Source organism: Canis lupus, chromosome 16 (genome assembly GCF_011100685.1).
Source record: "Canis lupus familiaris isolate Mischka breed German Shepherd chromosome 16, alternate assembly UU_Cfam_GSD_1.0, whole genome shotgun sequence".
Classification (NCBI taxonomy): Eukaryota; Metazoa; Chordata; class Mammalia; order Carnivora; family Canidae; genus Canis; species Canis lupus.
The window spans coordinates 16000758-16054685 of NC_049237.1; the positions used below are offsets into that span (position 1 = coordinate 16000758).

At 53.6% G+C, this 53928-nt stretch overlaps 1 protein-coding gene and 1 non-coding gene across 4 annotated transcripts; one reads left to right on the forward strand and one right to left on the reverse strand.

Annotated features, from left to right (window-relative positions):
* Positions 1 to 4916: 4916 nt before the first annotated feature.
* Positions 4917 to 4990, forward strand: MIR671 (microRNA mir-671). Its single transcript, NR_049514.1, has one exon. It is a non-coding gene; the product is annotated as a microRNA mir-671 (primary transcript).
* A 257-nt stretch (positions 4991 to 5247) lies between these two features.
* Positions 5248 to 36796, reverse strand: SMARCD3 (SWI/SNF related, matrix associated, actin dependent regulator of chromatin, subfamily d, member 3). 3 transcript variants are annotated; one of them, XM_038559753.1, is made up of 14 exons: positions 36700 to 36796; positions 34700 to 34840; positions 11542 to 11753; positions 9779 to 9821; positions 8856 to 8978; positions 8611 to 8733; positions 8265 to 8360; positions 8009 to 8110; positions 7610 to 7771; positions 6760 to 6857; positions 6462 to 6597; positions 6043 to 6165; positions 5822 to 5923; positions 5248 to 5606 (listed from the first exon to the last, which is right to left on the reverse strand). In XM_038559753.1, exons 2-14 carry the CDS (start codon positions 34736 to 34738, stop codon positions 5553 to 5555), a joined length of 1413 nt encoding a protein of 470 aa, XP_038415681.1. In that variant the 5' UTR covers positions 34739 to 34840; positions 36700 to 36796; the 3' UTR covers positions 5248 to 5552. The 3 variants fall into 3 exon arrangements, with proteins under 3 accessions (XP_038415681.1, XP_038415682.1, XP_038415680.1); XM_038559754.1 differs by having other exon boundaries at positions 34700 to 34809; positions 36700 to 36756; XM_038559752.1 differs by lacking the exons at positions 34700 to 34840; positions 36700 to 36796 and adding an exon at positions 14738 to 15197.
* Positions 36797 to 53928: the final 17132 nt, after the last annotated feature.

The window sequence follows — 53928 nt, forward strand, 5'->3', positions numbered from 1 at the left end:
AGACTTGGTCTTTGGTCGCCGAGAAGTAGAGCAGGGGCCCTCGTCCTGGCAGCGGTCACGTCCGAAGGACCGAAGGTCGCAGGACCCCGGTGTTGTCTCTAGCTGCTTCTCGTCCTCCCACTTTGGTTTGGCTTGGGTACCTGGGGGCCCCGGTAAAGCCAGGCACCGAATTGCGCACACAGCCAGTGTTACTGTCATTTGCTTCCTGTCTCCTCTCAGAAGAAAGTGGACGGCGCCAGCCTCTCAGCAGCTGGGCCTCAGAGAAGAATTGCCCTGCAGAATGGTTGTGCTCCTCTGAGAGGCTCATCAGCCGTTGTGCTCCTCTGAGAGGCTCTCAGTGCTGAGTCACCGTATCGGTCCACCTCCTGGGGGTGCGCAGAACTCTGCACCATGCCGGCGGCTCCTGGACACCCTCGCTGGGGAGGAGGGGTTATTCTAGCTGTGTGTTCCCTTAACTAAACTCAGGAGTAGAGTAGAAAGAGGCCCTTAACCCTTCCGCAGTGCTGGCCTTTCAATAGCTAGTCAGCAGCTTCTTCAGTAAATCGAATGAGAAACACGCGCCCAGCGAGGTGCTCTTTGAAGAAGGCCTACTGAGGCAGGCTCTTGTAGTTGGGGCTGTTATTTTGATGGAGCATGCGCTTTTCCCCAACTCCTTCTTTATCAGCTGCTGCTGTCTCACCTTAGATCCAGTCTACGGATGTGTGTAGTTCTCCTTTTTGCATTAGATTTGTCAGGATTAAGTTTGTTTCCTCCTTTTTCTGGAAGACAGACCATAATGCCATTAGTGGGTGAAATTGACTGTAATACGTATTGCCATTTAGGCTGAGGGTTAAATGTGGCACCTTGAGGACTAAAGCCCAGGCATACGCTTCCTGGGGATGCCGGGACTAGAAGCAGACCTTCCTTCTCTGTTGCTCTGTTGTCGACTTCACTGCCCCCAGGTTTCCTGGTTAAAACCATAGGCTGCTACTGGCCTTGCTCTGTTGTCGACTTCACTGTCCCCAGGTTTCCTGGTTAAAACCATAGGCCTGCTACTGGCCTGACGCCCATCATCCTATCGACTGATCCTTGAGGCTGTGCCCTCTGGGGCATGCACATGGCAGGGCCTACCACCATGCGACTGAGCTCCCTGTTGGCTCTGCTGCGACCAGCACTGCCCCTCATCCTAGGGCTGTCTCTGGGATGCAGCCTGAGCCTCTTGCGGGTTTCCTGGATCCAGGGTGAGGGAGAAGATCCTTGTGTAGAGGCTGTGAGAGAACCAGGAGTGCCACATAATCCAGACTCAAGAACTGGACTCGACCAAAGTGATGAAGACTTCAAACCCCGGATTGTCCCTTACTACAGGGATCCCAACAAGCCCTATAAGAAGGTGCTCAGGTGAGAGCTATGTGTGTACATGGTCCTCAAACGCCACTTCAGTGCGGCTCTAAGGCCTTGCCTCTGCCTTCAGTGGTAATAATGTTAGGTTCCTAGAGTGATTCTTTACCCTATTACCCATCACGGTTTGTTCTTTCCCTTCTCAGGTTTGAGAAGGTCTCACCCATCAGTGTTAAATTAGTATTGGATGTTCTGAAACAGGACAGGAATTGCATCTAACCATCTAATAACCATCTAATCCATCCTTAGTAGACCCCTCCCCAAATGAATTCCAGTGTCAGTGGATGCTCACTGTAGTAGCTCATTAATATTGATGAGGAGGTCTCTCCTCCCTTCTCAGCCCTAGCTCATTCATTCCTAGAGGAATATATATGCTGGATCCTAAAGGTCAAGGAGTTGACCCCTGGCATGTTGGTCCCTCCATAGGACTCGGTATATCCAGACAGAGCTGGGCTCTCGGGAGCGGTTGCTGGTGGCTGTGCTGACTTCCAGGGCTACCCTATCCACTCTGGCTGTGGCTGTCAACCGTACTGTGGCCCACCACTTCCCTCGATTACTGTACTTCACGGGGCAGCGAGGAGCCCGGACTCCTGCAGGGATGCAGGTGGTATCTCACGGGGATGAACGGCCAGCCTGGCTCATGTCAGAGACCCTGCGCCACCTCCACACACACTTTGGGGCCGACTACGACTGGTTCTTCATCATGCAGGATGACACGTATGTACAGGCCCCCCGCCTGGCAGCCCTTGCAGGCCATCTCAGCATCAACCAAGACCTGTACTTGGGCCGAGCAGAGGAGTTTATTGGCGCAGGCGAGCAGGCCCGGTACTGCCATGGGGGCTTTGGCTACCTGTTGTCACGGAGTCTCCTGCTTCGATTGCGGCCACATCTGGATGGCTGCCGAGGAGACATTCTCAGTGCCCGTCCTGATGAGTGGCTTGGCCGCTGCCTCATCGACTCTCTGGGCATCGGCTGTGTCTCACAGCACCAGGTGACGGCCCTTTCAAGTCAATCTCAGTCCCCAACAATTTGTAGTATCTGAGTGGTTGATCTCCAGGGTGGGTGCTGCTGGCTCCTTCCCAGCAGCACCTTGGGGTTTCGTCCTTCCTGGCCACTGACCCTGGCTTAGAACCCTGGGACTGTCAAAAGTGGCAACTTCTCAGGGACCCTCTGAGCAAAGTAGAAAGGTGCTCCCATCGGCCCCCTTGCCCTTTGCCCCCTCCCCTGACACACACACGGTCATAAATGATCTGGGAATGTCTGAGAGATGGCTACTGTCCTGGAGAGGTAAGGTAAACCAGAGTAGTGGGGGTATTTTCTGACTCATGGCTTTCATTCTTTTGAGAAAGTGGGATTCTTTGGGCAAAGAGGGCATCTTTAATTGCCTACTTCAGATTTTTTTCCCCAAACTGGTGAGAGGCCAAGTAGAAGGGGACATTGGAGTGAGCTCCTGCTCCCCACCCTCCCGTCCCCATTCTGTGGCAGCAACAGGTGCGAATGTGGAGTCCGGTTAAGGGTGGTTGGGATAGGCAGTCCTCCATGTGTGGTTTTGATTGATCTGATTGGTCCCTTTAGGGGCAGCAGTATCGTTCATTTGAACTGGCCAAAAATAGGGACCCTGAGAAGGAGGGGAGCTCGGCTTTCTTGAGTGCCTTTGCAGTGCACCCCGTCTCCGAGGGAACCCTCATGTACAAGCTCCATAAACGCTTCAGCGCTCTGGAGCTGGAGCGAGCGTACGGCGAGATAGAACAACTGCAGGTGAGCCCGGGTCCGTGGTTGGAGGTCAGAGGGAGCTTCAGCTGTCCAGGGTCACAGTGAGTGGGCAGCTGAGTGAACAGGGAGGCTGACGAGGTAGAAGGAGGCCGACCATACCTAAGTTTAAACAACTCCAAGGAGGAGGGGCCCATGGGGACCCAGTTCAACCATAAGAGAAGCTCCTGGCACAACTTGGATGCAGTTAAAAGGGTTTGCAGATGCACTCTGAGGACCGGGGCTGGGTACAGCGCTTAGACATGACTGTTTTAGTTCCTTTCCCATAATGCCTCTGCCCTGAAGAAGCAGAAGCCTAGAAGTCCCTAAATTCCAGCACTATCCTTAAAAAGCCCAAGGGTAGATGTGGACAAATGCTCCAGTTGATCGTGAGGGTTGTGAGAAGTGGAGTGCGGGTGAAAAAGCACAGGTGCCGTGATGAGGAAGGTGTACTGTGGGTATGAGAGAGAAAGGCTGAGGGGCTCTAACCTCTGCAAAAGCACATTTCCCACCTTGTCCTTTTCACAGCAGCTGTGTTAGCTATGTATGATTCATATGCTTTCTGCATTTTACAGACAAGAATGGAAAGGGAATTCATCGATTAGTGCAGGGGCACCTCACTGTGTGTTGACAGAGTCAGGACAGAGCTCCGAGCCCAGAATGCTAGAGCCGGGTCAAGCCCTGACTCCCCAGAGGGCACTAACTGTGCGTCCCTCCCACCCTAGGCTCAGATCCAGAACCTGACCATGCTGACCCCCGAGGGCGAGGCAGGGCTGAGCTGGCCCATTGGGCTCCCAGCCCCTTTCACACCACACTCCCGATTTGAGGTGCTGGGCTGGGACTACTTCACAGAGCAGCATACCTTCTCCTGTGCAGATGGGTCCCCCAAGTGCCCACTGCAGGGGGCCAACAGGGCCGATGTGGGTGACGCTGTGGAGACTGCTCTGGAGCAGCTAAACCGGCGCTACCAGCCCCGCCTGCGCTTTCAGAAGCAGCGGCTGCTCAATGGCTATCGGCGCTTCGACCCGGCACGGGGCATGGAGTACACCCTGGACCTCCTGCTGGAAGCCGTGACGCAGCGTGGGCACCGGCGGGCCCTGGCGCGCAGGGTCAGCCTGCTGCGACCGCTGAGCCGGGTGGAGATCCTGCCCATGCCCTACGTCACCGAGGCCACCCGTGTGCAGCTAGTGCTGCCGCTCCTGGCAGCCGAAGCCACTGCGGCCCTTGCTTTCCTGGAGGCCTTTGCAGCCGGTGTTCTGGAGCCTCGAGAGCACGCTCTGCTTACCCTGTTGCTGGTCTATGGACCTCGGGAAGGTGGCCGAGGGGCCCCAGACCCATTCCTGGGGGTGAAGGCAGCAGCGGCTGAGTTAGAGCGACGGTACCCTGGGACCAGGCTGGCCTGGCTCGCTGTGCGCGCAGAGGCCCCTTCCCAGGTGCGGCTCATGGACGTGGTCTCCAAGAAGCACCCCGTGGATACGCTTTTCTTCCTCACCACCGTGTGGACCAGGCCTGGGCCCGAAGTCCTCAACCGCTGCCGGATGAATGCCATCTCGGGCTGGCAGGCCTTCTTCCCAGTGCATTTCCAGGAGTTCAACCCTGCCCTGGCACCACAGAGATCTCCCCCAGGGCCCCCAGGAGCTGGTGCTGACCCCCCGTCCCCTCCTGGTGCCGACCCTTCCCGGGGGGCTCCTGTAGGAGGCAGGTTTGACCGACAGGCTTCTGCGGAGGGCTGCTTCTACAATGCCGACTACCTGGCGGCCCGGGCCCGGCTGGCTGGTGAACTGGCAGGCCAGGAAGAGGAGGAAGCCCTGGAGGGGCTGGAGGTGATGGATGTTTTCCTCCGGTTCTCAGGGCTCCACCTCTTCCGGGCCGTGGAGCCAGGGCTGGTGCAGAAGTTCGCCCTGCGTGACTGTAGCCCACGGCTCAGCGAGGAGCTCTACCACCGCTGCCGCCTCAGCAACCTGGAGGGGCTGGGGGGCCGGGCCCAGCTGGCCATGGCGCTGTTTGAGCAGGAGCAGGCCAACAGCACGTAGCAGGCCCCGGGGCCCTGCCCCTCCATGGAGTTCCCCTGTCTGCCAGCCTTGGGAAGGGTGAGGCAAAATGGATGGACAGATGGAGAGCTTGTTGCTGTATTTTTTTAATAAGAAAATGTTATTAAAAGCGTCTTCTGCCAAACTGTTTTTAGGTCTAGGGAAAATGGAGTAAAGAGAAGAATCTGGGACAGAGGGGGGGGTTTCCCAGAGGGACCCACCGCCTTCCCCCTGTCCTTCCTCCCCAGTTGCCAATGACACACAAGGCCGCTCTCAGATGCATGACCTTTAATCATTCCCCTGCCTCACCCGGCACGTGTCAGAAGAGTGATGGCAGAGCTTTGGGGACAGGGCCTGGGCCCAGAGGCCCACAGCGGTGGTCATTCACAGGGGCTCCTAGGTGTTGCGCACAACCAGCGACTGCTCCAACTCCTGCCTGCGCTGCTGGATCTTTAGAGAAATAAGAGCAGTAGCAGGGTTACGCTGTTGTTGGTGAGTGACAGGACAGTCCCACCCAGCCACCCTGGAAGAGCCTCTGGGAGCAGGGAGGGCTCCTCCGCGGCGAGGGGGTTGGTGGAGTGGCAAGGGCCACAGACGTGGCTGAGAAGGGAGGCTTCTCCTGGAGTGAGGGAGGGAAGGCCTGAGGTACACGGGCCCCTCCACACCTTGCAGTAGAAATAGCGGCTGACAGCTTCCTGGGACCAGGGCTGGTGGTAAAACTCAGCCCGGCGCTCCTCCTCAGGGTTGCCTGCCACATCTGTCATCACCTGGGAGGGAGCAGTGGGGTCAGCCCTGTGCCCAGACCCCCTCCAGCCCCCATGTAACAACATTTACTGTCTTCCCGATATGCTTGTCTTCCATCCAGTGCTCCCTGAGTCCCCTTCACCTTGAGGTCCCGGCTCTGGGAGCGGAGCAGGTCTTGGATGTAGCCTTTGGGGTCTCTGGAGAAGCTTAGCATGAAGTCCCTCTGGATCTTGAGCTGGTTTATGGACTCAATCGTCTCATGGATCTACAGGTAGAAAGACAGACACTTTCACCTGGCCATGGTGATGTGGGAGAGGAGGGGAAGGAGGAGGGGGGCGAGTGGGGGTTGGGATCTGCTGCCATCTGTTCTTTGAAGGGCTATCCCTCAGGTCGCTGCTGCCTCTGTAGTCCCGAGGAAGGGGGGATGGGCAGCACTCCCAAGTATCGAGGGAAGGGCCACCTGCCCCCTTCATCTCTCCATAGGCCTACGCTCTTGTCTGTTGTCTGTATTTTGTCATTTCTGGGTTAATGTCCCACTCCAGTTCTGGGCTCTGGCCCCACCTTACTGTCCAGAGCGCTGATCTCCTGCTGGTTGGCTGTGGACAGGAGGAAGCTGCTCATCTGTCCCTTCAGTGGCTCCTCCACCTCCACGTCAATATCATAGCACGCCGTCTTCTTCTGGTCCGACGGGTCCACGCTGCCAGGGAAGTCCAGCCCTTGGTATCCACACTGCTTCCACAGAGGCCAAGGGTCCCAGGGGCAGAGGTGGGGGGCAGGGGTGGGGTGGGGTGGGGTGGGAGGGATAGAGTGGGCAGGACTGCCATGATTCTCTGGTCAGAGGAGCAAGCTGGGGCCTCACCTGATGACGTGGTTGATGACAATTGGGTCAGGGGGCAGCAGCAGAGCTGTGAGGCGCTGGGGAATCTCAGAAAACTTCAGCCGTGGGCAATCAAAAATCTGAGGTGGGAGAGAAAGAGACCAGTCAGCCCTAGATCCTTCCATTGTGGGCGGCCACAAGATGCCAAGAGCAAATCTAACTCCTTAGTGCTGCTGGGGCTGGGACCAGGGTGTCTGTGGGCAGTAGAGAGTGGACCAGGAGGTGTGGGGGTTGTGGTGCAGGGGACCAAAGCACCCGCTCTGGGTCGGTGGCCACCCAGGTGCAAATCCTGCCTCTCCCATTAACACTGCAACCTTGGGCCAGTCCACTAGGCTCTCAGGCCTGTTGTAGCATGTCCGGTGTGGGGATAGTAACTACCAGGGTGGCTGGGAGAACTAAGTGGATGAGTACACATCAAATGCCTGCAGTGGTGCCTGGCATATGGCGAGTGCTCAATAAACCTCGACTGTTATTTTACTCCTCAAGTTTATCTGCCATATTTATTTTTAAAGCATTATTAATAATCTCTACTTTGGTAGAGTCTTGGACCCAGGACTAGAACCCAGGGATCCTAACTTCCAAGTGCCAAGAATATTACATTCCCCAAACTGTTGACCTTTTAAGGTTCTGGATCTTTCTAAACTGGCTTGTCTAAAATGGATGGTGGGCTGCAGCACGGAGCTACGCTGCAGTAGGGCCTACACTAGGACCCTGCTTACCATTTGTGATACCCAGGAATCTAGAAGGGGGGTGGTGCTGCCTTAGTCGAGGCACTTACCCTATTGGTACCTCTGCTTGCCCCCCACATCCCCAAGATCAGGAGAGAGGGTACCTGCTGGAAGTATTTGTCCCCATTGATGTATTCCTTATCATGCGAATCCTGCAGCCTGTTGGTCTTCACATACTGCCACAGGGCCTGCACAATGGCTGAGCGGCTCTGTGTGTGCAATCCCAACAGCCGAGCCAGGCGAGGATCCAGTTTGAATTGGGGAGGCTGAGGAAAGATGGCCATGGACATAAAGAGGGAGTGGGAAGAGCTCAGGGCCAGGCAGTGTGGGACTGGGGGAATGTGGTGACTGGGCTCCTGGGAAACCTGCTTCTGGAAATGAGGTAGGGAAAAGAATGGGGTCTCTTGGTGCATTTCTGTGAAGCCTAGGCCTGGCCTAAGGGAAGGGGTGGGGAGCTGGGGGGGCTAGGGGCCTCAGGTGGAGTCAGGGGGCAGGGCACAGACCTGGTAGTCCAGCATGAGAAGCAGTGTGCAGCGTACACTCAGGTCCCCTGGCCTCTTCACCTGGAACCCATCCGTCTCCTGGGTTGTGGGTGTTCGGTGCCACTGCCCAGGGAAGGAGAGCTGGGTCACCTCACAGGCCCACATGGGCTGCCAAGGCCAGGGACTCTAGGGTGGTCCCTGATCCAGATCTGTGCGGCTGATGGAACTGTGGTCTGGAAGGGTGGCAGTTCCCGGGCAAAAGAGGTCTGGGTCTTACCTCGACTAGGTGGTTGTCGGGGCCATAAAGGTCTTTGTCCAGTTCAATGACCAAACTCTTGAAGAAGGAAGAGAACTTCCGCTTCTGCTTGCTGGGCTGTGGGAGAGGGACAGGGACCGTGGGGGCAGGACAGGGACCGTGGGGGCAGGATGAGTCGGGAGTGGGTGGGGCTGGTTGGGTAGGGCAGCATGATTAGAAGCAGGCCTCTACACCCATACTGTCTCTTCAGGCCGCCCACCCCTGGTTGGGCTGACTCCCTAACCCATAGTGCAAACATCTCCTTCTGTCCTCAGCTCAGCCCCATACCCACCCCAGGACACCTGGAGAGACCTGGGCCAGGACGTACGTCATCCAGGAGCTTCCCCTCCACCCGCAGCTCCCAGGAGGCAATGCTGCCATCGGAATCTTCAGCATCAGGCTTCGCAGGGTTAAAAGTATTGGAGATATAAAGACGCAGCTTCCGCTTTTGCTGTAGAAATAAAGAATATAGTACAAGAGCAAACACTGTGTGCTCCCATTCCCGGGGCAGTCCCACTTTTCCATTCCTGGAACAGGACCTAGAGACCTCTTCATGCCCCCAAATCAAGACACCTTCATTGGCCTCTTCAGAGCCTCCTGGATGTCCACCCGCTTCCGCATGATGGTTTGATCCAGTTTCCTCTCAAACGCCAGCAGGTCCATATAAGCCTGGGACTCGGGGACCAGCTCCCGGATCTGGAAGAGAAGGAGCAAGGCAGGGAACCTGGGGCTCAGCCAATCTTGTGGGTGGAATGTGCGCCTCATGCAGTCCCAGGGTACAAAAAGCATAGCGGGGAACTGGCCAGGTTCGGGGCATGGAACTCGGAGAGTGCAAATGGGGACTTCTCCCCAGGACTGCATATCCAGCAGAAAGGACCTCCACATGTGGGGATAAAAGCTACTTCTTCCTCTAGGGGTTTCTGTGCGTATTATCGCCACGGGAGGCCCTGGCAGCCACGGAGCCCAGGAACTGGGCTTCACCTCCTCATCTTGTCCTTTCCCTTGTCATACGGCCTCTGAACCTCCCTTGGGTGTCTGCAAAGTGGCTAGGACCCTGGAGTGCCTGAGACCGAGGATGTCGCTGCTTGCCTCTACCCTGGCATCCTACTTTGTCACTCCACCTACCTTCTCAGCTGCAGTACCCCCCACCCCAACATCTAGCTCAGCCTGGCTTCACTTATGACATCCAGGCCTTCTGGCCGGCTTCAGTTCCCCTGCCAGTCTTGGGTCCCCTGGAGCTCAGTCCACTGCACCCGGGCGCAAGACCCTACCTCTTATGGCTCCTTCGCTCCTTCCCTCTGCCCTACTCCCTCCCTCTGGCCAGGGAGCCCCACTTCTTAATTAGCTTTTTAAACAAAAAGTGAAAGTGGCTGTGACACTGAAGCTCTGCTACTGAGGGGGGAGGGGAAGCGGCCCAGGGTGGTGGGGTAGAGGGGGAGGAGGCAGAGCAGCAAAGGGTGGGGGGTGGGCTGGGGGCTGCTGTGAAAGGCACTCACCCTTTGAGGGAGGATTTTGTCAGCCATCTTCCTCCTCTTGGCACTGTACATTTTTTAAAGAAAAAACCAGGTTACCATGGCGACAGATCTGGGAGTAACGAGGCCACCTGCTAAATTATCCCGACATCTCCACCCGCCTGGCTGGGGTTCCCACAGCCCGCTTGTCTGCCCGCCCAAGGGGCAACGGCAGTGGTGTCTGGCATGGCGCTATGTCCTCTTGTGGGGAGCAGATGTGGCCCCATCCTTTATTTAGTCTGGGAGCCCCTTTCTACCCCACCACACCCTCAGGCCAGAGAAATTTAGACTTAGAAGGGGTGAGGGGGGTGGGGGAGCTGCAAAAGTGTTTGAGAAAAGCTAGGGAGAGGGAGGACAGAGGGGAGGGAGGAGGGATTCTGAGGACTTTCCCTTTCTGTTAAGCAGGGGTGTACAGCCTGAGGTGGCCTGAGCTCAGCGGGAAGCAGAGCCAACAACCTCTCCCATCCCTGGAGCAGGAGGTGATGGGTGAAGCTGGTGAGGACTTGCACCCCTGGCAACCCGGGGTTGGAAGAGGATGCTGACAGGCTATGGGATCACCTGCCAACAGGGTCCAGAAACACACCCGTAGGGATCCAGAGAGAGGGATGTCCTGCAGGGTGTGACTGCAGACTGGACTTGAGGTGGCAGCTGGGACTTGAACTCTTCTTGATCTGCTAGCTGCTTCTGATTCCCAAAAGCACCCCAGAAAATCCTTGGCCAGTTGAGATTAGCACCCAGCCTGGGGCATGGCTCTGTACCATCCCTGTGTGGTGGTAACCACTGCCCCCTCCTGTCCAAAAGCCTATTCTAAGGCTAGGTAAGCATCTTTCCTGAAAGGTCTGATTTGTTTTGAAGAAATTATCTGTGTGAAACTCTCCATCTATACAAGACAAATCAGGAACATGTTTACTGTATAAAAAGATGATTCACTTTGCAAAAGAATTCATCATGGGATTCCTATAAATGGTGAATTTTCCTTGATGTGTAAAAAATATTTAATAATGAGGTAAAATCCATATTACTCCTTTTATAGGACTCCATCTGGTGTGCAAAGGGAAGCATGTGTGTTTGGTTAAATAGTGAAACCCAGAGGGGCATCTCTCTTGCCAGACACCAGCAGGGGCTTTTGGGGTGCCACCAGCTGGCTCAGACAGGGAAATGGGCTGGCCCCTGGTGGCTCCTGGGGGCAGACCTGGTCCAGAAGACAGATTAGGGCAGCTCTTTAACCTCTAAGTGCCTAAGAACTACCTGAGAGCAGGACCGTTATGGAGACCACCCACCCACAGGGCACATCCCCAGACTCCACCCCCCTGGCCAGAGAGTCAGATTTAGACTATCTCGAGTGGGGCTTTTAAAACAGTCAAGCCAGGGGACTGGGGACGGTGCACTGGACAGCCACACTTTGAGAAACACAATCCCTGAAGCTCAGCCCTCGGCCCTCCTGCCAGCCCCACCCCCACCCCCACCCCAAAGACGGAAGCATCTCCCAGAACCTGGGGACGAGGGGTGGAGAGAAGGAGCGAGCAGGTGACAAGGAGAAGGGCGCGACGGCCGCAGCCTCAGTCTCTACGGTGGGCACACAAAGGAACCGGACCAGTGCCCCCTCGGCCCACCTCCCCAGAGGGCATCCCACCCAGGACGGCTCGTTCCCGGCCGATCCTCCCTCCCTGCTCCTTCTAGGCTCGCTGCTCAGCCACCCCGTCCCTGGGGTCGCGTGGCCCGCCCCCTCCGCGCTGGGCCCCACTCACCTGCGGCTCCGCGCGGGGGCGGTGGGCACCGGCTGGCCCTGGCTCTGGGCCTGGCTCTGGCCGGGCGGGGGCGCTGCTCGCTTGCGGGCGGGCTCCATGCCCGCGGGGGCCAGGCCGGGTCGCACGGCGGGGCTGCCCATGTACGGGGAGCCCGGGGGGCCCATGGGCGCCCCCTGGTGGGGCATCCGGGCTCCAGACGGCATCCCGGGGCGCTGGGGGGCGGGGAGGGGGGGCGAGGGGCGGAGGTGAGGCAGAAACAGGCGCCCGCCGGTCAGCTCAGGGCCCCGGTTCCGGGCGCGCAGAGCCGCGTGTCTCCCACCCCGCGCCCCCCCCCGCCCCCCCGGCCGGTGACCCTGATGCCGCCCGCGTGAGCGAGGGGTGGGAGGGGCAGGGGCGCCGCCACCGCGCGGCTGGGCGGAGGGGGCTCTGCGTCTCGCCGCAGGAAGCTAACTGAAGCCAGGCAACTGCACTGGGCACTGCCAGCCTCGGATTTGCGGAAGGTACCGCGAAAATGAATATTAATGGCGCCTTTCAACCTTTTCAAAGGATGTTCACAACCACATTCTCCTCTGCAAGACGGACCGGACGGAGGGGGTCCTTCCAACCCCACTTGACAGATGAGGGAACCGCAGCTCAAGGAGAAAAGCGACCTAGCCAAGGTCACCCCGCTCCTCCTGGCCAAGGTGGCATGGAACTGCCGGTTCCCCGGGTGTGGGGGCTCTCTGGTCTCTGCAGCTTCATCTGGCTTAGAGGCTCTGCTCTCTGCTAGAGGACTTCTGTCCCTCTTTCCACTCCTCACCTCTCTGTCCACTTCCTGGGCCGTCCTGCTGGGCACTTGCCCTCCCCACTAAACCCATCCTTCTCTCTGGGCCCCTGCTTTCCACCCTTCAGTCTCAACCCACACCCCCCTCAGCTGATTCCAGGTCACCACACCCAGGGGCACCCCCCCCCCCCATAATTTACTCCCAAGGTGAAGGCTGGAGGCCACAGGAGCCAGTGAGGTCACACCCCACCAGGAGTCCCTGACAGGATGGGAGGCAGCTGGGCTGGAGGTGGGCTGCCCAGAGGGCTTGCAGAGCTCAAAGGCTGCGAGTGAGTGAGCGAGTGAGTGGCATTTCCTCTTCCATCCATCTCTCCCTTCCTGTCCGCCTGCATTGCCAGAGATGGTTCCATCCTACAGAACTCTTCCACTTCCCACCCCGCCCCAGTGAGGTAGGAAGCCAGGGCTCTGAGGGGGACATGGAGAGCAAGAGGAGGCAGGTGTATTCCCTTGCCACCTCAGATGGGATGGAGATGAAATGCAAATTCACTAAGTGTTTCACAGACTTTGAAAACCCCACTTGTCCAGATTCCAGAAGAGGAATCCGGGAAGGCCCAATGGGCTGAAAAGTGGAGGGTGGGTGTGATGGGGACAAAGAGAGCAGGAAGATTCGGGAACAAGGGATGCAGCCCCTGTGCCCTGCCACCTTTTAAACACTACCTGCTTTGCCCTCAGGCACAAGGAGGAGCCCTGAGCCTGAGCCCGGTGAATTCCTTCTAAATGCCAACTCTCCCTCCTGTCCCTCTGGCCCTGCACTTTGTCTAACCCTAACTCCCAGCCAGCCAGCTGTCTCTGTCTATCTCTCCCACAGTGAAAACTGCCCATCCGTGTGTCTGCCTCCCCCACCGCACCTGACCCTATCACTCATATCTCCAGAGTGGTGGCCCAGAATGGAGCCTAGGCCCAGGCCCACCAGCACAGATGGGGTACTGGGAGTGGAGTGGTGGGACTCACAGCCACCCAAGAACTGAAGCTGTAAGTTGGCAAAAAAAAAAAAAAAAAAAAAAAAAAAAAAAAACAGAAAAAACCCCACCAACAACAAAAAAACAAAACCCAAACACCACCAAAAAACCCCCACACATATAGCCCCCTCTCTCTCCTAGATGGGCCTTTTTAAAGGGACTTCACCAGCAGCATGGTTAGGACCGGCAACTTGGCTGACCGACATGGTCCTCCCTGGGAAGTTGCCTCAGAGATCTCTGGGACAGGAGAACAGGCTGCCCCAGGGAAAGCCCCTTTACCCAATCAGCTGCTCTCCCATTCCTCAAGGCCAGTGATAACTTGCTGATCTGCTGAAGAGACCCCGAGAGAGAAGCTTCCAGAGCCCCCAGAGAGCTGTGCCAACCAAGGGGACTACCCCAAAGAAGGGCCAAGATTCTAGGGACTTTGGTTTCCCTCATTGAGAACGTGCCTTCTTTGGGGTCACAACCAAATTTGGCCATAGTCAACTTGACTGCCTCCTCTGCACCCAGCTCCAACCCCAGTGGCCATTCCAAGCCCAACAATCTCTGCCTCTCCCATTCCGCTGCCTTCCACATCTCTACCAGCCTGGCTCCTGCTGCCTCAGCCTGAGGTCCCATCCCCTCAGGTCACCCTGGGCTCCCTTGGGCTCCCTGTGTGCCTTCCAAGTCCGCTCCTGGCAGGAAGGTGCCGCCCTGCCCCTTCGGTCTCTAGGCCTTACATCCCTGACTCCAGCCCTTCCTTCACACCTTTGAGGATTTAAAGACATCGGCTTCTGGGGGCTGAGTCTGCCAAGGGGATCTTCAGACCCCTTCACTTGGGGTCTGTCCCTGGAGAGGGTCTTTCTCTGACCCGGATGGCAGAAGCCATCAGCAAAGCCCCAGAGCCCTCCTGCCAGGATGCAGAGGTTGTTGGGGCAGAGAGCTTCCCGCTCACAGTGCCTCCAGGGTCACCTGCTCCTTCCTCTTGCTCAGAGAGACACAATCAGAGAGACACTGTCCCAATGGATGAGCAGACAACCCAGCCCACCCGCTGCCGTGTCCCCTGCCCCCACCCCCAGGGCAGGGGAACACCTGGGCCCACGAGGAAAAGAATAGAAGACAACACGTCTAGTACAGAGGGGAACCCCCCCACACTTGGGGCGGCAGTCCCCAAGTCCCACCCCCAGCCCCTGACAAGAACCCATGCAAAGCTTCCGTCCCCGCCCGGGGCACCCATCCCCGGCCCGCCGCCTGCCGCCTGACGACGTGTTCGAGTGCCAGGGCGCCGGCACAGTGCTGGGGCTGGGCCGCGGGCCGCGGCGCCCCTGCCAGAGGGGTGGGAGAGCGGGAGCCCCCTCCCGGCCCCTCCCGATCATCCCTCCATTCAGCCCGAGCCAGCTCGCTCACCCTCCCCCGCTAACTTTCCCCCACTCACCACCCCATGGACCAGAAACTCAAAAAGTTTGCTTTTCGTGGCTTTGCGCGCCCCTCCGGCAACTTCGTCCGCGGCCATCGGGGTGGGCTCAGCGGCTCCTCTCACTCTCTCTCTCTCTTCCTCTTTCTTTCCCTTTTCTGCCTTTTTTTTTCCTCCAACTCTCCCCTCTGAGTCCTGCTGGGCTCTCTCACACTTCTACTCGAGCGGAGTGGGGAGGGGGCCCCTTCAGGGCTGCCCTGACGGCCCACGGCCCACGCCGCCGCCGCCCGCCCGCCGCCGCCGCCGCCGCCGCCGCGGCTGCCGCATTCCTGTACTGATAAGACAGAAATAGTCCGGCGGCCCGGGGTCTGCCTGTTGACTCGGCGGGGCCCGAAACGCCTGCCTTTGCAGCCCTCGCTGTCCAAACAGCGCAGATAAGCGGCGAGGCACGCCGGCGAGCCCGGCTCCGGGGCGCTGGGCAGCGGCACTGCAGCCCGAGGCCGCCCGAGGGCCGCGGGGAGGCGGCGCGGGGAGGGGACGCGAGGGGAGGCGGCGGGGGGCTCGTCGGCCACCCGGGCTCTCGCCACAAATAGTTTCTCGGTTAGGGAATTCGCCGGCAGGGCCAGGCAGGGAACAGGCAGTTCCAACTGTCCCCCAAGTGGGCTCCTGCTGCATTTCTGAGGCCCTTTCCCCAGAGACCTGGCAGGCCAAGTAGGGAAACATTCTCTGGAAGGAAGGAATCCGGGGGGGGGGGGGGGGGGGGTTGGGGGGGTTGGGGGGAGGCCTTCCTCCTGCACCAGGCCGACAGCGGTGGGTGTGCCCGGGGAGGCGCTGTCCCCTCGCGTCCACAGATGTGTGCGCCCTTGTCTCGCCCGCCGTGTGTGTCTGCACCCTGGTGTGGGCATGGCTCGGTGGCTGTGGGTGTGGATGTTTATGTGCGTGCACAGACAAATGCCTTCTCTGTGTGCCTCCCTCCACGAGAGCCTCGGGTGCGTGCGCGCGCTTGCGGGTGCGTGTGTGGCAGGACACGGCCTGTGTCTTCCAGCTCCGTGTGAGTCTATTTCTGGGTATGTGAGTCTTTGTTTGTCTCTATGTGAGAAAGTGAGGGCAAGAGGGGAAGTATTTCGGAAAGGGGAGGTGGATCGGACTCATGAGAACAGGAAGAGCAGCGAATGTGAGGGAAGGCGAGGAGCTGGGGTGGGTGCTTGCGTGGATGGATGGAGAGAATGGGGCATGAGGTGGGGGGTGGGGGGACCCAGAGGTGATGGGGCTGCTGGGTATAGGGGAGGGCGGGCCGCAAGACCCCCAGAGAAAGCAGGGGTAAGTGTGGGATTGGCTGAGGGAGCCCCAGAAGAGGCAGTGTTCAGAGAGCTGGCAGTCCCTGGGGTGAAGGAGGGACAAATCCTGAGATCCCCAGCCTGGGAACCATAGCACCACCCAGGCCCCCAATGGCCACACCCCTCTCTCCTCCTTCTGGAGGAAGAGCCCCAAGGCTTTGGGACCACAGTGGGTCAAGTTTGTGTGCTTCCTGGGGCTGCCCTGTCAGAATCCAGGTGAGGTGGGGCAATGCCTGGGGGAATTTGTTGGAAAAGTTATTTGAAGTTATACCCTAAAGACCCAGAATTACACTGAGGGGTGGGGGGGAGGTGTCCTGAACCTCAAACCCTTCAGAATGCCCTCAGAGGTCAGACAAAACCCAGGGAATGTTCTGCCTACAGTCCTTTTGCCTGCAGCCTGGTTTCCTTGGGCTCTACTTGTGCTCCTGGCTGTCACGGTCAGTTGGGTGCCCACTGTCAACCCTCTGAAAGGCCAGAGTGGCCCATGACAACCCTCCTTTTCTGGGGGCTTAGCCAGGAACCCAGAGGTCCTCTTCCTACCAAATCTCTACCCAGCTTCCCCTAGACTCAACCATGCAGAAACTGGGTCCTGCCAAGGTGGGAATGGCTGGGTAGTTGCCATAGGCCAGCAAGGTGGCTACTGGTGACCTGTGGAGGTAATCTCTCCAGTCTGCCCACTAACTTCCAAAACCCTTCACTTATCCCCATGTCTAAGCCTCTACTCCCATGATTCTTTTGCCTGGAATCCTTCTACTGCTTATCTGCCTGTCTTTTAAAGCCTAATGTGGGCCCCACCTCCTCCAGGAAGCCTGCTCCAGTTCCACTCCTGTGCACCAACCTTTCTCTTCTTTGAATACCCATTGCCATCTATGCTATGCCACAAATTGGCACTTGGCTGACCAGTGTCTGAGATGTTAGGTTTGGTTTTCCAAATGTGGCCCCCCTGACATCAGGGACTGGTCTTTAAGTACCACTCTCCTCCCCACTCCACCCCACGCTGGGACACGGGAACTTATGATCAAATAAATGCCTGCTCACACTTGCAACCACCCGAAAAGCTCAGTAGGCCGGTGGATGGAGCTCATACTCTGCCACTTACCTGAAGGTGTGAGTCGCCATGGGCACCCCTACGCACTGTGGGTGCTTCTAGCATGGACCCATGAAACCACAGACCTTAGAGGCTCTGGAGAGACTCGGGCTGGGGCAGACATTTTTAGGCCTTGTGTAAAGCTCAGAGCTCTCAACTCTCCAAGAGGTCTTTGGGGTAAAGAAGACAGCAAAGGAGGTGGATGGGCACCCCAGCTTGGGCAGCTAAGTTTCAGGGAGGATCACGAAGGAAAGTGGGGATACCCAGCATTTGGGAGGGGACGGGGCTTGGTGGTGGAGGAGATGGCAGGAGGTAGTTAGACCAAAGGCTCTGGCGATACCCAAGGAGCTGGTGAGCATCACTCAAGACCATAGCTAACTCCCTCCTGGGCCACCCCAGCATCAGGGTCTCCCCGACATCCCCCAGCCCCTTCTCTGGGAGACATCCCTCTGCCAGCAGAGACAACAGATATATAATGCATTCATGCCCCTCAGGCACACAGGGATGCAGACTCCAGAGGGACAAGGAGCCACCAGGATTTGCACACACAGGCACCTCTCCACCATCTCCATATCACACTCACAAGGGGCAACTGACGAGGCACCAGCCAGTAGGCACATCTGCGTGCTGCTTTTACAGGGGCAACCCTGGATGTGCAGACCCGGGGGAGCCCTCAGACCAGAGAGCAGAGGCGCAGGTGTGGGTGCACCGGGCCAGGACTCCCACCTCACAAAGGCCAGCATCCCCAAAGGCTCAGCCCCAGAAGAGCGGCTGGGCAGTGTCACCGCCACAGGTTCCGGCCCAGGGCAGGGTGGAGGCCCAGGGAGAGCCCCGTTTCCAGCCGCCGGGGGGGCCTTCCTCCCAGCCCAACTGGGCTCTTGGTCTCAGCGGCCGGCGGCCCAGGCCGTGCTCCGGGCAGACCGCGCGCGTGTCCGGGCAGAGGGCGGCCGCCCTGCGGCTCGGAGCCGGAGTCCCCCCTGCCGTCCCCCCATCGCTCCTTCCCTCCGAAGCACCACCAGCACCAAATGGCAAAGCGCCTCTCCCCGCTCAGGGAGAGATGCGCCGCGGCCGGCGGGACGGGCTCGGCGGCCCCCCCACCCCCCGCCACCGCCGCGCGGGAGCTCAGGGCGGCCGGGCGCGGGGGGCACGTCCCGGGCCGCGGCCGCCCTTCCTCGCCCTCGCCCGCCGGGGGCCCGGGCAGCGGCTGGAGCCGGACGGGAGCCGGCCCGGGCATGCGCACTGCGGCCTCCCTCCCGGTGAAGGTCAGCCCAGGGCCTAGCTGCAGGACTCGGTGGCGGCGGGGGAGGCGGAGGAGGGAGGAGGGATGCAGCGGAGAGACTTAACTCCTTCCCTGCGGGAAGACGGCCATGGAGGCTGAGGCCCGAGCCCGCCTTCCCCCCTCCCCGCCTTCAGCGAGGTCCTGTTGCGGGGACCCAGCTCTGGGGTTGGGGGGAAGGGGGGAGGGGAGGGGGGTAGAGAGCATGGAAGAAGGAGGCCAGGAGGAGAGGAGGGAAGCCGGGAAGGGGAGAGGGAGGACGCGAGGGAGGAACAAAGGAAGCCAGACTCAGGGGAGAGACCTCTTTCCGCTGCCCCCCTTTCCGTCTAGCCCGGGCAGTAAAGCTTTCCTTAGCGAAATGAAATCACCCTCATCGACTGGGGCGTCAGCGGGTGTGTTTGTGAGAGAGACAGAGAGACAAGAGAGGCAGAGCCGGTGAGACCACCTGGAGCTCTCAGGCTGAGGACCTCTGATTTCTTCCTTAAAGCCCATCGCTAAGTGCAGCCCCCAACTTCTCCTTTGGTCACCAAACCCCCGGGGCAGGCCAGGGGTCCAGAGGCAGCTCTGACCCAGTCCATCTGCCTGGCCTAAACCCCAGGTCCCAGGGAACCCCAGCTAGACCTTGGGGCCAGGCCTGGTCCCCAGAGATGGATGGAAGAGAGTGTGCACCTTAACCCTCCCACCTCTGGTGAGGGGCTACCTCCAGCCAGCAGACAGGACATCAGGGCATAGTCCTCTTCCTCCTCCTGGCTCCCCCCACTACCCCTCCCAGGCCAAAGCAGCGAGGGGTCCCTCCCTCTTTGTGAGAGAATGTTTCTGTGCCTGGACACCCTCTGCTACTAGCAAGGGGGCCGTCTGTCTCTTTGTGTGACTTTGCCTTTCTGTGTCAGTTTTGCAAACACACACAAGAAAGACAAATATGAGAGAAAGAAGTGAAACACCGAGATAAACCAGGACACCAAAATAATTGTGTGACCTTGGGCAAGTGGCTGTATCTCCCTGGCCCCCAGCTTTCTTAGGCATAAAAGGAGGGGTGTAGCCAGATGATTCCTAGGGCCTTCCTGCCCTGAAATCCAAGGATTCCAGAAGACAGGAATCAAGGCAGACACGGTGGGAAGGAGAGGGAGACAGAGACCTAGGGAAATAGGCCCACACCATTGAAGGGGTGTTGCTAACCCAAGGTGAAGGCTGTTCCCTGTCACTTACACTCCAGGTGAGCCTTCATCACTGTACAGTCGGCCTCCTGGAGGCAGGGTAAGGCCTTGCCTGGGGGTCCCCAGCATCCTGCTCAGCAAGCAGGTGTATGATAAAGGTTAGTGGAATGAGTTAATCCTTCCTCTCCTGTTCTGTGTGGGTTTCTTCAGTCTGATGGGGTGCTCTGTATTCCCTCCCTGGCCCCTCACCTACACCTCACATACACTGGTAAGAAGCATGAAGAACTGGCTCACTGGGGGCCTAAGAACCCCCCCAGCCCAGAGGGGCAGCACATTTTGGATTTGTAGCAGCATTGCACTCTCCCCTCATGCCGCCATCAATGAGATGGCCTCCCAAAGCCGTCCACACCCAAGAGCTTACAGCATTGAGCAAAAAGGAGCCACACTGGCCGGCTTCCCATTTTGGCCAGGATGGGGGTGGTCTGTGGGAGGTATTTATATGGGATCCTGAGGTGTGCTCTAAATGCCCCAGCTCCTGTCCTACAGCCTAGGGAGTGGGCCACAGGCACAGCTCTGCCAGGTGCAGTGGCAGGGAGAGAGCCCACAGAACCATCCTTGCTCCCCACCCATCTCCCTCTGGACCGACACCGCCTGTCTACCTAGATTCAGGGGCGAAAACAAGGGATCCGTGGTTTCAGGACTCACAGGCTGTCAAGACTCCAAGGAACAGCAAGCCTCTCCTGCTCACCACCTACCTTCCTCCTAGGTGCCCAACCCCAGGGGCTGGGAAACCCACGTACCCCACAATGCCCTCTATCTGGCTGAAGCCATCACTCCTGCCTTGTACCCTCACTCACTTGCTTGTACCCCAAGGTTCCCAGGCCCTGGTCTGCCTTTTCTTGGCAGAAAAGAGCCCCATTCCAGTACCTCTGATTCCTCTCTTCTCTCCCATAGCTCAGTGCTCCCTCATGACCAGTGTCAGGACAGTCTCCTGGTGGCTTAATGTCCTCCCCCTCATCCTGGGAGGCTCCTGAGGCCTCAGCCACTACTCTGACCAGGTGGTCAGAGGGATTTCTGCTGACCACTGTATTCTGAGGTCTGGGATGTCACCTGAGTCAAGAAAAATTAGCCAAAGGAAAAATTTGTGTACATTTCCTTGAAGAATGTTTCGGGGAAATTAAACCATATGTCAGCTGGCAGTGGGATGTACAGATAAAACATGTATGGAAGCATCACATGGACCTGGTCTACCAGATATCTTTGGTTCCATTTGGAGTCAAGGGTGGGCCCTGCCCACAGGGTGAGGGCACCATCACACTGCATGGATGGGGGAGAGAGAGCCCTGCCCCTCCCCTCCTAACACGACACTCCATCTCTCTCCATGGTCTGTCTTGAGTGCACCTGCCTTCCTGTCATTGTGTAATCTCCCCTGATTGTGTCAGGCCCCACAGAAGGCCCTGGACTCCCCTCTGCTTCATCTTCAGCTTCCTAAGGCTCTGTGAGGCCTCTCCTCCTCTCCCAGCTCCCAACCTGAGCCCTGCTACTGTGTGGTCTGTCAAAAATAAAATTTCCAATATGCTTGGCCACTTCTGTGAACATCCTTTTTGCCTTCTTGTGAGAGAAGCCCTCCAGAAACCACCACTAATGGTGGCAGTATTTTTCTGAGAGCAATCCTGCCACAGGCCTCGAGGTGGGGTAGGGACCCTCTCTGCCCCTTGCTGCTGCTTCCAGAGCCCTGGCTCTGCACTTTAGCCCCACATCCGGTGCCCATTTCTTGAGGGTTCTAGACCCTGGCTCACTGTCACTCCCTGATACTCGAGGACACTCACTGACGCCTGTCTTCTTCTTGCTGCCTTTCGGGATCTGCATGGATGATCCTTCCCACACCTCGGGTCTCTGGTTCCTTGGCCACCTCTCTCTGGAGATCCTGCACCTTCCCCCAGCCACTTGCTCCAGAGCCACTCCTTCTTGGGCCTTCTCATTCTAGCAACTGCAGCCCCTTGAGCACCTCCCTCTGACCACCATCTCCTTTCCTTCCAGCTCACTCTGTCCAGTTCCCAGATCCCCAGAGCCTATGACTCCACCAGACCCTCTGGTCCATTTCTCTGACCCTCACCCCTCATCACAACTACACCGTTACGTATGATTCTTTTAAAAAATATTATAATGGGGCACTTGGGTGGCTCAGTTGGTCACATGTCTGCCTTGAGCTCAGGTCATGATCCTAGGGTCTCTGGATCAAGCTCTGCCTTTAGGCTCCCTGCTTGGGTGGGGAGTCTGCTTCTTCTCTTCCCTCCACCCCTCCCCACTGTTGGTGCATGCTCTTTTTCACCCAAATAAATAAATGAAAATGTTTTTAAAAATAATGATAAAGCATACATAACATAAAATTCGCCATTTCCCCTGCTTTGCATACATTCTTGACTCTCTTACTTAGAAGTTAAATCCAACTTCATCAACTTCTCCCCTGTACCTGGCACCTGAATGTGGCTGGAAAGAGACAACTAACCACCCCAATGGGGTCTCACTGCTCAGGAGCACCAACTTCAACTGGCCCCATGCTGCCCAGCCGTCCCGCTGTCCCTCCTCCATGCACACTCTTTCCCTGCTCTGCTCCCTACACGAGCTTTCACATTTGCTCCCCTTCAGCCACCAACTCCTCATCTCCCTCCTCATTCCCAGCTGAGGCCCTGGCTTTTCACTTCATGGAGATACAGAAGCTTCCAAAGAACTCCCTTAGTGCATGCCTCCTTCCAGACCATGTGGTCCTAGCCACAGGCCATAGGTGGGTGATGCTCTGGGGCAGCCCCAGTGCCACCTTGCCCTTTGCTGGTGCCACTGGGTGACCATAGGTCTGGACTCAGAGGGTCTAACTTAGCCTAAAGACTCCATCTGTGTGTGGAGGACTGTAGATTTCCTGGGGGAACAGGGCAAAAAATGTGTGGGCTTGCCAGGAGATGGTCTTTGAGGTGGTCTATGATCAAGGATTTCACAGTCAGGGCAGGGCTCAGCCTCTCTGGTGTCCCCACACAATGCCCTCTTTACTCTTTTCTTCTGGGTTCAAAGACCTGTAGTGATGGCCAAGAGGCCTCATGAAGATTCACCAGGGGGCAGGCAGTAGGGAGAAGATAGAGGAGGATGGTCTCAGGACCTGCTTGGTGCCCAGCCCCTGATTCCACAATCCTTTGTAAATAAGGCCAGCAGGTGCCCACCACCCCATAATGAACCCCCTCCAGGTAGCTCCTCTCAGGTAGCCCTGACCCCCTGCCCTTGCTCCCAGATTGGGGCTTTTGGTTTGGCCATGGCAACCTAGTCTGTCTTGAGACAGGGCTGTGACAATGAGGCCTTCCTGGCCTACCCATTACTCCAGTCTTCTGGGGTCCCATCCTCCCCCAGGCCCTGAACCCACTGCCCTGGGTGGGGTCTCTGCAGGCACCACAGTGGGATGACTCTGAGCTTACTTCAGAACAGGACTTCAGAACAGGACTTCCCAGCCTTAGAGCCTCTGACCTTTTAGGTTGGATAATTCTTTATTTGTGGGGGCTGTCTTATGTATCGTTTGATGTCGGTAGCATCCCTGGCCTCTATCCAGAAAATTCTACCAGCATGCCCCTCACACCTCCCCTTGCAGTGTGACAAACAAAAATATCTCCCAACACTGTCCTTTGTCCCTGGAGGGTGCACTTGCCCTGGGTGGAGAACCACGGGTCTAGAGTCTGATGGTCCTGGGTTCACGCTTAGCTCATGACTCTGCACAAGTTACTTTACCTGTCCGAGGCTCATCCTCCCTGCCCTCAAGACAGCACCCTCCACCTGACTCACTGGTAAATGTGAGGATTAAAATGAAGTCATAACAGTCGCTGTTGCTACTAGCTTCCTGATGCTAAGCCCACCTGAGCCTCAGGCTGCCACTTCCCTGCCTTCTGCTCTGGGTCTTGGTGGTCCTGCTGTCAAACAATCCCCACCTAGGACTGATGACAACAGGAGGCCCTCAGAGCCCCCAGCTGTGGGACAGTCAGATGTACCATGGAGGGTACCACTGAGGGGTCAGCCTGGCAATTAATTATTCATAGTGTCTAATTACAGTGGCTCTAGGAGCCCTCACGGAGTCTGGGTTCTTCCCCAACCACTGGAAGCTTCCTTGAGTGTGGCAAGTGGCATTGGTACTCGGGGTGGTCTTACATGGGAAGCCTGTGCAGGCATCCCAGAAACTTGGTCAGGACCACAGGAAATGAGGGAAGGAAGACATCCAGGAGCCACCAGAAGTGGCAAAGCAACTGGACTCACATATAAGAAGAATTCATAAGGGCATCCGTTGGGCCAAGAGAGAAAATGAGGTTCAGGAGCTGCTGCTGGGGGCATCCGGAGGAAGCAGGGCCTCCTCCCGCACCTGTCCCCTTACTCCTCTGATGTCCCGTCCTGACACATGTTTAGTGAGCACCTACTGTGCAAAGTAGGGATCCACGCACACTCTTTCCCACTCTGCTCCCTACACGAGTTTTCACATTTGCTCCCCTTCAACCACCAACTCCTCATCTCCCTCCTCATTCCCAGCTGAGGCCCTGGCTTTTCACTTCACCGAGACACAGAAGCTTCCAAAGAACTCCCTTAGTGCATGCCTCCTTCCAGACCATGTGGTCCTAGCCACAGGCCATAGGTGGGTGATGCTCTGGGGCAGCCCCAGTGTGAAGGGCTGCTCACCCACCCCCTAGACATAGCCTCAGCCCCACAGGACACCATGAATTTGAGGACTGGATAGGGACACGTGGGGTGGAAGGCAAGGAGATGGTGGGAGGCTCACGTCAGATCCTGCCCCAAGACAGCTGCTGCTCTGGCAGGGGGAGAGGGGTGCAGGCACCGTGCGCCCCATTCTGAAACTCTGGGCTTCTTTATGGGGAAAAGAGGCACTCAGCCCCCAGCAGCTACCTCTTCAGAGGGGTGGGCCTTGTGGAGGAGCCAGCAGCTACAGCCATGGCTGGGGGCATCCCGAGGAGCTGTGCCCAAACTCTGGCAGAGGGGGCAGGTGCAGCTAGCGAGGAGCAGTGGCAGCGGTGCAGCCAGCTGAGAGGCTCTACTGGTGCACACTGGCGAATGCCTGGGTACCTGTGAGAACAGAGGGCTCAAAGCCTCCCTCTGGCTCCGCAACCCCTACAGCCGGGTGAGGAGCTGGTGTCCCAGTGGCCAAGGGGCCCCAGGGACGACTCAGTGGCAGCGGGGACCTCGGTTCTTCCTGTGGTAGGCATGAGCCTGGGTCACCTCCTAGAGGTTCTGGCTCCCTAGAGCTCATATTCCTCCTCCTCCATAAGACATGCTCCAAATTCTGAAGGCGCCCTCAAGTTCCCCCACTCCCCCATCCTCGTCCCCACCACCATCCCCAGCAGGGCTTGAATTGTGTCTCCCTCTCTGAATTCATTTGTTGGGAGGGAGTCCTAATCCCTCTTCCTCAGAATGTGTTCCTACTAGGAGATGGGGTCCTTACAAAGGTAATAAAGTTAAAATGAGGTTCTTATGGTGACCCTAATCCAATATGACTGGTGTCATAAAATAGGAGAAATCAGGACACAGGGACAGATACACACAGAGGAGAGACATGCGACTTGGGAAAGACCGTCTGAGCTGACTGCAAGCCACGGAGCGAGAGGCCTGGGGCAGATCTTCCCTCACAGCCTCAGAAGGAACCCAAACCCCAGCTGACACCTTGGCAGCCTTAGGAAACTAACCCATCCCTCTCAACCCCGCTTTCTCTACTCCTGTGTTGGTCTTCATATGACCTGCCTGCCAGTCCAGGTGCTACCAGCCTGCCCCCTCACATCCCCAGTCTGCCCGGAGCCTCCAAAAGCACAGCACTCAGAACAACAGGCTTAGGAGAAAACACAGGGCAAAACCTGGGGCCAGAACACCTGATTTTGAGACTTTTTTCCATCACTGGTTGACAGTACAAAAGGGCCAAGTTGTGTCAACCTCTCTAAGCCTCAGTCTGCCTATCTTTAAAATGGGCACACGCCACCACTCCACCTCTATCCCTGGCTTACTGTGAACAGCAAAACAGTACTGAGGGGACGCACGTGGGAATTCTCTGTAAGTCACAGGGGCCCAAACGTAGTCATCACTGTTAATAGCATATCACTCCTTGCTAAACATCCCATTCCAATTTGGACTTTTAGTGAACTCGCCATCAATTAAAACCTCAATTATCTGTGTACTCTGTGCTGAAACGTGCCTCCTGTCCCCTCCATCTAAAGTTGCCTTTTTGGCCTCAAGAATGGATACTTTTACTTATTCCTGTCAATATTCATCTCGTAGGAATCAGCCCATCATTCTAGCTTGAGATCTTTTGAATCTCAGCTCGGTGATCTGATATATTTGCCATCCTTACCAGCTGCTCATCCATCACAGATCCACGAGCATGACCTCTCTTCATCCAAGTGGATGCTGAATGTACTGGAAAAGGCAGACAGACAGACAAAGCCCTCTCTCCAGACAACCTACAACCTTTGGGCTTAGTCTCCAGTTGGCAGCCAATTTACTCGATCGTAGTAACATCCAGAGATGTTGGTAGTTTAAAATCAGCCATGGTAGGAGTATTTATACCATGGAGATTGGCAAATAATACAAATCAGATTTCAGCTCCCCCTTCCCACCCTGTCAAGAGCCAGTTGTTAAATATTTACCAGCACGCTACTGCATCCAGCCCACGTTTATGTGTCACGCTCGAGATACTTGAGAGGCTTTGTCAAACACCTCCTGAAGTAGCACATACATCTTTATGGAGCTTTGTAGCCTCCATAGAGCAGGATGCATTATTTAATGTGGTTCCTTCAACATCCCAGGAAGTTAAAGGGCTGAATGTTATTATGCCCATTTTCAAGATGAGGAATATGAGGTTAATGATTGACTCTGTCAGAGCCAGACAGGGAACTGGTGGTGTCCAAGACAGGACTCAAACTTCCATGTTTTGACCTCAAGATCACTGTTCTTTTCAGCTTGTCATCAAATTGCATCCCCCGCCCCCATCATTGGTTGTCAAAGGTGACCTGAATTGCCTCACCAGCCACCGCTCTGGGTTTAAAACTCAAGCTTTGGGACTCCTGGGTGGCTCAGTAGTTCAGCTTCTGCCTTTGGCTCAGGGCATGATCCTAGGATCCGGGATTGAGTCCCACGTCGGGCTCCCTGCATGGAACCTGCTTCTCCCTCTGCCTGTGTCTCTGCCTCTCTCTCTGTGTGTCTCTCATGAATAAATAAATAAAGTCTTTTAAAAAATAAAATAAAACTCAAACTTTGAGGGGGATTTGACAACGGGGGATTCTACCTCCAGTCCCTCCTATTAGCAGCACATCACTGGGATCCCCATCTCAACCTGGGGGAGGAACCTCAAGTTTTTGACAAGAATCTTAGCATTCTGTTTAAAATTCACTGATGAGGGATACCTGGGTGGCTCAGCGGCTGAGCATCTGCCTTTGGCTCAGGTCGTGATCCCGGGGTCCTGGGATCGAGTCCCACATCAGGCTCCCTGCAGGGAGCCTGCTTCTCCCTCTGCCTGTGTCTCTGCCTCTCTCTCTCTGTCTCTCATGAATAAATAAATAAAATCTTTAAAAATAAAATAAAATTCTTAAAAATTGAGAGATTTCACATAAAAAGCCTGATTTCTATCTCTTAAAAAAAAAACAAAAACGTGGAAATCTGGCAACACAAGCCAGATACACTTGGAAACAATATGATGGAATCAAGGAGGGGCTGTACATGGTGAAGCAGCAGGACCTCTCTGATTTATCACACCCTTCATTTTGGGGGTTGCAAACTCTAAAGCCCTGGGGGCCCAGCAATGAATATAAATGATGTGAGCTTTGAGCACCAAATCAACTAGCCTTTGACCTTGGGCCTAGGTGCTGGGGTACTAGGGGCTGGCCTGCACCTGTGGAGAGGGCTGGCCACTTTGCCTCTTTGAGGGCCGCTGTGGTTTGGGTCACCGCATACCTCTGAGGGCTGGATGTGGTAACCATTGGGGAGTCACTCAACCTCTCTCTGTTTCAGTTTCTAATCTTGAAAGTGATGGTGATAATACTGGCATTTACCCCATAGCCTTGTGGTGAGGATAAATCAGCTAAACCATGACAGGTTCTTAAAACCGTTCCTAAAACTTGCCATAAGCTCTCAATCAACACTGGTTGCTATTCTTCTGCCCGGGGCCTGCCTGGCTCTTCTCCGTCCCAGGGTGGGGGGTGAGGGGGCTGCTCTGGAGTCTCAGGGCTGCTGAAGAAGTGAGAGGTGGAACCTGGAACAGAGGGCGTGGGGGAGGGGGAGTCTGGACAAGTGGGGCTGCAGTCCACCCAACACGGGCATTTTTTGACAGGGTTGTTTTTTTTTTTTAAGATTTTATTTATTTATTCATGAGAGACATTGAGAGAGAGAGAGAGAGGCAGAGACACAGGCAGAGGGAGAAGCAGGCTCCATGCTGGGAGCCCAATGTGGGACTCGATTCCCAGGACTCCAGGATCACACTCTGGGCTGAAGGTGGCGCTAAACCACTGAGCCACCAGAGCTGCCCTTTGACAGGATTTCTAAGATGGTTTTCTCCTGAAGGAAGAGGCCAGCCTAAGATGGTGGTGGGGTGGCAGAGGGTCAAAGAGGGAACTGAGGCACAAAAGCAAAACAATGTTTCCTGCTGGGTGGGGTCTGTAGACAGAGCCAGAGTTCAGCTTCTCCTCCCTCTCCTCTGGCCACTGGGCTGCTGGGGCCCCTCCTGCAAGCCAGCCCATCCACCCACCAGGGCTCCTGCTGTAGTTCCACTGCTGACACCAGATTCAGATCCGGATCCGATCTGCTCACAGCCCAGGACAGCCAGGGTACCATGGGACTCTCTCCTCCACCCTGCCGGCTTTTTTTTTTTTTTTCCTGCCAGCTGACTTTCTTTTTTTTTTTTTTTTTTTTTTTAATTTTTTTATTTATTTATGGTAGTCACAGAGAGAGAGAGAGAGAGAGAGAGGCAGAGACATAGGCAGAGGGAGAAGCAGGCTCCATGCACCTGGGAGCCCGACGTGGGATTCAATCCCGGGTCTCCAGGATCGCACCCTGGGCCAAAGGCAGGTGCTAAACCACTGCGCCACCCAGGGATCCCGCCAGCTGACTTTCTATTTCCAACTCAAAACTTTATTAAAGGCAAGGAAGGCAGGGCCCTTAGATGTGCAGCTGGCATCAGGCTGCAGGAGGGCTGCTGGCGGGGAAGTGAACTAGGTAACTTTGCACCCGAGTTCAGGACGTGGGAGCAAGGAAAATAGAGTCCTCAGCAAGGGGAGAAGGCCCAGGGGCTTCTTGCAGACTCTAAGGCCTTTATGGGGCAACAGTGGAACGGCGGCGGTGAGGGTGGAAGCTGGGCCCAGAACCCAGGGTGACATGGAAACAGGGTCTACAGATGATACCTGGACATGGCAGTGCAGACGGTAGCACTGAGCATCCCATATTAACCTACCAGGTGACAAGGGGCACTCTGGCGTTCATCACCTGCTGGATGTTGAGCTAAGTGCTCAATACTTAGCTTCCCACTGGATCTTTTTTTTTTTTTTTCCCCACTGGATCTTTATAGAAGAGGCATCAAATCCCACCTTACAGACGGGACACGGAGGCCCAGAGGACCAGGTGCCTCTTCCCACATCTGCCTCGCAGGTAAGGGCCAGAGCCCACTTTCCCATGGACATCTGGGAGCCCCAAAGTCTGTCTCACAGCACCGGGCAGCCCCACTGGCCTCCAGCCCTCCCAGGGGCACCAAAGTCGTGAGCAGCATGCACAGGCCCCCAGGTAAGGGACATGTGAGGAAGCCAGACCTGAATGTTCTTGAGAGCGGCCCAGGGAGTGTGGACAACTGCTGCCACATGTCTGAAGGCAGTCAGATGTCATGGAAGCAGATGGGGTTTATTCTCTGTAAATCCAGAGGGCAAGACCAGGGTCACAGGAAGGAAGATTCTCCTCACCACAAGAACAACTAAAGATGGGGCACCTGGGTGGCTCAGTCAGTTAAGCATCTGACTCTTGATTTTGGCTCAGGTCATGATCTCAGGGTTGGAGGGATCAAGCTCTGTGTCAGGCTCTGTGCTCGGTGGGGAGTCTGCTTAAGATTCTCTCTCTCCCTCTGCTCCCATTGCCACCCCCACTCCCTGCCCTTCCCCCCACCTCTCTCTCAAATAAATAAATATATTTTTAAAAAGAACTAAATATGGAAGGAGTGTCTATGAATATGGTGAATAGGTCCTTTTGGAAAGGGACTGATGCCCAGGCGTGGACCAAGAGCAGCTCAGGTGTCAGCAGGTCAAGGTGGAAAGACAAAAAAGGCCCACCTTTGGGTTGTAGGGGTGTAGAGAGGGCAGGGCCAACAGTACAAAGAGATCTCAGGATTGTCCCTTCCTCCCTCCCTCCCTTCCTTCCTTCCTTCCTTCCTTCCTTCCTTCCTTCCTTCCTTCCTTCCTTCAAGAGAGAGCAAGTGAGAGAGCAGGGGAGGGACAGAGGGAGAGGGAGAGAGAGAATCCTGAGTGGGCTCCACACACAGCACAGAGTCCGACGTGGGGCTGGATCCCACGACCCTGAGGTCATGACCCGAGCTGAAATCAAGAGTTGGATGCTTAACCAACTGAGCTACCCAGATGCCCCTGAGGGTCCTCCTAAGATCAGCTGTCAGAGCCACCTCCTTCCATCCCCATCCCCACCTCTTTCATTCACAAAATATTTTTCCATATTGTGCTGAACAAGACAGATGCAGTCTGTGCCTTTCAGGAGCACTAAAATGAAATATTTAAATTTTTGGTACATGCTATAACCTATAAGAAGGTGAGACTTTATACCTAATCAGGGTAGGGAGAAAGTGTCCCTGAGGAAATGGCATTTAAGTCAAGTTTTGATGGAGGGGCAGATTTAGGCAGGTGAAGGGAGTTGGAAGTGTGTTGCAGGCAAAGGGAACAGCATAAGGGAAGGCCCTGAGTGAGGGCAGGCGCTTGAAGCCCTCGAGGAAACAGAAGACAGAAGAGATCAGGTCCGTCTTGCAGAAACCCTGACTATGCCAGGGGGGTGGGGTTGGGAGGAGGGGCCCATACTGAGAGTGAGGCACCCCTTGGGTGGCTACCCTAGCAGTCCAGGCAGACGACGACAGCGGCATGCCTAGGGTGGTGACATGAGGCATAAGCGGATGAAACTGAGATGTGTCTAGGAAATAAAATCAAATAAAAGGAAGAGATGATTGTTCCAATGGGAGGAGAAGGAAGAGGGGTGGTCAAATGTCACGCCCAGGTCTGGGCTTGAGCTTCTGTGTCGCCATTGGCAAGAAGGCCAGCCCCACCTCCACCATGCAGGGGACCCTGTGCTCTTGTCACCATGTGTTCACGGGGAGATTTCTACTCTGCTCCTCTGGAGCAAAGACTCTGGAATAATCTTGCCACCTTTCCCACCCCATGGGAGGGGTTCTCTGCCTACTGAGGTGGGGGTCTGACATCCACAGGACAAGTTCCTCTCCTGGGTCTGGGGCCAAGCAGGTGGTCACATCAGGGCTGGTCCCTGCAGCCTGCCGTGACCTTGTGGCTGCGTCTGCTGGCAGGAGGGACCCCATTTCAACCTGTTCTCATGCCCCAGATTAGCAACCCCAAGTTAGGGTATAGAGTCTCTGCTATATCCAGGCCTCAGGTTCAAGTCTGGCTGGCCCTGTAATGAAGCTGACATGTCCCTGACACACGTGCCTACTTCTCAATGGGTTCACGACCCACTGAGAACCCACTGTGACTGGTCCCACCCTATACCCACACTCACCTGCTGGGCAGATGTGCTAGTTGGGGTATCTACATTCCTACCAGGGTATTACCATTCCCCAAGAATGTGACTCTGTACTGAATTCTCGATTTTAAATAGACCTTCCTGCTGCCTGCTAGCTCTCAAAGATGTTGTTGTGACTATTAACACATAGAGCGTTTCCTGAAGGCGACGTCTTCATCTAGCCCTTCTAACTTTTCTCTTGTCATTGACCATGACCAGCAATATTTATACATGGCTGTGTAGACTATGGGGTTGCTCTTTGCCTTGGCCGAGGAAACCCATGGTATTGTCGGGGACACTGCCTAGTTCTGTCACCCAGTGTCCCACCCTCAACGTCATCACACAGGAGAGACTTCTCAGGGGTCTCAGGGCCCTTGGGGCCTCAGGGTTTATGTTTTATGCACTAGCATCACCCTTGGCTGCCACCTGTTTTCCCCGACGTCCTGACTTCCTCACTACACCCGTCTTTGCAAAGTGCCCCTCCCTCTGGACCCTGTCAGGAGAGAGGTTGGGTCACAAGCACATCTTCCTGTGTCTTCCTCTTTTTGCTTTTCTCCCTCCCCACAGTACACTGCTCCTCGCTTCGGGCCCCAGAATGTTCTTCGGTCTGGAAAGAAGGTTGACATGGGAGACGATCCAAGTTTGTAAATTCCAGGAAAGGCATGAGCGGGACACATGCTCATAAGACACATTCTCAAATTTCCTGGAAGTAAGTTTAGGTAACAAAGAAATTGGTTTCACAGCTTGGGAATCAAATCAAGAGGCGGGCCAGGCTGAAGTGAGCAACCACTCTCCCTCAGGGTTCTCACCAGGGACCCAAGGGTCTGTACACCCCTTGCCAGCAAGGGGCACCGGGGCCACGGCCACAGCCCCCTACCAGGCATTTGGCAGCTGAGTGCCTACCAGGAGCAGGGTGACACCCATGGTGCGGTCATCCAAGAGGGCTCAGGATCCAGCCCAATCCGAGGACCATTCACTCATCCCACATGTCTGCAACACAGCCTTCTCTCGTGACACCTCCTGATGCCTCTTCCCGTGACACCCCCTCCTGGTGACACCTCCAGCTCATTACCTCCACCACTTAGCGCTCATTAATAACGAGCTCTCACTTGCAATCACACTGCCAGCTCGCAGGGCGAAGACAGCCTCCAGCTGCTGCACGCCTGGGCTCGAGCCACCACGCTGTCTAGACGCTAGCACAGGGCCTGTCAGCATCCAAATGACAGCACGTGCCCAAGCCGCCAAGCGTCAAAGCCGGCTCCATGCCTGGGACTGCACATGCTGAAGGAAGCCCAATTTCATGTTAATGCAGCTCTAAAACAAGATGCCAGAAACCTCACCAGCACCCCTGGCACCTCACCATATACTCCATCAGAAGTCCATCAGATGGAGAGGGTCCCAGGAACCTCAGGATGGACACCCAATTCACTCAATTCACCAGGTGTCACTAAGACATACCCACCACCCACTGAGCCACCCCCCACCTCTACCCCCAGCTTCTCACACCTCCCTGCCTCCGCTGCCCAATCTTTGGGGTGATCACTCCTTCAGGCAGGGTCTGGATCAACCCAGGGCACCGACCTACTGCTGCTGGGGAGCCAGGTTAGGACTGAGCTCAGTATCCCCCAAATCAGCCACGATTTACAAGGACTCACACGTGGGGTCCCTGGCTCCAGTGCACCTCCCAGGGACCCCAGTTGCTGGGCAAGCCTCCACCCTCAGACACACGAAAACTTGAGTTGCCCAGAAAGCGCACCACCTTTTCTTTAGGATTCTGCACTGCAAAAACCAACCCCTGCAAGCCGGGGAACAAGCAGGTCCACACTTAACCTGAGGCAGCAGTTAGGATGTGGGGCAAAGGGCAGGACCTTTATTTGGGGCCTTGACTGTCCTGCAAAGCATCGCATTTGCTTCCACCTGGACCAGCTTCAGGTGACAGCGCCAGGCTCCCCCAAAGCTGGCCACAGCACCATTCTGCCCGAGGCATCAGCCAGTGCCACGGGTAGCAGGGAGGAGAATGGGGCGGCCCTGGCCTTCCCAACAGCTCAGGCAGGGCAGTGAGTTCCTCTGCCCTGCTGAGGGAGGAGCAGCTGAGACAGCCACCCTCATTTCACCCAGCCCCTCGTCCTCTGAAAGCCCTCAGCATGCTGCTCCTTCCAAGGCTTCTCCCCTCAGAGCCCTGGGGCCTGGACTGTCTGCTGTGGTGCTCCCTGGGGGCTCTCCTAAGTCTGTCCCTCTGCTGGACTGCAGGTCTTGAGGTCAGGGGCTCAGTCCCTCACACCTCATGGTCCCCCAGCCCCCCGCCTGTCACAGGAGACTCCCACTGGGGAAGCTGGGAAGGCGGAACGCAGACCAGAATGCAGGCCTCAGACCCAGCTCCTGCCCTTTCCCACAGCTGTACAGGGGCTCTCGGGCAGGCAGCCTCTCCACCCTGGGCCTCGGGGCTCCCCCCTGGACCAGGGGCACCGATATGGTACAAGCCAGGCCAAGCTCCTCGCACTCAGGGAGGTCTAGCTCCCATACGAAGGACCTGGAGCACCTCTGAGTCTGAGACTTGCCCAGTGGCAACACCGGGTTGGCCCCCCCAGAGCCCATGCAACAGGCTGCTACCACCTCCCCCTCCTGCCAAGAACAAACCATCGCCTGGGTTCTGAAAGGCTCCTAGAGGTTTGCCAAGGCATGTTTGGGGCTAAGTTTCTAGAGTCCAAGTTGTGTTAGGCATCTGCAGGCTCCCCCCAGCTAGCAGAGAGCACCTGTGTGCCTACAGTGTGCACATGTGCACACACACAGGTGAAGCTAGAGGGGGCATGTGTCTGGATGTCTGTGAGTAGGGAGAAAATGAACTAAGTCCGAGCCCCAGAGCATTTTCACCTGAACCAAACACTGCTTTCAGGCTCGCAGGTTCCTGGTTCAGATTGGCTTTCATGGGGAGGACCCAGGGAGGCAGGATGAGAGGGGCACTCAGAAGAGGTGATGCAAGGGTGGAAGATGTCAGCAGGGTTTGGATGTGGCCCCAGCAGGGGGTATAGGAGGTGGGGATGGCCCCAGCAGGAGGGATAGGGAGTGGGGTGATGGCCCCAGCAGTGGGGGATGGCCCCAGCAGCAGTGGGTAGGGGAGTCTTACTAGTGGGGGATGGGAGGATGGCCTCAACAGGGGGGGCAGGGGGTGGGAGGATGGCCCCAGCAGCTAGGTGGGTAGGAGGTAGGGGATGGCCCCAGTAGCAGCGGAGGAGATGAGAAGAAGTACTGTTGTTGGTCTGGCTCAGGGCAGAGGGCCGAGGGCCAGCACCTTTTAGCAGGGTCCCAGGGCTCCTGCTCCTGGGTTTGCGGGGCAGTGCCTACCTGTACCACGGCGGGTGGGTGCTGAAGGCCTGGCGTCATAGGTGGCGGGGTCCTGCAGCAGGGGAGTCATCCAGTGCCCCCTGGGTGCCCGGGCCCAAAGCCCACTGCACCTGTAGCACCAAGGGCCATTGTGAGGAGAATCTGAAAGAAGAGGGTGGTGGGAGGGGCAGGCCAGACCCAGAGTCCCACAGGCAGAGTCCAAATGGACCTCTAAGGGCTAGGGAGGAAAGGGAGCCTGAGGGGGCTGGCTGGGTGGACCAAACTCGGTGACAAGGAGGTCTGAGAAAGAGAACAGGAGGTGTGTAGAATGGGATGGGCATGGAGGGGACGGGCAAGGGCCAGCTAGGGCTGCAGGGGAGCACAGGGTAGGAGTGGGGTGAGAGCAGGAAGCAGCCAGCAGAGACCAGGTGGCAGGTCTGAGCTGGAAGGACAGAGAGCAGAGCACCCAGGCAAGACCCAGGCCCGGCAGGGGAGGCAAATCTGGGAGAGGAGGCAGTAGGCAGGGGAGGGGAGGGGGACCTGGGCATTGGAGGTACAGGGCACAGCCCTGGAGCTGGATGGTCTTGGATGGCTTCTGGAGCCCAGGGATACCTGAGGGAGTCCCACTGGTGGCAGGCAGGTGGAGTAAGCCAGTTCCTAATGTGCCCACTCTGCTCACGCCAGCCCCTCCCTGAGTGAATGGCCTTCGTGGTTTCACCCTCCTGTGTGAGCAGCAGAGCCACAGGCTGGGGTCAGGACCCAGCCCAGGAGTGGAGTCCTTGGGCAGGTGAAGTGTGGGGGACGAGGACCAGGCGGTGCTACGAGTATAAGAGTGGTTCAGGGTCACACATAGGTGGTGTTGGCCAGGAGGCAACTCCAAAAAAGTGTGAGGAGGCAGGGCTGGCAATGAGAGGTGGAAGATGCTAAGGGGGGAGAGGTTACCAGCCCAGGGGTGCTGGGGGAGGAGCTCTGCAGGGAGGCTAAAAACAGAGAGGCAACCTGAATGGGAGAGAGGTGTCCAGGCAGGAGGGTGCCAGGTGGAGACAGGGAAGGTGCCAGGCAGGAGAAGGAGGGAAGGTGCCAGGCAGGATGGGTGGGGGGGGAGGTGCCAGGCAGGGGGAGGAGGGGAGGTGCCAGGCAGGGGGGAGGAGGGGAGGTGCCAGGCAGAGGAGTGGGTAGGAGGGAGAGGATGCCAGGCAGGAGCAGGATGGGAACACGCTAGGCAGGAGGAGGTGGCAGGCGATGGGGAGGAGTAGGTGCAAGGCAATCAGGGAGGAGGGAAGGTGCCAGACATGAGGGAGGAGAGGAAGGTACCAGGCAGGAGAGTGCCAGGCAAAGGGAAGGAAGGGGAAATGCAGGTGGAGGGAGGATGGGGAGGTACCAGGTAGGGGAAGAAGGGAAAGATGCCAGGCAGAGATGAGCAGGGGGAAGTATCAGAGAGGAGGTAGGGGAGAGCCTGCCAGCCATGGAAGAGGTGCAGGAAAGGGGGCAGGAGGAAGAGGTACCAGGCTGAGGGTGGGGGATGTGCGGGGGCGGGGGGAGGAAGAGAGTCAGGAGTGGGGGAGAGATCCGGAGAGGAGGAGGGGATGAAGATGCCAGGCAGGGAGGAGGGGGTGCCAGGTAAGGGGAAGTGCCAGGTAAGAGGAAGGTGCCAGGAAGGGGTGAGAAGGAAGATGCCAGGCAGGGGGGAGGAGGGATGTCAGGCACTGGAGCGACCAGAGAGATGCCAGGCAGGGAGGAGTACCGGGAGAGGCCAGGGGGGCGGAGGGGGATGTCAGACAGGGGGAGATGCCAGACAGGGGGGAGGAGGATGCCAGGCAGGCAGGAGAGGGATGCCAGGCAGGCGGGAGCAGAGGAGATACCAGGCAGGGGGGAGGAGGGATGCCAGGCAGGGGAAGGAGGGATGATGCCAACAGAGGCAGGACGGGCACTGCCAGGCGGGGAAGGCGGGGGCGCCGGCGCAGCGCGGCCGGGCGGCGTCTCCGCAAGGGCCTGGGGGCCGCGCGGCGCGGGTCGCTCACCTGCTCCCCCGGGACCCCGGCCCGGAGCACGGCCGCCCGCTCCCCGCTCGGCGCTCGGCTCGGCCTGGCGCCTGCGCCGCTGCAGCCCCGAGCGGGGGAGGCGCAGGGAGCGTCTGTAAAGAGCGAGAAGCTTAATAATGAGTTAGGGATCAGAGCAGGCAGCATCGCCCCAGCCGTCCGAGCGCGCGGTCTCCGCTCTGGGAGCGTCGCCGCCCGCGCTGGCCACTCGCATTGTGCTCCCCAGCCTGTGCACACAGGGGCCTCGGGTCTGTAGGTGCACCTCTGCCCCCACCGATTCACACAGACTGTCAGGGCATCCTAAGGGACCGCAGACATGACCCGCTCTGAACCACACAGGCATTTGCACAAACACAGCCCTGGGGGGGGGGGGGGGGGGAGTGGGGGGGTTCCATTCCACTCCAGGTTCAGAGCCAGGACACCTCCTCCTACCTTTATGCACAAGTCCTTGCCCCACATGCAGTCATGTGAGCCTGCTCTGGTCACTCTTTGGGGTCCCCTGGGCATCCCCCTCATACCCCCAGGAGCAGTTAGCACAGTGCCTGGCATACAGTGGGGGCTCAACCCTTACCTGCTAAAAGGCATGAGCCTCAGAGAGCCTTAAGCATGATCCAGAGGGAGTGGGAGGCTCCACACGGAGGAGCCAGCAGGTGAGGACTTTGGGGGGCAGGGTCCCGGCAGCCCCTGAGCCAGAGCTGTGACAGGTGTCCAGGTTGGCGGAGTCCTGCCCCTTCAGATTCTCGCCTGTGCCCCAGATGCCTAGCCTAGCCCCATCCCCCATGGGCATTTGAGGGTCCTGGGCACCAAACACTGCCTGGGCCTGACATGACCTGACTTAGAGGCTTTTCCATCTCCACTTTCTTTTTTGGGGGGGTCATTATATTTTACTTTTATTACTTAATTTTTTTCTGTGTTCAACAACACATAACACGAAATTTGCCATCTTAACCAGTTTCAGGTGTACGATTCAACACTGTAAGGGTATACCTGGTTGTGTGGACAATCTCAAGAACTTTTTCATCTTAGAAAACTGAAACTCTACCCATTGAAGGATTCTCCTCTCCCCCTAGACCTTGGGCACCCACTGCTCTTTCTGTTTCTATGAATTTGATTACTCTAGGTACCGCATATAAAATATATTTATGCGGTATTTGCCCTTTTGTGATTGGCTTAGTTCACTGGGAATAATGTCCTCTAGGTTCATCCGCTTGTAGCAGGTGTCAACATTTCCTTTTCAGGATGAATGAGATTCTAGTGTATGGATGTATACAATGCATAAATCAACCACAGTTTGTTTATCCATTCATCTGTCCATGGACAATTGGGCTGCTGCCACTTTTTTTTTTTTTTTTTTTTTTTTTTTTGGCCACTGTGAATAATGTTACTTACTTTCGGCCCTTTAACACATGTTGACATTAAACCAGACAGAAAGGGACGCCTGGGTGGCTCAGCGGTTAAACATCTGCCTTCAGCCCAGGGGGTGATCCTGGAGTCCTAGGATCAAGTCCCACGTCAGGCTCCTGCATGGAGCCTGCTTCTCCCTCTGCCTCTCTCTCTCTCTGTGTGTCTCTCATGAATAAATAAATAAAATCTTAAAAAAAAAAAAGACTGTAACTTTAAAAAATAAAAAAAATAATAATAAACCAGACAGAAACACTCCAGCTCAGCCCTGGGAAGACATACTCAATCCTGCCTACCCTCTTTCAGCACCTGCCATTCTACTTTCAGGGCCCTTCCACAGAATACCTCAGACCTTTGGCCACTCAGAGGACCCCCTGTGGCCTTTTTACCTAAATTTGCTTACTTAATGCTCTAGATCAAATATATTCCTGTGCCCCTTCTGAGGAAGGGAGCCAGGGTCCCTGCTAACAGCTCGACACCGTCCTTCCTAGGTACATTTATCTCTTAACAAGGGACTCTTGGAAATGCAGGGGGAGGAGAGGCATAGTGGGTATTTTGAGGTGGGGGGAGGATTTGCTCAGTGGCCTGGGGGGCAGGGGAGGGCATGGAAAGCTGTCTGGATAAGACTTCCCATGACCCAGACCCTGGTGCCAAGGTCAATGCCAGAGCTTCACTCCTCTGGGCAGAGAGGAGTCTATTTAGAGGCAGTTCACACCCTCTTGCCCCCTCCCCTTCCCCCTCCTACCAACACCAGTTATTAACTTGGCAGAATAAGATTTTTTTTTAAAGATTTTATTTATTCATGAGAGACACACGGAGAGAGGCAGAGGCAGAGACACAGGCAGAGGGAGAGGGAGAAGCAGGCTCCATGCAGGGAGCCTGATGTGGGACTTGATCCCGGGACTTCAGGATCACGCCCTGGGCCAAAGGTGGCGCTAAACCCCTGAGCCACCGGGGCTGCCCAGAATAAGCCCTTCTGATGGGACAAGAGATTCGTTCTGAAAGTGAGGCGAGAGGCCCAATCCCAACATGAGGGGTTGTTGGCGGGGTGGGGTGGGGGGGTCTGCAGAGGGCCTCCAGAGGGAGACCAGGCAGCCAGGACAGAAGTAGGGGCAGCACCAAGCAGGCAGGCTGAGTGCTGGCCTAGGTCTGGCCAGAGGGGACAAGCAGAAGGGCCAGCTAGGCAGTCCCCCTCTTCTGATCCTGTACCCACACCCCACAGCCTTCTCCCTTCCTCCCACTCACAGTCTGTCCATCAGGGATAAAGTTATCTAAGGTTAAGCCCCAGGCCCTCCTTTATGACTTTCCAGGTGGGTGGGGCAGCACGTCTCTATCCTAGGAGTAATACCTTGTTTTTAAGTCACTGATCCCTTGTCCCTCTTTCCTTCTGGACTGTGAGCTCAGGAGGGTGGGACTGGGGTTTGTCAGCCCGGCTTGTGCCTGGTGCAGAGGAAGGCCCAGCCAGCGTTTGGAGGAGGCTCCATGCAGACAGGCTATGGCTGCAGAAGGGGCTGGCAGTAAAGACCTGGGAGGCCAGGGGTTAGGCTGAGCCAGGGGCAGGGTTGGGCAAGGCCAGAGGGAAGGGGCGAAATTCACTCATTTGTGAGGCCCGATGTTGTTCTCTGCACCACTGCTCGTGTAGCAAGAATTTGGAAATGCCTAAATGTTTGCCAATCGGTGACAGATTAAATACATTGTGTGACAGGTGTAAACAGGTGATAAGAGACAGGATAAACAGGTGACATGATAAATACATCATTCCGTGAATGCTATCAAACAATGGGGAAGCACTCTATACACTGATAGAGCAGGATCTCACAGATAAGATGCATGAAAAAAGCAAGATGCACAGAACAGTGTAAAGCATGCTAAAGCATGTGTGTGCGTGTGCATATACACACGGTCCTCTGGAAGGGTACAAAAGGAACTGGCCTCTGATGAGGAGCTGGAGGGTGGGACAGGTAGAGGGAGACTTACTTCCCACTGTGTATTCTTTTTAGCTTTTTAATTTAGAAGGAAAAGTTTTACAAAAATCACTCATATCATCATTTATATTTTCAAATTATACTGAGCACCCACTTTATAAATCAGACCACAAATCTATGTGCCTTTGATCATGAACCTGTATGAGGCTCTGTATCAGTTAATTTCTTTCACTTGTTTTGTATTTCTGCCTCAAGCTTGTTTTATGGTGTGCCCAGCCCTGTACCAGGCTCTGTGGGCAGGGATGAATGAGACAGCTCTTGACTGGATGGGGGATTAATACATATAAACAACTCACCATGTCAGGTAGAAGGGATGAAGTACAATCACAGAGGCCAGTCCCAGTGGTGGAGGTCCAGAAAGTAAAAGGGGAGCGAGGTTGGAGACGGGGAAGGGGAGTTAGTGTTTCACGGGGACAGAGTTTCTGTTTTGCAAGATGAAGAGTTCTGGAGATGGGTGGTGGTGATGGTTGCACAACAAGGTGAATGGACATAATGCCACAGAACTATACACTTACACGTGGTTAAGATGATAAATCTTATATGTATTTTACTACAGTTAAAAAAATAAAAACAGGGTATATAAGGTACAGCATGGTGACTACAGTTAATAATGTAGTATGACATATTTGAAAAGTTGTGAGTCAATCTTAAAAGTTCTTACCTCAAGAAAAAAAATTTTTAAGATTTTGTTTATTTATTCATGAGAGACACAGAAAGAGAGGCAGAGACACAGGCAGGGGGAGAAGCAGGCTCCTTGCGGGGAACTCAATCCCAGGACCTCAGGATCATGACCTAAGATAAAGGCAGACACTAAGCAAGTGAGCCACCCAGATGCCACCCCTCCAAATTTTTTTGTAACTATATGAGGTGATCGTTAACTAGACTCATTGTACTGGTCATTTCTGCAATATAGTAAATCATTACATGGTACAACTGAAACTAATATAATGTCATATGTCAATTATATTTCAATTAGAAATAACTAAATAAAAGAATCAAAAATAAATAAAAGAATTCTAGCAGAAAGAAGTGGTGTTTCCTTTTCTTACCACATATCTGGCACTCTATGGGGTGTCTGGTTTTCCAACAGCCCTGCAAGAAAGAAAGAATTATTCACATTTACATAGGAAAAAACATGAAGCTTAGGGAGATCCAGAGACATGTCTGAACTGGGATTCAAATTTATGTCTTTTGGGCTTTTTCCTGTCCCTGCAGGCATCTCTGGGGGAGCAGAGCAGAAACTGGAGGATAGGTGTACATTTCATGGAATAGCAGCCAGGGTGCTGAGTGTGGATGGGCCATCCAGTAGTTACTGTGACCAGCAAGGGAGAAGAGGGCCTGCCAGGCAGGGAGCAGCCTGAGTACCAGCCTGTGCCTGTGCACTGGACTGATCCATAAGCCTGGTGAGCTAAAAGCCAAGGCTGCAAAGGAGCATGTCTGGTAGGGGGTCTAGAATGCTTGCTCAAGAGTGTAGGCTTTGTCCTGAGTCCCATGGATGCCAGCAAAGGACTGCTGTATGTCATGGAACTCCCAGGCTTTTCTCACAGCTTTTTAGGATTCAGTCCCCCTTTCCCATTCACTGGCTTCCATACCCTCAGATCAGAACAAGGAAGGTGCAAAGATTCCAGAAATTGCTCTGAGATTTAGTCAGATTTATTTCTGACCGGATGTTTTTCTTTTCTTTTCTTTTTAAGATTTTATTTATTCATTCATCACACACACACACACACACACACACACACACACACACAGGCAGAGACACAGGCAGAGGGAGAAGCAGGCTTCCTGCAAGAAGCCCAATATGGGACTCGGTCCCGGATCCCGGGATCACACCCTGAACAGAAGGCAGATGCTCAACCACTGAGTGGTGTCCCCTGGTGTTTTTCTTTTCTTAAAGAGTCCTCCTGCCCTGCCCACTTCAAAATATCCTGTTTACATTTCAGGCCTCATAAAACTTGGGTCTGGTCCTGGCTGAGCCATGTAGTGAACTGTGAACACTCTTCCTTTCTTGGACAACTTTTGTTTTCCCTTGAATTCATAATTAGCCTTTTTAAAATAGACTGTTTTTTTAGAGCAGTTTTAGTTTTACAGTAAAACTGCGTAGAAAGTACAGAGAATTCCCATATATCCCTGCTCCCCGCCCCCAATCTCCCCTACTACAGAAATGGTACACTACCAGAAAGGTACACTTGTTACAATCAGTGAACCCACACTGATACGTCGTTATCACCCAAAGTCCACAGCCGACATTGGGGTTCACTTTCCTTGTTGGACAGTCTATGGATTTGGACAAATGTATAATGATGTATCTACCACTATGGTATCATACAGAATAATCTCACTGCTCTGTCTCACCTCTCTCCCTCACCACAACCCCTGATCTCCATAGTTTTATCTTTGCCAGAATGCCATACAGTGGGAAGCATACAGTATGGATCCATTTCAGACCTGCTTCTTTCACGGAGCAATATGCTTTTAAGGTTTCTGTTAAAAAAAAAAAAAGGTTTCTGTTCATATCTTCTAGCAGCTTGATAGCTCATTTCTTTTTAGAACCATATTGCATTGAAAGGATGTACCATGGTAATAATCATCTCTTTTTTTCTTTTTATTGAAGTTCAATTTGCCAACATATAGTATAACACCCAGTGCTCATCCAATAATCATCTCCTTTTAAATAAATAATTATTTGCTTGTTTCATTAGTTTTCTACATACTTATAAAATCAACCCCAAGTCTCTGCAGACTATCTAAATCTATCTCTCTCAGGGCACTCAGATTCTACAGGCTCTCCTAGAGCCCTCCCATCTATTCCTGTCTGGCCTGGTTGCCCTCAGCTGTTATCCTGGAATTTCCTTTCAATATTATTGTGTGAATTCCCTTCATCTCTCTACTGTTTTTTAATCCCCTCATCAGATAGGTACTGAGTGCTTACTACATGCCTGGCATTGTTTTAGGTACTGGAGCACAGCAATGAACAGAATGAACCAAAAGGTTTCTCCCCACTGGAACTTCAAATGGGAAGGATAGACAACGGGTAAGAAAAATATGTGGGATGTTCATTACAGGCCTCTAAGGCTGGTTGGATATTCAGAGATTAAACAATGTAATCTACCATATTAACTAGCTAAAGGAGAAAAATCACAGACACATTAATTGATGCAGAAAAAGCATTTGGCAAAATTCAACACCTAAAAGACAATTCGAGGAGTTCCACGATGATGGAAATGTGCCACATCTTCACTGATAGGCTACTCGGCTGCTGGCTCCCAAAGGTATGTCCATATCCTGATGCCCAGAATCCGTGAGTGTTACCTTATTTGGAAAAAGGTCTTTGCAGAGGCAGTTAGATTAAGGATCTTGAGATGAGATTATCCTGGATTATCCCTGTGGGCTCTAAATGCCATCACAAGTGGCCTTATAAGCGAGAGGCCGGAGATTGCACATGCACACACAGGAGAAAATGATGAGAAGATGGAGCAGAGAAAGATGTGACAGACCAGCCGCCAGAAGCTGGCAAAAGCAAGGAACAAATTCTCCCCTAGAGCCTCTGGAGGGAGTAGGGCTCTGCTAATGCCTTGATTTAGAAATTCTGGCTTCCAGAACGGTTGGAGAACAAATTACTGTTTTAAGCCACCCAGTTGGGTGTTACAGTAACAATTGTTGCAGTAGCCACGGGTAACTAATACAACCCTACAATGCTATCCTAGTGGTGATACTGTACTATAGTTTTGCAAGATATTATTATTGGGGAAAACCGGGTGAGGAATACACAGAGCATTTACTGAGAGTATTATTGCTTACAACTTCATGGGAATACACAATTATCTCAAAATAAAAAGTTTAGGGGTATCTGGCTGGCTCAGTTGGTAGAACATAAGACTCTTGATCTTGGAGTTGTGAGTTCAAGCCCCACATTGGTCACAGAGCTTACTTAATTTTTTTTTAATTAAAAAAATAGCAGAAAAGGGAGATGAGAGGTTTGCCATGAGGGGGAAGGAGAGAACACCAAGTGCAAAGTCCCTGGATTTACAGGCCTGATGTGTTACAGGAGCTGCAATGTAGCTGGAGGCTCTGAGGTCATAGAGGTAACAGCATCTGTGTATATGGGCAGAGTGGGGTGGGCCCTCCACGTGCAGGGCCCTGTAGGCTATTTTGAGGACTTTGTGCCTTATTCTGAATGAGATGGGAAGGAGGAGGATTTGAGAAAGGACAGACATGATAGACCAGTATGTCTGCCATGCTGAGCAAACACTGTAAGGGGTGAGCCCAAAGCAAGGAGGCCAGCTAGGAGGCTACTGCAGGTGATAGGCCATGGCAGGTTCGAACACAAAGTAGCAGTAAAGATGGTGAGGAATGGTTGCATTCTGGGTATATCCTGAAAGCAGAGCCAAGGGCATTTGTTTTCAGAATGATCATGGCGGGAAAGAAAGAAAGAAAGGAGTCATGAAGGGTTCAAGGATTGGGCCTGAGCCTGGCTGGAAAGATGGAGCTGCCATTTACTCACACTGGAAAGGCTGGGAGGAGCATGTTTGAAGAAAAGATCAGGAGCTCCATTTTGGACGTGATAAATTAGACATCCAAGAAGAGATGTCAAGGTGGCATTTGGATGTAGGATTCTGGAGTGTAGGCTGGAAATATACATTTAGGAGTCAACATTTAGATAGCATTAATGCTGTGAGACTGGATGAGTGCCCTGAGAGAAGGAGGAGGTCCAAATCCTGAGCCTTGGAGCATTTCAGTGTTAAGGTCTCAAATATAAAGTAAAGCCAGGAAAGGATGCTGAGATGTATCCATCACAAGTTAGGAGGAAGACAGGAAGAATGTGGTATCCTGGAAGCCAAGTCAAGAAAGCATTCTAGGGAAAAAGGAATGAGTTGTGTCAGATGTTGCCGAAGGCCACTAAAGCTGAAGGCTGGGGATTGGCCATTGACTACAGCAGTGAAGAAGCCATCAGTGAATTAGACAACAGCTTTGGCGGGTCCGTGGGACAAAGCCTGGAGAGCAAATGGGAGAAAAGAAATTACAGGCACAAGTACAGACAACCCTTTAGAGAATGTTTGCTACGAAGGGGAGTAGAGAAGTGGGGCAGTAGTTGGAGGAAAAAATGAGGTTGAAAAGTTTTCCTTAAACTGGGGCAGTTGGCAGCATGTTTGTAGCTGGTGAGAAAGAGCCAGTAGCGGGGGGAAAAAAATCAACAAAGCTGGGAGAGAGAGAATGACTTCTGGAACAATCTCCTAGAGTAGGTAAAGGGGGAAAGCATGGGCTACTCATCTGCAGTAGCAGCTTTCAATGTTGGATGTACATTAAAAATCATCTGGGAAGCATTTCAAGACCCCACACCTAGGCCACACCCAGTTTGGGTGGAGTCTCTACAATGAGCTGACAGAACAGGAGGGAAGAACATGCAAACACAGAACAGAGGCAGGTAGGCGGGACAGGTAGTAGTGGGAGCTTATGGGAGCTCCCTGCTGACTGCTGCTATTTCCTCAGTGAAATGGGGTGCATGCTCATCAACTAATCTTGAGGCTGGGGGAGGAGATCTTGGGGGTAAGGCAAGGAAAAGATACAGATGGTGACTCAGGCATGGGAAGATTCCTGTTACTGGTAATAATGAGGTCTAGGGTAAGACCATGAAAATGAGCGACTGGGGTGGGGTGGAGGACAGAGTCATTAGAGGAGGGGAGCTCAAGAAACTGAGGCCAGGGGACTAGAAGTATCCTGTATGTAGATATTCAAGTTATCAGGAATTAAGGCTGGAGTGGTGGTGGGGAGAGTGGCAGCAAGCTAGCAGGATTCTCTCTTGACCTCAGTGAATGTAGGTGGGGAACTGGAGTGGGAACATGCCTACCATGACCCTCACCTTGCATGTTATGCTTCAGCAAAACTGAACTACCTGAAGGTCTCAGATATTGTGCTGAAGTCCTATTTCCTGTAACCTAGGTCTTTTTCTTTCTTAGTTTAATTCTTTGTTTGGATGGTACATCCTCATTATTTTATTATGTATGTATATACTTATTTATTTTAATATTGTATTCGTTTATTTATTTATTTGAAAGAGAGAGACAGAACATGAGTGGGGCAGAGGGGCAGAGGGAGAGGGAGAAGCAGAAGCAGGCTCCCCACTGAGCAGGGAGCCCAACACAGGGCTCTATCCCAGGACCCCGGGATCATAACCTGAGCTGAAGGCTGATGTTAACCAACTGAGCCACCCAGGTGCCCCTATTTTTTATTTTTTTAAAGATTTTATTTATTTGTTTTGTCTGTTCATTTGAGAGGGGAGGGAGGAACAGAGGGAGAGGGACAAGCAGACTCCCCGCTGAGCACAGAGCCCAACATGGGACCTGATCCCACGACCCTGAGATCATGACCCAAGCCATTGTATGCCCAACCGACTGAACCACCCAGACACCCCTATGTATATATGTATTTCTTTATTTGGCTAGGACTATTGCAGTGGCCTCCCACTTGGTCACTGACAAATCCCATGTCCTCTCCACATTTGCTCCAGAATAGATTTTGAATCCTCAAATCTGACCTGGTCACTTGCTTGCTTAAAACTTTGCAGTGAGTCACTGCCTCTAACTATGTAGATCGCTTTCTGTGCCAGGTACTGTTCTAAATGTTTCACAGTCATCCAAGACATGTGTCCTGTCATTATCCTTATTCTATAGGTGATGAAACAGAGGCACAATAAGGCTAGTTTGCTCAGTGCCACATGAAGCTGACATTACCCCAGTGTGCAGTGCTTCTCATAATTGACCACCCTCCCTGCACAACTTCATTTCTTAGCATTTCCTCTCACTGTGAACTTTATGCCTCAGTGAAAGTGAATTACTGAAAGGTCCCAGGATCAGTGAGGCCACCAGTAGGAAGTATATAGCACAGAAAGTAGGTTTAACTGAAGAAAGTTAATGAAGGGCCTCTTTATGAGACATGGGCAGGGCTAAGGGAAATTAATGATAAGACACCCAGACACTGGCACCAGAGGGAGACCAAGTGGACGAAGAGGGGATGGTGCTATCAGAACCATGTGGAAGAGGGTCAACCCCGCAGGAGCAGTGAGGGCAAGCAACCAGTCAGAATAGAGATAAATCCCCTCACCTACCTTTCCTCCAAACATACCATCTCCTGCACGTGCCTCCATTGGTCACATCAAACTGGAAGCCGGAAGATGAGAGAGCCCGAATGATGAGGTTTGTAGTGGTCAGCCTTCTGGGCACAAAGCAGGCAAGACAGGGATGGAAAATGAATCAGAGAGAGCTTCTGTCCTTTAATTAGAGGAAGAAATCCTGCAGCCCCCATGCAGAGGAGACATCAAGTTCTGTCAGCCACGGATCACAGTGGGTAATGCCAGTTCAGTCGTGGTGCCATCAGGAACCCAAGGAATAACGTCAGCGGCCAATACTGCTCTTCGCAGAAAACGAAAAGGAATGGAAAAGTTTCACCTGTTGCTGAGGTGAGACCTGTGTAGTACTCTCGGCATCCTCTTTCCCTGCCTGCTCCAAAGTCCTTACCTCTTGGCGGCTCATCTGCTATTTGCATCCTATTGATCAGGGTGGCACGAATCTTCACTCCCACAAGAGCCAAGTTTTTAGCTGTTCTAGCTTTCCTAAGTCACCACTGTTTCCCATTGGCTGCTGTTTTTGGACAGGGAGACTCTGTGGCCCTCCAGCAAACCCTCTGGCTCAGATGCAGTCCTCCTTGCCCCTGTTTTGTTATATCTGACCAGCACAGAGAACACAGTTCAATGCCTGCTGGGTCAGCAGCATGAGAAGCCCCCAAAGTGGCCAGTCATAAACTCCAAGTTTCCAGTTTAATGGGTTCAAGATTGTGTTCTCAAGGGAATGTTCCTTCATGTGCACCAGGACCTTCAAACCTACGGAGCCCAACGTTATGGGGGAAGCAAATGTTCTCTAAGAGGGTCATTTGGTGAAATAGTGAGAGAGGCAACTTCTACCTCCACTCGAGTCCTTGTGCACATCCACAAACCTAAGTGATCATGTCACACCTTCTCTTCCTCAAATCTCGAACATTTCTTCCCCAGGCTCCACTTGAGACCAATTTGAGTCTCTAGGGAGACCCTCTCTGTCAAAGAACAGAACCTTCGTACTCTGGCTTTGGGGGAAACAGCACCATATAGATGTGGCATTTCCGGGAAGTGCCCTAACTGAGCCCTCAGGGGGCCATTCCCCAGTCCATTCAAACAGTTGCCACTGAGTAACTCAGTAACCATGCACAGGCCCGTGAATTCCATGGGCATGAACTCAGTGCCACATGCCTTTTGCTATATAATGAGTTCCTTGGTTGGAGATGATGTTGTGTGGGTTACCATGACAATGAATAGGGTTTTCTGAAAACCTTCAAGCGCTGGTGCTGGCAGAAGCATTGCAAGTGGAGAAAGCAAGTCTGTATCTGGAACAGGACTCCATTCCTAAGAGAGCAGACTGCTGGCTCTCTCCATGAGGGAGCAATGCAAGTTATGGGTCTGTTCCCCACACTCCCCGCCAGTGGAAGATGCAATATTGGGGATTCCATGTTGGCTTTTGCTAGTAGTTTGCAGTACGGGAACTCAATGGAGATGATATCTCTATTAGCCCTAATGAAGAGTACTTACTGAGGAGGCAGTGGGGTGGTGGGGGAAGTAGGTTGACCGACATTTACAGGACAGACTGATCATTTCATCAGCTTGATTATCAAACTGGGTGCTTGGGTGCTCTACAGTCGGTGCCCCAGATGGGAACGTCTGTGATACCTTGGTATCTTTACTTGATGTTCATCCTGGGGCTTTCATCCATGTACCTCTCTCCCAGACTTCCTGGTCACAAGCCTTCCGGTCTCGACCATTCAAGGTTCCTGATCAGCCAGTGAATCTATTACCCATAACTCATTAGTCAGTGTAGACCTCCAAAGCACACAACCAGATTGGCCAAAATGTATCTACTGGGAGGGTTTCTGTGCACCACTGTCTTTCAGGATCATTCCTGAGTCAGACTCATTGCAGTGGTTATGCACCTCCTATGGTAAACATAAAAGATACATAAATATATGTTCACATAAGAATACATATATGAGGGGCACCTGGATGGCTCAGTTGGTTGAACGTCTGCCTTCAGCTTGGGATCCTGGGATCGAGCCCTACATCAGGTTCCCTGTTCAGCAGGAAGCCTGCTTCTCCCTCTCCCTCTCCCTCTGCCACTCTCCCTGCTTGTGCTCTCTTACTCTCGCTCTCTCTCTCTCAAATAAATATAATCTTAAAAAAGATACGTTTATGTAATTATTGGTTCTGTTTTTCTGGAGGACCCGGACCCTTACTCATACACTCCTCAAAGTTTCCTTGTGTCCCTGGGTAATACATCCCTCTCTATTCCTTCCCCCATCCCCAGGTAACCACTATCGTTATAGATCACTTTAGATCAGTTTTCATTTTCTAGAATTTTATATACATCAAATCATGTGTTATGTACTCCCTTTTGGTCTGGCTTCTTTCACTCAGCATAGTTATTTTGAGAATCACTGGTGTAGTATGTATCAATAGCTTGTTCCTTTGTATCACTGAGTAGGATTCCAGGACATACAGCTGTTGATGAACATTTGAGTTGTTTCCACTTTGGGGCTAATTTTTAAAACACTGCTGGGATGCCTGGGTGGCTCAATGGTTGAGCATCTGCCTTTGCCTCAGGTCATGATCTCAGGGTCCTGGGATTGAGTCCTGTGTTGGGCTCCCCAAAGGGAGCCTACTTCTCCTTCGGCCTATGTCTCTGCCTCTTTCTGTCTCTCATGAATAAATAAATAAAATTAAAAAAAACACAGCTATGAACATTTTTGTATGTTAGTCTTTTTGTGGACATATGTTTTTATTTCTCTTGGGTAAATACCTAAATGAGGAATGGCTGGGTCCCACTTTCACCATGGTGTATTCCACAGCAGTTATGTGGCCAGCGGTGTGTCATTTCTAGTGGCTCCACATCTCTGCCAACTCTTGATACTGACAGTATTTTTGTTGTGGCCATTTCAGTGGGTGAGTAGCATTACCTCATTTCAATTGGCATTCATTTTTCTTAGTGATGATGAACACCTTTGCATGTCCTTACTTGCCATCTGTAGATCCTCTTTGGTCAGGTGTTGGTTTAGATCTTTTGCTCATTTTTTTTTGGAACACGTGCCTGGTAATTTTTATTGAATTCTGGTCATTGTATTTGAAAAAGAGGCTGTGTGTGGATTTTGCGTGTCAGTTTTCTGCTGGCAGCCAGGTAGAACAGGCAAAGCACCCTGATCCAGTCAGGGATGAGCTTCTGGCTTTGAACAGGCTGGTCTGTGTCTGGTCTGCTGCAGGATCTGCTCTGACTCCGCAGAGGCCTCCCCGTCCTCCTCACTAAGCCCGGGTCATTCTCCACGCTCTCTGCCTGTTCTGTCTCCCCCCAGTTCTGTCTCCCCCATATGCTGATTGCCGAAATGACTGCTGTTAAGCCTCCAGACACATCCTTTCAGTTTAATTTCTCACCATCATGTTCTGGAAGCCCAAGGAGACTTGTCAGTATGGCCACGAGCCGGGCCCCCTCTCAGCTCCAAGGACATCACAACCTTTCCACCTGAGCCTGGACTCTGTAAAATTTTAGGAGACTTCTGTTGAATCCGTGGAAGCCCTCACTTCTAACCTCAGAAGGCACCTGTGGAGGGGGCTGGAGCCCACTGGAGTCTCATTGGCCCACACAGGCAGGGTGAGGTGTGAAATGCAAGTCCTGCCTCTATTGGGACGTTCCTTGCTCTTCAACAGGAAGAATCCCACCAGCAAGGCACCAGGGGAAGCTGAGAAGGGATGAGGTGGAGTGTGCTAGTGGGGGGATCGTGATGAGGGACTTTCTCACCTTCCCTGCCCTTCCGGTCTAAAGCAGTTCCCTCAATACGTGGATGTGGATCCTGGCCTGTCTGGGCTCAGGATTCAAGTTCCACCTGCCGCCAGGCATCAGCAGGCATTGCTGGAGTGCGGGGGTGGGGGTGGGGGGACGGCGCGACCCCTAGTGGTCCCCGCGGGAAGAGGACCCGGGCTCAGCGGCCTGAGCTGTAGGACCAGGATAAGTTTGAGGAAAAGAACTGAACGTGAAACATCTTTAAACGGCCTTCGAATGCACCTTATGCTTTTGTCTTTTCTTTAAAAACCTTTACCTTTCTTGTAACAACAAAAAAAATAAGCATATACACAAATAGACTGGCTGGTCTAATGAACCCCCCACCCCCCCCCCCCTCCCCGGCCTGCAGCCATCACTCAGCTTCAACTGCTGGTGTTGTTTCATGGATGCTCCTCCCCACTCCCCCTTCCTTGTATTTTCTTGAAAGTAAACTCTATGCACTAGACAGGGCTCGAACTCACCAGCCAAGATCCAGAGTGGAGATCCAGAGTCACACACTCTACGGACTGAGCCAGATACATGGCCCACTCCTTGTATTCACTTAAAGATCCCTGACTTCATATTATTTCATTTGTAAATATTTCAGTGTGTATCTCTAAAAGATAAAGGTTTGTTTTTATAAAATTGTTAAAATTAAATATGTAAAGGTTTTATGAAAAACATTAAACATCTATTTTATAAAATTTTAAAAGTTTTTAAAATTAAAATTGTAAAAATGCAAAATATGTTTAATATTTTAAAGTAATATAAAAATATAAAACATGAAGTATAGACTTGTATAAAATATTTTAATAAAATTTTAAAACATTTTAATATAAATATATTTAAATATGCCTAATACATAATATACAGAAATACATATTTATTATCCAAATATAAATAACATAAATGTTAAAAATATAAGTCTTTAAAAATATTTATTTATTTACTTATTTATTTATTCATTTATTTATTTATTCATGAGAGACAGCGAGGCAGAGACACGGGCAGAGGGAGAAGCAGGCTCCTCGGGCAGCCCGAGTGGCCCAACGGTTTAGCGCCACCTTCAGCCCAGGGCGTGATCCTGGAGACCTGGGATGGAGACCCACATCAGGCTCCCTGCACGGAGCCTGCTTCTCCCTCTGCCAGTTTCTCTCTCTCTCCAATAAAAAAAAGAAGAAGAAGAAGAAGAAGAAGAAGAAGAAGAAGAAGAAGAAGAAGAAGAAGAAGAAGAAGCAGCAGCAAGCTCCTTGAGGGGAGCCCAGTGTGGTCCTCCATCCCAGGACTCCAGGATCACGCCCTGAGCCAAAGGCAGACACTCAACTGCGAGCCACCCAAGCATCCCAAAATATAAGTTTTTAAAATATAAAACCTTAATGCCATCATCACACCTAAAAATTTAACAGTGCTTTCCTCATTTTATCAAATACCTGGTGTTTAAATATCTAATTGTCTTACAAATTTCATTTTAAAAATATCTTGTTTGGGCACCTGCGTGGCTCAGTGGGTTAAGCATCTGTCTTTGACTCAGGTCATGATACCGGGGTGCTGGGATGAAGTCTCGGGTGGGGCTCCCTGCTCAGCAGAAAGTGAGCTTCTCCCTCTGCCCTGCCCTGCCCCCCACACTTGTGTGTACTCTCTCTCTCAAATAAATAAATAAAATCTAAAAAAAGATCTTGCTTGTTTGAATCAGGATTCAAATAAAGGTCACGTGTTGAAATTGGTTGATATGTCTGTTAAGTCTCTTCTACCCCATAGGTTTCTTGACCCTGTGTGTGTGCGCACGTGCTCATGAAGGAACTGGGTCATTGCCCTGTCAGGTGTCTCCCAGCCTGGATCTTGCTGGTTGCACTACTGTGAGGCAGTGCTGTGTTCTATCAGCAGGCACTCACTGTCTGGTATCACTTTTGCTGATATTAACAGCAATTGATGATCAGCAATAGATTCATTAATTCGGTATTTGATCCTACACTGCTTCCCCTTTCTGGTTCTGGTTTTGGAGATACAAGAGGAGGATGGGACAGGGTTCTCAGTGTCCTCATGCATCTCTCTCCCAAAACTCCACCGTGGTTTCCCCAGACCTGTCCCCATGGGTCAGTTAGGATGTTTCCTGACCCCTGGACTCCTTTCTTTTTTTTAAGATTTTATTTATTTGAGAGGAAGAGTGAGCAAGACCATGAGTGGGGGGTGGGAACAGAGGGAGAGGGAGAAGCAGACTTCCCGCTGAGTAGGGAGCCCAATGCAGGGCTCTATCCCAGGACCCCGGGATCATGACCTGAGTCAAAGGCATACCCTTAACTGACTGAGCCACCCTGGTACCCCCTGACCCTGGCACTCCTGATCGGTAATGATAAACACCTGTAATGTGAAGGAATAAGTGAATGTATGTAATAACAGCCTCCATCGCTCTGCAAATCATTCTCATAGTTATCCTGGGCTCCCAGCAGGATCACTGACTCGGGCTGGGACAGGCCAGGCAAGGAAATGTCTTATGGCAGGGAAGTTTTCTCAGCATCCATCAATTCGTGTTACTGGTTCACCAACCAGTACACATTCAGATCCGTAGTCCAGAGCTGAGGATGGAGCACAGTGTTCTGATTGTGGCCCCTGTATAGAAACTTCCAGACCACAAGGGAATAAGGATGTGTTAAGAGCATGGGTTTTTCAGTCTGGCTGACCGGGATTTAGATATCAACTTTACCACCTAATTAGCTGTGTGACATTGAGCCAGTTACTTATCTCCCCATAGTGGGCTGATGATGGCTCTCAAGATACCGGGTCCTAATGAGTGTAAACTCTAAATGTTACCTCATTTGAAAAAGGGTCTTTGCTGATGTGATTAAATTCAAATCTTGACAATGGAGGGACTAGTCTGGATTTTCTGGGTGGTCCTAAACAAAAGCACAAATGTCCTATGTGAGAGAGGCAGAGGGAGACCT

Excerpts from the sequence above, each read along its gene's own strand:
- SMARCD3 (XM_038559752.1), bottom strand. The coding sequence starts at position 14,815 with ATGGCCGCGGACGAAGTTGCCGGAGGGGCGCGCAAAGCCACGAAAAGC. Across the intron at positions 11,754-14,737 it reads AGTTTCTGGTCCATGGGGTG|CGCCCCGGGATGCCGTCTGG; the intron begins GTGAGTGGGGGA and ends CCCGCCCCCCAG. Across the intron at positions 8,734-8,855 it reads CTCTGAAGAGGCCAATGAAG|CAAAAGCGGAAGCTGCGTCT; the intron begins GTGTCTTGATTT and ends TTATTTCTACAG.